The 52,408-nt window shown below is 41.6% G+C and overlaps 9 protein-coding genes and 1 long non-coding RNA gene across 14 annotated transcripts; 2 read left to right on the forward strand and 8 right to left on the reverse strand.

The window, feature by feature from the left end:
- Positions 1-1,177: 1,177 nt before the first annotated feature.
- On the reverse strand, positions 1,178-3,377 carry LOC121862576 (glycine-rich protein DOT1-like). Of its 3 annotated transcripts, none has more exons than XM_042360885.1 (4): positions 3,296-3,377; positions 2,326-3,034; positions 1,972-2,235; positions 1,178-1,270 (listed from the first exon to the last, which is right to left on the reverse strand). In XM_042360885.1, exons 1-4 carry the CDS (start codon positions 3,308-3,310, stop codon positions 1,248-1,250), a joined length of 1,011 nt encoding a protein of 336 aa, XP_042216819.1. In that variant the 5' UTR covers positions 3,311-3,377; the 3' UTR covers positions 1,178-1,247. The 3 variants fall into 3 exon arrangements, with proteins under 3 accessions (XP_042216819.1, XP_042216820.1, XP_042216818.1); XM_042360886.1 differs by having other exon boundaries at positions 1,972-2,199; positions 2,308-3,034; XM_042360884.1 differs by having other exon boundaries at positions 1,972-3,034.
- A 4,969-nt stretch (positions 3,378-8,346) lies between these two features.
- LOC121862577 (glycine-rich cell wall structural protein 1.8-like) lies at positions 8,347-10,591 on the reverse strand. Of its 2 annotated transcripts, XM_042360890.1 has the most exons (4): positions 10,502-10,591; positions 9,912-10,317; positions 8,778-9,863; positions 8,347-8,425 (listed from the first exon to the last, which is right to left on the reverse strand). In XM_042360890.1, the coding sequence occupies exons 1-4, from the start codon at positions 10,514-10,516 to the stop codon at positions 8,415-8,417; spliced, it is 1,518 nt and encodes a 505-aa protein (XP_042216824.1). In that variant the 5' UTR covers positions 10,517-10,591; the 3' UTR covers positions 8,347-8,414. The 2 variants fall into 2 exon arrangements, with proteins under 2 accessions (XP_042216824.1, XP_042216821.1); XM_042360887.1 differs by having other exon boundaries at positions 8,778-10,317.
- A 4,535-nt stretch (positions 10,592-15,126) lies between these two features.
- Positions 15,127-16,986, reverse strand: LOC121862578. The gene is made up of 3 exons (XR_006088257.1): positions 16,870-16,986; positions 16,250-16,451; positions 15,127-15,616 (listed from the first exon to the last, which is right to left on the reverse strand). It is a non-coding gene; the product is annotated as an uncharacterized LOC121862578 (long non-coding RNA).
- A 6,818-nt stretch (positions 16,987-23,804) lies between these two features.
- Positions 23,805-25,247, reverse strand: LOC121862579 (keratin-associated protein 6-2-like). Its single transcript, XM_042360891.1, has 3 exons — positions 25,170-25,247; positions 24,076-24,500; positions 23,805-23,881 (listed from the first exon to the last, which is right to left on the reverse strand). Exons 1-2 carry the CDS (start codon positions 25,224-25,226, stop codon positions 24,093-24,095), a joined length of 465 nt encoding a protein of 154 aa, XP_042216825.1. The 5' UTR covers positions 25,227-25,247; the 3' UTR covers positions 23,805-23,881; positions 24,076-24,092.
- Positions 25,248-28,014: 2,767 nt separating this feature from the next.
- Positions 28,015-29,266, reverse strand: LOC121862580 (glycine-rich protein 3-like). Its single transcript, XM_042360892.1, has 2 exons — positions 29,218-29,266; positions 28,015-28,629 (listed from the first exon to the last, which is right to left on the reverse strand). Exons 1-2 carry the CDS (start codon positions 29,230-29,232, stop codon positions 28,411-28,413), a joined length of 234 nt encoding a protein of 77 aa, XP_042216826.1. The 5' UTR covers positions 29,233-29,266; the 3' UTR covers positions 28,015-28,410.
- Positions 29,267-32,753: 3,487 nt separating this feature from the next.
- Positions 32,754-34,188, reverse strand: LOC121862581 (neuropeptide-like protein 31). Of its 2 annotated transcripts, none has more exons than XM_042360894.1 (3): positions 34,112-34,188; positions 33,047-33,401; positions 32,754-32,825 (listed from the first exon to the last, which is right to left on the reverse strand). In XM_042360894.1, the coding sequence occupies exons 1-2, from the start codon at positions 34,124-34,126 to the stop codon at positions 33,048-33,050; spliced, it is 369 nt and encodes a 122-aa protein (XP_042216828.1). In that variant the 5' UTR covers positions 34,127-34,188; the 3' UTR covers positions 32,754-32,825; position 33,047. The 2 variants fall into 2 exon arrangements, with proteins under 2 accessions (XP_042216828.1, XP_042216827.1); XM_042360893.1 differs by having other exon boundaries at positions 33,032-33,401.
- A 2,893-nt stretch (positions 34,189-37,081) lies between these two features.
- LOC121862582 (keratin-associated protein 21-1-like) lies at positions 37,082-38,426 on the forward strand. Its single transcript, XM_042360895.1, has 2 exons — positions 37,082-37,127; positions 37,599-38,426. Exons 1-2 carry the CDS (start codon positions 37,113-37,115, stop codon positions 38,106-38,108), a joined length of 525 nt encoding a protein of 174 aa, XP_042216829.1. The 5' UTR covers positions 37,082-37,112; the 3' UTR covers positions 38,109-38,426.
- Positions 38,427-41,747: 3,321 nt separating this feature from the next.
- Positions 41,748-42,887, reverse strand: LOC121862583 (TATA-binding protein-associated factor 2N-like). The gene is made up of 2 exons (XM_042360896.1): positions 42,830-42,887; positions 41,748-42,476 (listed from the first exon to the last, which is right to left on the reverse strand). The coding sequence occupies exons 1-2, from the start codon at positions 42,842-42,844 to the stop codon at positions 41,943-41,945; spliced, it is 549 nt and encodes a 182-aa protein (XP_042216830.1). The 5' UTR covers positions 42,845-42,887; the 3' UTR covers positions 41,748-41,942.
- A 2,520-nt stretch (positions 42,888-45,407) lies between these two features.
- On the forward strand, positions 45,408-48,186 carry LOC121862584 (neuropeptide-like protein 31). The gene is made up of 3 exons (XM_042360898.1): positions 45,408-45,501; positions 46,970-47,375; positions 48,119-48,186. The coding sequence occupies exons 1-2, from the start codon at positions 45,487-45,489 to the stop codon at positions 47,357-47,359; spliced, it is 405 nt and encodes a 134-aa protein (XP_042216832.1). The 5' UTR covers positions 45,408-45,486; the 3' UTR covers positions 47,360-47,375; positions 48,119-48,186.
- Positions 48,187-50,476: 2,290 nt separating this feature from the next.
- LOC121862585 (keratin-associated protein 6-2-like) lies at positions 50,477-51,807 on the reverse strand. The gene is made up of 2 exons (XM_042360899.1): positions 51,730-51,807; positions 50,477-51,406 (listed from the first exon to the last, which is right to left on the reverse strand). Exons 1-2 carry the CDS (start codon positions 51,742-51,744, stop codon positions 50,810-50,812), a joined length of 612 nt encoding a protein of 203 aa, XP_042216833.1. The 5' UTR covers positions 51,745-51,807; the 3' UTR covers positions 50,477-50,809.
- Between the last annotated feature and the right edge of the window lie 601 nt (positions 51,808-52,408).

Genomic DNA, 52,408 nt, shown 5'->3' on the forward strand with positions numbered 1-52,408 from the left:
ACCACCACACCCCCCCACTCACCACCCCCCACCTCCACCACCCCCCCACTCACCACCCCCACTCACCACCCCCACTCACCACCCCCACTCACCACCTCCCACCACCACCTCCCACTCACCACCCTCCCACTCACCACCCCCCACCACCACCCCCACTCACCACCCCCCACTCACCACCCCCCACCACCCCCACTCACCACCCACCACCCATCAATCTATCTACATTGACCACACCACCATCTACCATCTAATCACTGTTAACCACAATCCACTCTAACACTTCCACCCACCCACCCACTCCACCCACCCACCCATCACCAATCTCTCAGTTGGCAGGTGTTACTGGACCACTGTATCAGTTGTTTTCACTCATTGTTAGTCAGACGCAAACAACTCTTAATTGTCTTAGGAGGATTAACCCAGTGACTAGATTGACCACCACCACCACCACCACCACCTACCACCACCCACCACCACCCACCACCACCACCCACCACCACCACCACCACCACCACCACCACCACCACCACCCACCACCACCACCACCACCACCTCACCACCACCACCACCACCACCACCCACCACCACCACCACCACCACCACCCACCACCCACCTACCACCACCACTACCACCACCACCACCCACCACCAGCTCCACCACACCACCTACCACCCACCACCCACCACCACCACTACCTACCACCACCACCACCACCACCACCACCACCACCACCACCACCACCCACCACCACCACCACCACTACACCCACCACCACCACCACCACCACCACCACCACCACCACTACTACCACCAGCACCACCACCACCACCACCTCCAACAACTTATCACTGCTGCTGCTCCTTCAACCTCCCCTTACATCCATACTTTCTCTACACAAACTCATCATCGAGACACCTTCACCGTGTTTATCAGAAGACCAAAATAAACCTGCCTGTCCCCCATGTTATATCACCGAGGTGTAATAACTACTTGCTCTGAGTAGTGACAAATAACCCATTTCTTATAATCGTTTAAGTGATTTACCAAAAATAAAACTTCCCGATGCAAATATAATGTTCTTTAAACCTAAACACTCTAGAAAACCAGACCTTTAGAGAACAGAACACAGTTTTTTTTTAATTCTTAGGGTTAATAAAGAACAAAGTTTATAGAAGATATTTTTTATTTAGTATACGAAATATATTTATTTTTGTATTTAGTTCCCGATTTACTCATTGGCAGCACTTTACGATGACACTTTCTGCGTCTCTGAAATATTATAGGAATTTGTTAATGTTTTGTTAAGTTGAAAAGATGTGAATGATTTTTGTTGAGTTTAGTAATGTTGATGTTGTTGTGTTTAATTGTTGATGTTGTGTTTAGTAATGTTGATGTTGTTGTGTTTAAATGTTGATGTTGTTTTTAGTAATGTTGATGTTGTTGTGTTTCGTAATGTTGATGTTGTTGTGTTTAATAGTTGATGTTGTTGTGTTTCGTAATGTTGATGTTGTGTTTAGTAATGTTGATGTTGTTGTGTTTCGTAATGTTGATGTTGTTGTGTTTAAATGTTGATGTTGTTTTTAGTAATGTTGATGTTGTTGTGTTTAAATGTTGATGTTGTGTTTCGTAATGTTGATGTTGTTATGTGTTAATATTTTGGGGAGTTGTGAGTGAGATGTTATAATGTTTACCTGTTTAATTATAGGGGTCTATTATTATTATTATTATTATTATTATTATTATTATTATTATTATTATTATTATTATTATTATTATTATTTAGTCATAGTGGTAGTAGTAATAGTAATATGTATTAGGATATTTAATATTAAGGTAAATAAATGGCGGCGAAGGTGTGGCTATTGGGGGAGGCTGGAGGCCACGTTAAAAAAAAAAAGTAATGGTAGTAGTAGTAGTAGTAGTAGTAATAGCGTCTTTATGATTAAAAAAATATAAGTAATAAAACTCACTCTTGCCATCTTGGGCTGCTCTACCATAGCGACCGAATCCACCAAATCCGATGCCGAATCCGCTACCACCAAATCCAACTCCGTCAAATCCACTGCCACCGAATCCACCAATACTTATTCCACTTCCACAGGCAAATCCACAAGAAGATCCACCGCCATGTCCATATCCACCGCTATGGCCAGATCCGCTGCCATAGCCATATCCACCACCTTGGCCATATCCACCACCTTGGCCATATCCGCTGCCATAGCCATATCCACCACCTTGGCCATATCCACCACCTTGGCCATATCCACCATCATGGCCAGATCCGCTGCCATAGCCATATCCACCACCTTGGCCATATCCACCACCTTGGCCATATCCACCATCATGGCCATATCCGCTGCCATAGCCATATCCTCCACTAAGGCCATATCCACCACCATAACCATATCCACCACCATAACCATATCCACCACCATGGCCATATCCACCACCATAGCCGTAGTCACCACCATGTCCAGATCCACCTCCATGGCCACCACCATGACCATTGCCACCACCATGGCCACGGCCACCACCATGGCCATATCCACCATCATAACCGTATCCACCACCATGGCCAGATCCGCTGCCATAGCCATATCCAACACTATAACTGTATCCATCACCATGGCCAGATCCACCACCATGGCCAATACCACCAGCATGGTCAATACTACCACTATGGCCAATACCAACACTGTGGCCAGATCCACCACCATGGCCAATGCTACCACCATGGCTATTACTAACACTGTGGCCAGATCCACCACCATGGCCAATACCACCAGCATGGCCAATACTACCACTATGGCCAATACCAACACCATGGCCAATGCTACCACCATGGCTATTACCAACACTGTGGCCAGATCCACCACCATGTCCAGAACTATGACTAAATGCAACAGCTTGGCCATGTCCAGAAGTAACCCCATGTCCGGAACTATGACTGTGTCCCCCACCATGGCCAGAATCAGGGAAAGGGTGGCCCAGGGTTGTGGCCATGAGGGACACGATTAACAAAATAGTCTTCATCTGCAAAGAGAAATAAAAAACTACTGAAAAGATATTGTATTAAAATTTACAACAAATTATAAAACTGAAATCCATAACAAATATTAAAAATATCGTAATGAATTTCAGTGATTTCTAAGAATCTTTATACATAAAATCAATATAAAAATACATTACCATCTTTAGCATTTGATTTTATAAGACTAATATATACTTAAGAAAAAAAAATATATAAGGCGTTATAAACATTATTGGAACACCCGAAGCAGTTTGTTTACTAACACTAAGTGACGTCATGGTCACAGTTGTATGTGTGTCTGGTGGAGTCAATCAGCTGACTGTAAGGATGCTGTCTCCTCTGAAGCTTAAATACTGTATATCTATCCTCCCGCCTCTCTATATTTCTTAGTGTACGTCAGAGTTAGCGCAACAATCTTGATAACTCGTACCATCACCACCTATTATTATTGGCGACAAGATAGCAAGAGATGTTACAAGAGGGGAGAAAGTTGAGTGGGACAGCAGGTACGTGTGTGTGTGTGTGTGTGTGTGTGTGTGTGTGTGTGTGTGTTTATAATATGTAATAATGATAATAATAATAATAATTAACGGTTTATTGAAAGAACATAACTGGGGAAATGATCTCTTGAGTAACAATTAAAATGAAAATAACGTAAGTGATCCAAATATGATATTTAATAACAGAGGAGAGGGAGAAGGCCATACAATAAGGAATTTCAAAATAGTAACAATACAAAAGAAAGATTGGCTGGGAGTGAACACATTGGTTAATTACGATTTGTTAACAATTTTTATAATGGTTGAGACTGGGCTATTCTTATAATGGTCAATACGTGATCGTATTATATGAGCTGGATGTGGTTGTGGTGTCGAACAGCCATTCGTGGACGATGGATCTCAGATGGAAGCAGGAATCACTGTTGAGGATGGTGCAGAAGCTTCTCCCTAAACTTGCAAATGAAGTCATGGTGATGGTCAGAGAGAGCCGAGAGGGTCAGTGTGTTGAGCGCTTCCTGATATGTGGAGTAGGAAGGGGAGAGAATAATCTTGCATGCCCTCTTTTGCACTTTTTCTAGGTGTTTACGATGTGTGGCATTTAGGGAGGAAGACCAGGTAGGGGAGGCATAGGTGAGCTTGGGAAGTATGAATGTTGAGAAAACACTGAGGAGCTAGGGCGCAGGAACTCCAAGGGACTTGAGTCGGCGGAGGAGGTGGAGACGAAAACTGGTATTACTTTCTGTCTCTTGCTGTACGTGATACTCTTGTTTAGTTAGGTTAGGTTAGGTTAGGTTAGACTAGACACAACATAGTATTTATAACGGGTCAATAGACACAAGTTACCGTGACAACTTGTTCGTGTGAATTGGAATCTGAGTGTAGTTTGTAGTATGTAGTAATTTTCATTCAATTATTTTTTGTGTATTTTTCCTCCTTTAATAATACATTTGTCTATAGTGATTAGGTATCTACATAGAGTTTTTGGTCTTTATATTTTGTTATGGAAAAGCCCAGGTAACGAAAGGGAGGAGGGAGGGAGGGAGGGAGGGAGGGAGGTAGGGTGGTGGAGAGAGAGAGAGGGAAGAGCAAATCAGGGTGAAGCAAATCGACTCTCAAACGAAAGTATCGACTCGACTGACTATAGAAAACAACATGAAACAAAATAACACTAATTACATAGAAATAATTAGAGTCATTAATTGTCGTAAAGTCTTATTACCTGCCAAGTTTATTAACTTACCTGTGTTGTGTCTTCCAGGTATCTTGACTTAGGTGATTATTACACCCACCTTCCCATTACCTCTCCCATAACACTAACCTAACCTAACCTAACCTAACCTAACCTAACCTAACCTAACCTAACCTAACCTAACCTAATCTAGCACAGATAAGTGACCCAAAATTCGCAGGTGTGGAAGGAGGGGAAGCTTAGGTCACCTGTTTGAGCACCTGTAACTGTCAGGACTCCTTAGTTATCATCACTGTAATTGTCTTTAAGGTAACACATTTTTTTTATGTTCAGCAAACAAGATATTAGTGTAAACAATGTGTGGGAGTGACAAGGTATTTTTTTATTGCTTTTTTGGGTGCAGGGAAGTTGGTGATTTTTTATTTGTTTATCAATTTTAATATTTTATTGTAATTATCATGGTTATTGCATTCATCATCATCATCATCATCATTATTCATCATCATCATCATCATCATCATTCATCATCATCATCATCATCATCATCATCATCATCATCATCATCATCAACAATTGTATAATGTCTTGCTGTTCCTCTGTGCTCTATAGATGTAATAGATGAGAGTTGCCCTATACATAGTTACAGGGACTTGATATGGATGAAATCATAAGATCAGAGGATTGGTAGTAAGAGCTTGGGAATTTTTCTTGTGGTGGGCTACAGTCGCCAACCCTCAGCTGTGTTGATGGTACTTTGTTGATCATGACCACATACATAACCTACAAACAGAAAATAACATCACACGGACCATCTACACTGACGGCTCTCTTAACACTGTCTGTGGGAGGGCTGTAAGGGCTGTCATTGTGACTTAGCCTAACGGTAATGTAATAGAGAAAGGAGCTAGAATCAGTAACTGGGCCATACCCTTGTTATTTCAAAATATTGACGATGGAGGCGTCTTTAAGAGCTTGGGGGATCTCCTTTTCCCATATATTCTCCAGGAGAGAGTGGAGATGGCTGGTAAGCAGAGGTCCTCCTGCTTCATACACCTCGGCTGAGATTCCATCAGGCCCTGAGGCTTTGCTATTCTTCATCTGTTTGATGGCAGAAGCTACCTAATCCAGGGATGGAGGATAACTGAGGTGCGTCAGCTCTGGATGCTGAGGGACCTGCTGGGTAGTCAGGACATCCACATCGGTGTTTCGGTTGAGCAGTGAATGGTAGTGCTCTTTCCTGAGCTGACGGATGCCTTTTTCGTCTTTAATTAGGGAGTTACCGTCGAATGAGCGGAGGGGGGCTGCGCCGTGAGTGAGTGGCCCATAAAAGTTTTAGTGGAATTTAAAAAATCGTGCATCTTGTGCTGATCTGCAAGTTTTTGCTTCATTGCTTTATTTTTAAACCAGTCATTCTTTAGTTTGCGAAGTTCGCGCTGGGGTACTAGTTTCTTCTTGCGTAAGGTATCAGTTTGGCCCGAGACTGAGGGTTATTCTGTCAGTCAGTTAAAGCAGCACATTTATCATTGACGAGTACATTGATTGCCGGTTCATTTCATCAAACCAGTCCTGGTGTATTATTTTGATCTGGCCGAGGGTCTCTGCAGGTTTTTGTCATGACAGTGTCGAGAATATCCCATTCGGCACTGGGATTTGAGTTGTTTGTTGTCTGGTTGTTTATCAGCCCATGTTCGAGCTGCTCTCTGAAAGCATGTGTACTGTTCGATCCTCCAGACGCTTATTGTTATAACCTCTTCTGCAGGCTTGATGCCTTCGCTGTTTTCCGGCGATGTAAAATGAGAGCTTGGCTTTGACGAGCCGATGATCAGTGTCACTGTGGTCTGGGTCACTCATTGGTCGGATGATGAGGATATCTCGACGATCTCTTTCTCTGACAATGATATAGTCAATAAAATGCCAGTGTTTGGATCGTAGGTGTTGCCATGATCCCTTGAACTTGTCGGTCTGCCTAAACAAGTTATTGGTGATAGTGAGGTTATGTGCAGCACACTTGTTGAGGAGGAGTAGGCCGTTGGGATTACACTTGCCTAGACAATTTCTCCCTATGGTTCCCTGCCAAATGTCAGCATTAAAGTCACCAAGGAGCACAACCTTATCTTCTTTGGGGATAGAGGTTAGCACTTTGTTGAGGTCGGAGTAAAAAGCCAACTTGATGTTATTCTGTGCATCCAGTGTTGGGGCATGTGCACTCATGAAAAAGGCATGATGTGAGTGATTCAGTGGGACTCGAAGCATCATGAAGCTCTCGATGATCTCGATAGGCATTTCAGTTCGCCCGTGTGGGATGCATTGGCGGATGGCAAAGCCAACTCCATAAATGCGGTTTCTCTCCTCAGCAGGCTTACTAATGGCTGCTATGTCGATGTTATACCTAGCCAGCTCTTTTGCCACAAAGGCGGTTCTTCTATCAGGATGCTCATTTGTGCCAGTATCCAGAAGGGTTCTGACATTCCATGCAGCGACCATAAGAGGTTGTATAGTATGTTTTTGTTTGGATCTGTTTTTATAATTGCGTTTTCGACCGCATAAGGAGGACCTTACTGGGTGCGGTTGCCCAGTCAGGTTGGTTCTTTAGGGCACCTTTTCTATCTCCCTCCCCATGTGGGGTGAGCAGAGTGCTCCTCAAAAGGGCTGCTCAGTCTCACAGACAGGACCGGATTGCACTGCTGCCTAGATCCCAGTGCATAAACGACCATCTTATCTGTGTCGCTCATGTGCAGAGTTATGACCAGAAACCCCCAGCAGTCATCTCTGCCTGTCCCTGTCGCTACTCGTCCGTCGCCATAAGACTTTTTGAGATATAGGGGTTTTGATGATGATGAGAGGAATGATGAACTGGATGATGGCTACGCGCAAGTTGATTTATGTGGTGAGGCAGGAGCGCAGGCTGCAACCACACATCTTGGCTCTCCCTTTTCCTGATCCAGTGGTGCAAGTGTTGCAACGACTGGGGAGAGGCAGAGTTGCAATGGACTGCCGATAGCCCAGTTTGTTGGGGTTCGCCTTAGTAGCCTGTCCATCATGCATTGCCTTCGTCCGCCGGTGTAGTCGTTGGGTTTCCATGTTGGCCACCTCTTCCGCCTATACCGCCGTTGGGGTCTTGTTGGAGCTCTGTAAGCATGTCTGCCTGATGTGGGACTCCACAGCAGATTTTTCGTTTGGGGTTTACTCCCGTAGCCTTATACCTGCCAAGGTTAATCTGTAAGTCAGCGGGGCAATGGTTGGTAGGCGCCAGAACGTGTCCACATGCCAGTGGGCCTATGCGCCGTCCTTCTGGGGCCCACTGCTACTCCTGTATCCCCTGCTGGTTTAGCCTGGGCCTACGAGGCTCCCAGTTACTGTGTGTTGCCACAAGGAGGCACAGCAGGAGTCTTGATGGTGAAGAGGCTGTGTACTGGCAGGGGAAGACTTGTGCAAGTTGCTTCCCTGTTCACCACGAGGGCTAGCCTGCTGCGGTAACTGAAATGAGAGGAAGCAAGCAGTGCTTATACCTGAACACTATCTTAATGTTTCCACACTAGACGCGTTACAACACCATGTGTGTATACACACACACACACACCGTCTAGTATGTGAGGTTATTTTTTCGAGTGACAATAAAATTCCATTTACAAAACTACTTTATTTAGGTACACACAATAATTTGGCTTCTTTGGACAATAGCTGCTAACGGCTTTAACCATGATCTGAAATAGAGAAATAATATGGGTGAAACTTTCAGTTTTTGCCTTGAAAAATGAAAACAATAACAGGACATGTTTCTTATTATATGAAATATCGAAAATAATATGGACCTTAATGATCTTAAAATAAGGAAAAATAATATAACAAACTATTTTTTTTTACTTGAAAATTAATTGAAAAATAATTCGTTGAAGACTATTATGAATTGAAGTTAAGGAAAAAAAATATTATTAAAGTTTTTTATTTGACCTGGAAAATAATACGACTAAGACTTTTATGAATTGAATTTAAGAAATTTTTTTCTGTATGATTTAAAATTCAGTAAAATTATTATAAAAAGAATTAGAAGCTTACTGTATATTGTCTGGTCGAAGGAGCTGAGTGACACAAACACATCCGGGGAGAAGCCGATCCCACAAGCGAACCCACAGTTGTGAAGATATCCATGAACTCTCGGGTCTGTTTCGCCGCGGCTCAGTCCAACACCGTACCCGTAGTTTCCTGTTTGGCCATATCCTCCACCATGGCCAAATCCTCCGTGTCCAATTGTTCCATGGTTAAGGCCGATACTCTGGCCATATGTCCCTGTTTGGTCATATCCACTACCGCCACTTGATTCTTCATGGCCGGTTGCTCCTTGGCCATGTCCACCGCTATGGCCATATGCCGCTCCTGTATAGCTATGTCCATCATGGCCAAACTCTCCGTGACCAACTACCTCATGGCCAAGGACACGACTCTCATCATATGCTCCTGAATGGCCATAATCACCAACTTGACCTGATCCTCCGTGGTCAATTGCTTCATGGTCAAGGCCACCATTGAGGCCATATGCTCCAGTAAGGCCATATCCATCACTATATCCATATGTATTACCATAGGCGTTACCATTACCATAACCACCATACAGACCACCATACCCATAACCACCACCATAGCCATACGTGTTGCCATAACCAGGGCTCCCACCATAAACATTTCCATCACCATAACCACCATACCCATAACCACCACCATAGCCATATACACCACCATAATTATTCCCATGACCATAACCACCATACAGACCACCATATTCATAGCCACCATCACCATAACCATTTACACGACCGTAACCATACCCGACACCATTGCCATACCCATATCCACCATATCCACCCCCATAACCATACATACCACCATACCCAATACCATAATCATACCCAAATCCTTGTCTTTCTTCAGCTTGTTCACCATTACCATTACCATGTTCCTTCTCCCCTTCTCTGTGATCTTTTCCGCTACCATGATCGTCCGTAGTATCGGATTTAACCATACTACCATGACTATCATCAACCCCATGATTATGTCTTTCATCATGGCCATGGTCTTCCTTAATACCATGGGTATGTTTGTGTCTAATACCATGGCCTTGACCTTCCCTAATACCATGGCCATGACCTTCCCTAATACCATGGACAGGATTTTTCCTTCTACCATGGCCATGACCTTCCCTAATACTATGGTCATGACCTTCCCTAATACCATGGTCAGGATTTTTCCTTATGCCATGGCCATGATCTTCCTTTATACCATGGCCATGATCTTCCCTTATACCATGGCTCTGATCTTGCCTTATACCATTGCCATCTTTAACAACATGGCCCCCCAAACTACCATGGTCCTCCCAATCGCCATGGTCGTCTTTTATACCATAATCGGCCTTAATACGCCCCATATCCAAGCGACCATAGCCTTCATTAATGCCATACTCTGCCCTAAGACGTTCATAGTCATGCACACTACTATGGCCATGTCTATCAATCTGGCCTTCTTCAAAACCATGGCCCAAATCAGGCATAGGATGGCCCAGGGTCGTGACCACTAGGAAGACGAATATACAAGCAGCCAATTTCTGTAAAAAAGTAATAATAATAATAATAATAATAATAATAATAATAATAATAATAATAATAACCAAGAAAAATCCTCGACATGTTAAAGGAATTTTTGGTTTAACTAATCTGCTACTCGAACAGGTAACTATTTGTTCATGTAAGTTTAACTAATTATTGGATGACAAGATATGGTTTACTTACAATGGATGGTGCCATGGTGGTGTGTGATGGTGACGGAAGCTGAGGGTTGACTGTATAGATATTGGCCTTCACAGTCACTTATATACCAGACCATAACACTCGGCCTTTGCTCTAAGATTCCCAGGTGTTGTCTCAGGTAATGATATATTTGGGGGGGTCCTTTCTCTACCCCCACACCGCCTCCCCACAAACACTACAGGAGAAAGGAGATCTGAGATGTGGCCGCCATGTGAACCTCCGTCATAACTGTCTTCGTTCCGGATTTTCTTTAAGTAGTATGTTAGTTTTATTATCTAACTAAACACCTATGGAGGCATGGTGTAACTTCCACACCTTGAATCGATTACATCCCATTTATACGAGCATTTGTTTTACGCGATTTTACCTAACCTGACCTAACCTAACCTAACCTAACCTAACCTGACCTGACCTAACCTAACCTGACCTGATCTAACCTAACCTAACATGACCTAACCTAACCTAACTTAAACCCATCATTTAACTAAGATGGTAAAAATCGCACCAACAAGATGATCGTCGAAGCTGGATGACACCCATGATTCATCCCATAGGTTAAGTCGATCAGCTGCAGTGAGGATTCTGTAAGAGTGTTATATCCTTTATATTTTTCTCGCTGGAGGAACTTTTCAGACTCAGGCAGATTATGATAAACAAGAAACTATGGTTCAGGTGGCAGTAATTGTTCTGATCGTATCATCGTCAGCACTAAGTCGAGTTCTCACAGCAGACACACACACTCCAGTCAGCAGCCGCGGGAGAATGACAGCGGCGCCTCTCACTACGGAAGTATAAAGCCAAGTTCCCAGATTCATTTGTCTTCTCTTGGGAACAGAAGGCTGTAAACTGTAGCAATCTGTGTTCCCGAATTAAAAAAAAAAAAAAAAAAAAACCTTACGTTAATTTTTTTCCCCAGCTGAGGATGTGAGAATGTTGATAAAAGGTTAATGATTAAGAAAGTTCTCGCCCAACTCAAGTATTGTGTCTCCTGCGCATGTAGTTCCGCCTACGGTCTCGCAAACAAAGATGGCAGGACCTGACAGGGAAGGGTTGCGTCATGGCTGCTTTCTCGCTACCAACTATCATTATAACTAACTGCAAACAAAATAATAACTATTAATAAATGTACATGAAAAAAATAATCTTACATTGCCTCTCTAGTGGTGGGTAAGGAGTAGAGGGACCTCGTATATAAAGAAGTTTAGGAACAATATAGGTACGGTGGTTAAAATGGTATCGGGAATTACTCTGCATCTTTATCGTAATTACTGGTATTGTTTTAATTAAATGTAGGAGGAAAACTTGACTTAGGAATCTTTGAAGATCTAGTGCAGGGTTTCCCAAGCACTCTCCAGTGTGATCCCATTTAGTGCTGCCGCCTATTCAGTACGAACCCAAGTCATTATTCTCCCCCCTGGTGGCAGAGACTGTCCAAGGGGGCTAACGGGACGAGCTCTAAGGTACAGGTGAGACTCAGCAACAGAGCGGTGTTTATTGTCTTTGTCCTGGCGCACACACACACACACACACACACACACTGGGGAGAGGGAGAGTTGCAATGGACTGCCAATAGTCCAGTTTGTTGGGTATCGCCTTAGTAGCCTGTCCATCAGGCATTGCCTTCGCCCACCGGTGTAGTCGTTGGGTTCCCATGGTGGTCACTGGTCACCTCTTCTGCCTATACCTCCGTTGGGGGTCTTGTTGGAGCTCTGTATGCATGTCTGCCTGATGCGGGGCTCCACCACAGATTTTTCATTCGGGTTTTGTTTCCTGTAGCCTTATACCTACCAAGGTTAATCCACATGGCAGAAGGGCAATGGTTGGTAGGTGCCAGGACGTGTCCACTCGCCTGTGGGTCTATGCGCCTTCCCTCTGGGGCCCACTGCTACTCCGAGATCCCCTGCAAGTCTAGCCTGGGCCCACGAGGCTCCCAGTTACCGTGTGTTGCCACGAGGAGGCACAGCAGGAGTCTTGATGGTGAAGAGGCTGTGTACTGGCAGGGGAAGACTTATGCAAGTTGCTTCCTTGTTCGCCACGAGGGCTAGCCAGCGGCGGCAGCTGAAGGCGAGAGGGAGCACTGACATAATGATGCCACACTAGATGCATTTCACCATGCTGTGTGCAAACACACACACACACACCCACACACACACACACACACACACACACCATTCAGCCATCTTGTTAATATTTATAAATATTATTCATCTTATATTCCGCTAGAAATAGCAGAGGGGAGGGTGGATAGGTGGTGTGATACTTTTGGTCCATCTGTCTGTCTTTCTTTCTGTATGTCTGTCTGTATGTGCGTGTGTGTTCCTGTCAGGACGAGTAGCAACTTTGATTCTTCGTTGGTTTGGTTGTGTTTCATTTGTGCTTAGTTAGTGTTTCTGGTTAGGTTTGAGTTGGTCTCTGAGTTTAGGTGAGAAGTGTGTGAGTGTTGCTGGCACGAGTCACGCAGCAGCTGCAGCGGTGGCCGGTAATAAAGTCACAGGAAAAAAAGTCACAGAAAAAAGTCACAATTTTGGCTAGGAAAAAAAGTCACAGGAAAAAAAGTCACAATTAATTTATGGTGGCCGGTAATAAAGGTTAGGTTAGATTAGGTTAGGTTAGGTTAGGTTACCATCAGTTCTGCACATTCCTTTACTGAAACTGATTGACATATTAACCTTAAAAAATGTGAGAATTCGATAGTTAACTTTTCTTTTTTTCTGTGAATTTTTTACCTGTGACTTTTTTACCTGTGACTTTTTTACCTGTGACTTTTTTACCTGTGACTTTTTTACCTGGATTCGCTGCAGCCTTCGCCGTCCTCGATAATCGTGTAGGGAGGGAGAGTGTTCTCGCTGTATTTTGTCTGGCAACGTTACTAAAGAGTAATGTCTGCAGTGTGGTATTTAAGTTGTTGCTCGATATTAAGTTGAGTTGACTGGATTTTGCAGTTAACGAGTGTGCTGGGGCAGAGGTGGCTGTCCTGGTGACCCGTGTTGGGGCCTGGCTGGGGACTGTCTCTCGTTGTGTGGTGTCAACGGTTTACAAAAAGTGTCATTCCATCAATTGTTAATCAGTTCGGCAGTTACTTATGACGTTCAAGAGTGATAAAAGCTGGTACAATACGTCAGTCTGTGAACTATGATTCTTACGTGTGCAAATAGAACAGTTCCAACTATCGAACGAACCAAGCGGTTGTTTTGGTCTCATTGTTGGGTAAAAATTACTTGTTTGTGTACATATAAATTTATATTATATACATTTATGTTGTTATCATTTTATAGTAAATTAATGTTTATTTCTTTTGGTTTTTGTTTAGCTATACGGCACCACACCTCATATCCGGTCTTCTTATTTTATTACAGTTCTCTTAAGTCCCATGGTCCCATCTAGTGAGTGCGTAAGTCACACACTCAATAACACACTCACACAGTTCCTGTAATCTAATTGTTGTCGGTACTCATTTCACCTGATGATTAAATACCCTGACGCAAACCTAACCTAACCTACACTAATCTTATCTGATCTAACCTAACCTAACCTAACCTAACCTAATCTAACTTAAACTAACCTAACCCAATCTAACCTAACCTAACCTAACCTAACCTAGCCTAACCTAACCTAATCTAACCTAACCATTACCATGACCTCAGCTGATAGACTGTAACATAATCGTGCTAGTCTCTGCGTCAATAATTCCTTTCTTATATTCACTTAACTACTTAGCGAATAACAATGGTGTCTTGTTCCAGTTTCTTATCCACTTAACCTTCAAGTACATAAAGTGGTCATACAAACTCTCTCCAACTGACTCATCCAGTTATAGCACGACAGGTTGATAATGACGACTCCAGGTATCTCAAGAGTGGATCAATTAACTGTTTTGTTGATTTGTGTCATAAAGTTTCATTAATATCAACAATAAATAAGGGAGTAATGGAATTGGATCTCATGTTAAGTTAGGTCAGGTTAAGTTGGGTTAGGTTAGGTCAGGTTAAGTTGGGTTAGGTTAGGTCAGGTTAAGTTGGGTTAGGTTAGGTCAGGTTAAGTTAGGTTAGGTTAGGGTAGGTCAGTTTGGGTTAGGTTAGGTTTAATGATCGCTTAGTCTTCCTGAGTACTGAGGCTTTACTGAGCATTGAGACAACACACCTAACCTAACCTAACCTAACCTAACCTAACCTAACCTAACCTAACCTAACCTAACCTAACTTAACCTAACCTAACCAATAACCTTAGGGAAGTTATAATGTAAATCATCAGGTATAATAATATTCCACGTTGTAATTGAGTGACGATGCTGTTGTCGCCAATATGTAAATAAAGAGATGAATTGATAGACAACTAAATAGACAAATGGAAAAATAGATAAAGAAATAGACAAATAGATAAAATAGACAAAGAAATAGACAAATAGAAAAATAGACAAAGAAATTGACAAATCGAAAAATAGATAAAGAAATAGACAAATAGATAAAATAGACAAAGAAATAGACAGATAGATAAAATAGATAAAGAAATTGACAAATAGATAAAAATAGAAAATTAAATGGATAAACAAATGATATTAAAACGTCTCAGTTCATCATCATAACATGGAAATAAGACAAAGACATTGGTCAAACTCTCAACTTTATTGAAGAACCTCCTAGTCTTCTTCCTCTTCTTCACGAATAAGTAAACAAATAAACAAGTAAACAATAGCGAAGTAAACAGTAAACAAACCTTGTATGACCTTATATTCTCACAAAAATATAATAATTAAAAAAAATAATAATTTGAAAATAATAATAATAATATAATTTCTATTTATACTTTTCATCAGCCAAAAAACTATTACTTTTATATAATTTCTAGATTAATGAAGTTATTTAATTAGTTTTTTTTAATTTTTATGGAAGTTTGTTTACATTAAGAGATAATTAAAGTATTTTAGGTGAGTTTATCGTTTAAAGGGTGCGTAGACAACTGGGAAGACAAGAGACCTTTCCAGACTGGTGTAGACAGGACGGAAGACACTGTTCCTTCATTATTTCTAGACAGAGGAAGACAGATGAGAAGACGGGAAACCTCTTCAATATCTCTTCCTACTTCACGTTTAAACAACTCCTGGAAAAAAAAATATTAAGAAAAAATTGTAATAAAAAAAGAATGATAATATAGGAAAAATATATGACTAAAATTATACTTTATCGTATTATTATATGATATAATAATACTTATAGATGTAAGAAATATTTGAGTAATTTTTTTTTATATACTAATAGAGACGGACAGACAAGGGGAGAGAGAGAGAGAGAGAGAGAAAGAGAGAGAGAGAGAGAGAGAGAGAGAGAGAGAGAGTACTAATCCAAATATAATCAATCAAATACAATAGCAATATACATCACCCTTTTGTATGATTTAACTAACTTGGAAAATACAACAGGTATCATGACATGTAAAGAACGTGTTGATTTTTTTTACAGGTAATATCCATATAACATCTAATTAACCTGTTAGTAAAGTATGCAAGGCTAATAACGTGTTTACTATATCATTATTCGGGTATACACTTATATACATAGTGTGTGGATAAGTATATATGGTAGTATTTGGGTCAATATTGATTTTAATGTAACTATGTTCACGTATAAATAATATTTGTCAGAATACTAAAGTTTCCCATTACAAAATATATTATAGAAAATGGGATACAATGGTACCATAGAAAATTGGATGAGGATGGTTAATGTAGCTTACCTTAGCGGCCATATCCCTTACGGCCATGTCCACCTCCACCACCACCATGGCTACGTCCACCACCACCATGGCTACGTCCACCACCACCATGGCTACGTCCACCACCACCATGTCCATGGCTACGTCCATGGCGGCTGGGATCAGGGTTAGGAGTGGCCAGGGTGGTGGCCATCAGGCAGGCCACGATCAAGATTATCAAGAACTGAAGAAGAAAAAATGCACGGAGGTTAGGTTAGGTTAGGTTAGGTTAGGTTAGGTTGTACTAATTTATTATTAACTTTCAAGAAGAAGATTTTACCTATTTTTTGTTATTTAATGTAAATCTAGAAGGCCAGAAAATTATTTATTTGAGCTAAATACTATAATATTGAATGAAGTAATGAACACTATATCGTAATAAACGCAAATTACAAATACAAGTTTCAAGTTGTTCTTTTTAATATAATATTCAAATGAAGTTTACTTGTCTTACGGACATTAAAATAAACTTAAACCGTAATGATTAAAGAAGATATTGAAAGAAATCTGGATATCAGTGAAAGGAGACATTCTGATGAGAGAGAGAGAGAGAGAGAGAGAGAGAGAGAGAGAGTAATACACCCCACATAGTGTGTACTCACGTTAAAGGCTTTCATGATGCTGATGACGAGACTTGGACTGACTGATGACGGAGGAACCCCTGCTACTGTGGTGCTACTGACTAGGGCTCTCAAGTGAGTATTCTACTATGGGTTCCTCCTCCAGTGTTTATATACCAGAGACAGGGAGGTAGGGAGTGGCAGAGAGGAGAGGGAGGGGGGGGGATGGTATTTCCTGCTAGACCGAGGCAGATATAGAACACTGTAAGCAGCATCATTATGAACAAATAACTCGCACAAGGCCGTCAGGTGACAGCATATGTGACAGTGCTGTTTGTTATGGTGTAATTCTGAAAGATATATATCACTGTAGAGTCACACAATCGTCATCTCGTTCACTAGTGTATACGCTTTTAGTAACAAGAGTTGACCAATACAGTCTCTCCTTGGTCAATATTACCAAAGGTGTTATAGTATTTAGTTCTGTCTTTACCATTATCTGTGGCGGTGTTAATAATGATTTTCTACCACTTATTAATTGAGAGAGAGAGAGAGAGAGAGAGAGAGAGAGAGAGAGAGAGAGAGAGAAAATGAAATACCCGTGTGTGTGTGTGTGTGTGTATGTGTGTTTTCATATCTATGTTCGTATGACTATACTCACATGAACTACTAGCAGTCTGTTTACAGGTTCATCAAATATTTAGTCATATAAAAATAATCATAAAAAACAAAATAATTCCCACACTCACTTTTACCACCTGAGGCCAAATCTTTAACCTGATGAGCACAAAAAAACAGTAAGTTACAACATTTTACATAAAGATGGATGTGTGTTTGTTCTCAGTCACACACACACACACACACACACACACACACACACACACACACACACACACACACTATTTAGCCATCTGTTGTCTTAGTGTTGTTATGACCGCTGACAACATCTCTGTATTTGTGATGTTTATAGTTATTATTTTAGTTTTTACTGTTTACTTCACTACTGTGGTCTGTCTGTCTGTCTTTCTTTCTGTTAGTCTGTCTGTCTGTGTGTCTGTATGTCTGTCTGTATGTCTGTCTGTCTGTCTGTCTGTCTGTGTGTCTGTATGTCTGTCTGTGTGTCTGTATGTCTGTCTGTGTGTCTGTATGTCTGTCTGTGTGTCTGTATGTCTGTCTGTGTGTCTGTATGTCTGTCTGTGTGTCTGTATGTCTGTCTGTGTGTCTGTATGTCTGTCTCTGTGTGTCTGTATGTCTGTCTCTGTGTGTTTGTCTGTCTGCCTGTCTGTTTATCTGTGTGTCTGTATGTCTGTCTGTGTGTGTCTGTCTGTCTGTCTGTGTGTCTGTCTGTATATGTCTGTCTGTGTGTCTGTATGTCTGTCTGTGTGTCTGTATGTCTGTCTGTGTGTCTGTCACATGTCTGTGTGTCTGTGTCATATGTGTCTGTCTCTGTGTGTCTGTATGTCTGTCTGTGTGTCTGTCTGTATGTCTGTCTGTCTGTGTGTCTGCATGTCTGTCTGTGTGTCTGTATGTCTATCTGCCTGTGTGTCTCTGTATGTCTGTCTCTGTGTGTCTGTGTATGTGTCTGTGTGTCTGTATGTCTGTCTGCTTATGTGTGTGTCTGTCTGTGTGTCTGTCTGTATGTCTGTCTGTGTGTCTTGTCTGTATGTCTGTCTGTCTGTGTGTCTGTATGTCTGTCTGCCTGCTGTGTGTCTGTCTGTCTGTCTGTCTGTCTGTATGTCTGTCTGTCTGTCTGTCTGTTTGTATGTCTGTGTGTCTGTATGTCTGTCTGTCTGTCTGTATGTCTGTCTGTCTGTCTGTCTGTTTGTATGTCTGTGTGTCTGTATGTCTGTCTGTCTGTCTGTATGTCTGTATGTCTGTCTGTGTGTCTGTCTGCCTGTCTGTATGTCTGTCTGCCTGTGTGTTCCAGTAATCTAATTATTATCGGTACTTATTTCATCCTGATTATTAAATACCCTGACGAAAACCTAAACTAATCTTATCTGATTTAACCTAATTAATTTAACCTAACCTAACCTAACCTAACCTAGCCTAACCTAACCTAACCTAACCTAACCTATTGCTTACATTGTAATTAAAGCATTAGATCTTCCTTCCTCCCTTCCTTCTTTCGGGTATACACGCATGTATATAATGAAAATGTATGTTTTTATGTATATACTTGTATGTATATATGTATGTATGTATGTATGTATGTATGTATGTATGTATTTATGTACAGGTACCTACCTACCTACCTACCTACCTACCTACCTACCTACCTACCTACCCCTATAAAAGTAAGCAGAGAGACTTTCTTGTTGATCGTGTTCAATTGACACATTAACAAACAGACAAACAGGTAAACATATAAGTTAAACCACACCGGGAAGGTAAACAACAGACTGTGTTGTGTGTCGTCATAAGGAGGCGAGTCTTACAATGATGGTGACTTTGAATTATTACTCCAGCAACGTAATTTTCTATTTATGTCCCGCTCCGAGTAACACTGGGGTGGCTGGGTGTTTAAGTGTTGTAATGGATCACCAACACTCGTCGCTGGGTGTAAGAGGGATAGGTACGGAGATAAATATTATACCATGATAAGTTAACGTTAAAATAGCGAAAGAGTATCATGTTCATTCATCATCGAGTCAGAACAACACTCAGCTACCATATTCATTTCATCTTTTTTGTTGTTACTTTTCATATCATATTTGTGTGGTTCTTCTCGTGCTGTTACCATTAGTCAATACCTTATAGTTGTTGATGTGTGAAAGGAACAGTAATCACGTTTATTGACCTTCTGGAAATTGTCTAGATCCATTTGAAATTATTAGTACGTATAAGGATGTTTGTTATAGTGAATGTTTATTGGGAGACATACACAATTAGTTAAGTCAATAATACATATGACAAACTGAATGGGACCCAACATCTGCCCTACGGTATTCTTCTTAGCAGCCCAAGAAATCAGAGTTTACTTGTATCGTCTGTCAAGTAAGAAAGATGAAATCCTCTGGTGTATTCGTACGGTAAAATGATAGCTGATGAAGTGATGAGCTTGATAAACAAGCATTGGTGAGGAAAGCTTACCGAATGTCAGAGAACAGCAAGTTGTTATGTTATTCCTCTTCGAGTCCATTATTCGCTCTCTATGTTCAGCACCTTCAGGAGTTGTAGCATAGTGGGTTCTGTTGCTTGTAATACCGTGTTGTTTGTTGTTTAACGCCTTCACTACGGGAAGCTACTTTTAGTATTTTATTGGACTAATGCCAGACTATTTTATTCAGGGCAGAGAATTTAATTATTTTTACTTTTGCCACTTACATCAGCTAGTTTATTGTGCACTCCATACTCAGCAGATGAGCAGTAGCGCAAAAGTATTACAGAGTAGAGTTCACAAAGGGTCAGTATAACTTATCTCCGTGGTCAGGATATTATGGCATTGAATGTTATACAGTATTTCAGATACATTCTTTGTTTAATTCTATACATGGGGGTAACTTATTCACACCTGCGTGAGTACAGGAGTGTGAGGTAGTATGTCTGGCCGCACACTGTTATTAACACCTGCGTGAGTACAGGAGTGTGAGGCAGTACGTCTGGCCACACACTTTGTTATTAACACCTGCGTGAGTACAGCAGTGTGAGGCAGTATGTCTGGCCACACACTTTGTTATTAACACCTGCGTGAGTACAGCAGCGTGAGGCAGTATGTCTGGCTGCACACTTTGTTATTAACATTTGCGTGAGTACAGCAGTGTGAGGCAGTATGTCTGGCTGCACACTCTGTTATTCACATTTGCGTGAGAAGTATTCAAGGACATTGTGTGTTTGGTTCTATACATGTAAAATGATATAGCTAATGAGTGCAAATAAGTGGATACATTCCTACTATGTCGGCTATCTTGCCATTAGAGATAAAGTGTTGTGCTATTTTACACACAGTGTGCTTGGATCTGTTCCTAATTTTCACACTGTCAAGGACGTCGTGTTCGAGTGTGTGGCCATATGTCTGACCACACATTATTACAGTAGTCTTGTTCACATCTGCTTGAGGGATATAGTGCCAGAAGTCCTTGCATCCTAAACCTTAGTCTAGCGGTTACACCATCTTGTAATCTAGTGTTCCCGTTATTTACTCCATATACTGTACATGTTTCACATGATACATCTCTTCATGGTAAATAATGGATTGACTATTGTCTGTTTGCACTTCGTCTGCTGGCTTCAAATTCATCAACAAATTCTTTCCTAATTACAGTTTAATTTATTTTTATTTATTTTTTGTTTTACAGGCAAAAGTTGCATTCAACGTTGTCTTTGTTAGACGCGAGTTTGGCGAGGGCATCAACTTTCATGTTCTTCCAGGCCTATGAGAGAGGGGATCTTGACATCCCCATCAACAAGGTACGCATATTTGTGTCTACCTTCAGAGACAAGCGCGTATAAACTTAAGTTGAGGGTGTTAAGGGCAAGTAATGAGGATGGAGAATCAGTGATGATGAGACTGTCAGTGATAGAAGTTTCAATAAGTTTAACGGCTGTGAGTATGGCAAATAATTCAGTTTGTAGAGTGGATGCCCAGTTGTTAATTGTTACTCCTTTCTCAATTGTATTACCATTAGGTTGAGTCACAATGACGGTGCTTCCAGCCCTCCCACAGGCAGTGTTAAGAGATGAATCAGTTTAGATGTTATCATCAGTCTGTAGGGTGTGTATGTGTTCAAGAACTCTCACTTTGGCAGTGTGTTGGAGATAAATGCTTCCGTAATTCATCGTTTAGGCGGATATGTCGGTATTGATGTATTAACCCCTGCCACACAGACAGTAGTAAATGTGGGCTACATACATTATGTTTATATTATTCCATCACCCACGGTAACTAGACCATGAGCCGTGAGTAGTCACAATTATAGTTACGAAAATGTGTTCCTATACCCTATGTGGTAACCTGTGTCTCCAAGTGATCAACCTATATGGCTTAAAGCAAACCTATCCACCAATCACGCCCGTCGTTACACAACCAATACGCCATTCATTCATACAGTAAATGGTGATACTACTACTGTGACGTTGCGGTTTGGAGACACGGGTTGCCGCAAGAGGTGTAGGAACACATTTTAGCAACTGTACATGTGACTCTTTTTCCACTGACCTCTCCCGCTGCTTGAAAGAATGGGTCGGCAATTAAGTTGCCGGCTTCTAGCCAGTCTGTACCTGTCTCTCACCCATGTCAAACGTGTGTTCACGAAGCTCGTTACACATATGTTTCATCCTTATTAATGCCCACAGCTCATAGCGTTATTTACGGTGATATCTTAGTTATTGTGCAATAGTTTATTTTTCTAATAAATGGAGAAAAATCTTTCGGGGTTGAAAACTTAACCCATAAACATTTGTTTATGTTACTTCTTGTGTACCTTTAATACTGACTCTACTGACTCTTCACCAGTGATTACAACAGGTAAATGGAAGGTAACATATTGATGATATCGAAGGGAACTGTCCAGATGGTCTAGTCCAAACAACTTCATATGTTGGAACAATCTGCCAGAGAGTGTGGTGAAGGCACCGAGTGTGAGCTCTTTCAAGACCAGACTTGACCAACACTGGAGCAGGTTCTGATACATTCAGGAGCCGGTACATGCCCAGTACTTGCCAACAGTGCGTAACAGAGACGTAACCCATCGACCAAGTGGCTAACGAGCACGATCAGTAGTGAAGAGGATAAAAGTATAAAGTTATGTTTTACCCACCGTGTGTTCACTAACGAGACATTAAAACAATATCTTAACATCAACAGAAAACGGCTGAGGAGTAAATATTGTAACCCCTGTCAGACTCCCGCTAGGCACTAAATTGACCAAAACAACAATGATTATACAAACACACCGTGATATACCTTCATGCAACGGGATCTTATAAAATGTCATTCATAAGTGAAATGTTGAAGATTAATAAAAAAGCGCCAAAACTTTCAAATAATAAAGACTAAGTTTATTTTATTTTGATGAAAGGTTTTTAGAAGAGGATTTTTAGAAGACTCACCAAGATTGGAACAGTTACGAAAGGAGAGAGAGAGAGAGAGAGAGAGAGAGAGAGAGAGGACACTGAATAAACAGGAGATCGATAAAAGGTACAGAAACACACAAACTGAATTAATCTCATTCGACTCATAACTTGTTCGACTCACAACCAGTACACGTACTCACAGACTCACAACCAATACACGTACTCACAGACTCACAACCAATACATGTACTCACAGACTCACAACCAATACACGTACTCACAGACTCACAACCAATACACGTACTCACAGACTCACAACCAATACACGTACTCACAGACTCACAACCAATACACGTACTCACAGACTCACAACCAATACACGTACTCACAGACTCACAACCAATACACGTACTCACAGACTCACAACCAATACACGTACTCACTGACTCACAAACTAACATACCACAGACTCACAAATCAATACACGTACTCACAGACTCACAACCAATACACGTACTCACAGACTCACAACCAATACACGTACTCACAGACTCACAACCAATACACGTACTCACTGACTCACAACCAATACACGTACTCACAGACTCACAACCAATACATGTACTCACAGACTCACAACCAGTACACATACTCACAACCAATACACGTACTCACAGACTCACAACCAATACACGTACTCACAGACTCACAACCAATACACGTACTCACAGACTCACAACCAGTACACGTACTCACTGACTCACTGCATCAGATATAGAATTAAATGGCTATATGACTTGGTAATAAAAGTGACTTATAAATGACGAAAAGTAAAATTAAAACTAAGTAACTAAAACGATAAATTAAGTAACACAAAGTAACAAAAACACTATAGTAAAAAAACCCCACTACTTAATACACTTAATACACTTATACTTAAAGGAAATTACATAAAATACGTATCTTTATTAAATATTTATTCGAAATACATAAGTGTAGAGGAACAGCGCACTTATTATCCCGAGTGTTCTTTCTGCACCTGTGAAGGAAGATATTAATTAGCAATATCAGGTGAGGGAGGGAGGGAGGGAGATAGAGGGAGAGGAAGGGAGGGAGGGAGGGAGATACAGGGAGAGGAAGGGAGGGAAGGAGTAAATGCAGAGGAGACTAGGGTGGGAGGGAAGGGGAGAAAGGGAGAGGGAGGGAGTATCACAACTGTCCATCATTACTCACCTCACCATCAAGGGAGCTTAGCGACCGTAACCATATCCACCACCATAGCCGCGTCCATAACCACCACCGTAGCCATCATATCCACCTCCATAACCACCATATCCGCCATTTCCACCGCCGTAGCCACCATATCCACCACCATAGCCGCCATATCCACTACCGTAGCCGCCATATCCACTACCGTAGCCGCCATATCCACCACCGTAGCCGCCTCTTCCATATCCACCACCGTAGCCGCCTCTTCCATATCCACCACCGTAGCCGCCTCTCCCATATCCACCATAGCCTCCACTATAACCACCGCCGTATCCACCATAACCGCCACCATGTCCACCGCCATAGCCGCCATAGCTTTGACTTGAGGGTGAGGCTTCAGGGGCGGCTAGGACGACTACCAGGAGGCCAGCCGCCACCGCCATCGTCACCTGTAACACATGTAAACTGTAACTTGGTATTCATAACTGTATTATAACCCCGACTTACTGTAACTTAACTGTACCTGTTTGTTTGATGAGTTACAGTAAAGGTGGTGAAGTCTTGTACATTGGTGAAGTTGTTTTCAAGAGGTGCTTAGAATTAAACTCTTTAGTGGGATGACTTAACCCTTTGAGTAAGATGACTTAACCCCTTAACTAGGATGACTTAACCCCTTGATTGAGATGACTTAACCCCTTGATTAAGATGACGTAACCCCTTGAGTGAAATGACTTCGTACTCAGGAGGCACCTGTCTTGTAGCTGAGTGTGTCTTGTTAGTCAGGTAGATAGTGGTGGTCATATCGATTTGTGTACAGGTAACCTCAAGCTCCCAGGTGGGTCACTAAGTCCAGACCAGAAGATATACAGACAGACGGGTGTTCTAAGTTCCCTGAGTCAAGTTTAAATGGAGAGATCTTATGATCAATCAATATCACTTTGATGACTTGATGTTATACTCACTTTATGTACTTAAGAATGGATATCGACCATTATATAAGTGGATATATAGATGGATGTTATTAAGTAATTCAAGTGATGTAGATGAGTGTTAAGATGTAGTGTTAAGACAGCCAGGTGCTACCTCAGCCTCCTAACAACAGTCGCTGCGTCACTTACAGTTCTGGAGATCATGTTGGCGTCTTGCAGAGAGTCACAGTTGACAATGTCCGCCATCACTCCCCGCCACACCTTATATACCGCCAGCTGGAGTACCACAAGGCGGCCCGCGGTCACCACATATATAATTACTCATAAGTTCACCTCATGTTGCGCAGTTCACAGTGTTTTTGTGGGAGTTATAACGACTTGTTAAAAATAACAAGTGTAGTCCAAAATTTCCAACTGACTCACACGATCCCATGTTTGTCACGTTGCTGATTAAGACTTAAAATATCACTGATTTTTGGCCAAATAAGGGATAAATTTTTTGTTTTTATTGCGATAACTTAATGGATATTAATTGGGTATAATATTATTATTTTATGACCATCTTTCTAAAGCTTAATATGCGTGTAACCCTATTTAACGACACACACACACACACACACATCACCTTGACTTCTTCCGATTTTGTGTGATACAAACAACGTGAACATTTCTACAGTCTACTTGATAGTGACGTCACAAGGCTACATATAGAAAGTCTTTATTCTCATCCTCTCCACAACACCTGTCATCTACTGCATCACAAACTATGAACAACTGTACATAACCTCAATAGGGTGATGGTTGGGTCTCGTAAGCTCCCGCCAATGATGTGTCTAGTGGTAGGCGGGGCTGGCTGGCTGAGACGTAGGGTAGGTCTGTGTTTTTTCATAGCGTTAGAGCGTATAGTCTATAGTTAAAGTAAGCTGGGGTACTAATCTTCATGTGGTCTAATATTTCATATATTTTCATCTAATTATGATAATATGGTTTATATGCTAAATTGTATTCATACTGAAGATAAATTTTGTTGTCTTGTCATCTCACACTCTTGAGATACCATGTTGTGTCGGAAGCTCACACCACTAAGATAATTTTTTGTGTTGTAAAGTTATACCATAAGACGAAGATTATGGTATATATTTAACACACCAGACCAAAAAGGTGTTATTGGTAACACCATTCCACACCACCGGAAGTGTAGGATTATTTATGTCAAGAAAGTTATAGCTGACGTGAGTACAGACGACCCACTTCTCACTTTCTCACACACACACACACACACACACACACACACAACAACTACTACTCTACTACTTTTGCTGTCACTCGGAATCAAGTATGATGATCATCCAGCTATGATTCAATGATATGAGTTATTAAGGATGTCACCTAGGTTGGTGGATTCTGAGGTGACTAAAGAGGCCGATACGGGAGGCAGGGTCGATCACAGATGTTGCACATGTGGAGGGCTACATCTAGTGTGGGGTCGGCGGCGGCAGCGTCTTTCCGGCGTTGGCGCTTGTCTGCCTCGTTATGCAGTTGGGCTAATTCGAAAGTATTGACACCTTCTCGTGTGGTGCTCCTCCAAGCGTTAAGGTGTGGAGTAATCGTCTCCCATGTACCAAATTTTATGTAACAAATTACTCTTTTATTGTCTTTTTAATTCTTTATATTTATTTATTTATTTGCTTATTCTTACTTCTTTCACTTACTCTTATTCTTTCTTTTATTTATTCCTGCTATTCTTTCTCGTTATACTCGTGAGAGGTGGAGAGGGTGAAGGAGGTAATTGTTAATGGTTGCTGGTCGGCTGGTGATATAGGCTTTCAGTTGGCCCTCCCACACACACCAGCCAGGGAAGACTCGGGGGAGCTGGTTAGAGGGACTAAGATACAATACTTCACAGAGGGTAAATATAGGATAGTTATTGTATATAGGACTCACCGTAGTACTGCATAATACCAAGACATTTATCACACATCAACCTTTCTTAATAAGGGAGGGATGAATTGGGACTCTTATTAACGTTACTGTATTTATTGAATACATTATATTAGGGTTTAACAGTTACACTTCAAAATAATAAACCTATGTTCCTAGCTAGTTAAACGGGGACCACGTATCTCACAACAAAGGGGAACTTAAGGATTTACCAAATAGAATGCACCCAAATACCTGCCATGTGGCCACCAAAGACGTCCCACACCTCCCTACACAAAATTCCAACATACGTAGACTCTGCTATTCAAACTGCGTCAGCCCATAAGGGAAGTCACAACTTTCATGACGTCAAGCCTCATAGGCTTTCTCATTGGTCAAAGACAGGCCTAAGGCCTTCATACTATTGGCTCGAAATTGGCGGGAACTCTCAGGTGGCGGGAAACTCATGACGTTGTTACACCCAGGTGAGGGGGTCGATTTGGCATTTTTTCAGGTTTGTCTTAAGACTATCCTTATACCTTTTCAGTTGCTCGCCAGCGTTACGTTTACTATTCGTTTGGTGACTGTAAAGTAGCTGCTTTGGCAGTCTACTGTAGTCCGTGCGGGTAACATGGCCAGTCCAGCGTAGTTGTTCATGGATAATGGTATCCACGATGCTCCTACAGTTGGTGTCAGCAAGAACACTGGCATTTGTTCTCTTGTCTTCCCAGCGAACTCGGAGGATGGAACGTAGACTAAGTTGGTGAAAGCTTGGCATAGAAATAAGAGACGTTCATCGGTTTTGAATAAATTCTGTGGATCAACGAAGGAAATAAAAAATACTTTAAAGTTTTAAAGAAAACTGAGCAGAAAAATGACTTAGAGAGTTGGGTATTTAATCATAATCAACATTTAGTGTACATAAATTAATATAATTAGAATATGTATATTTCCTACATATTTCATAGAATAAATAAATGTTTAAATGCTTTTGCTTTTTGTTCTACCTTTATCGTGTTGTTGATAGATATATTGAAGGAACACCAATTCCCTTCTCTTGATTAATATTTTTTTCTTAGTATTTTAGAAGTGATAAACAGTATAAATATTATATTGTTTATTTTGTTTATATAATCGACAAACAAGATACGGACAAACACCCAGTAAACAACAAACTTAAAGAAACTATATGATGTATTAAGAAAAATATATATATAAATTACAGTATTCAGAAAGAAGGATAAATTGGGATGTGTCAGTGAGGGTATGTTTGGGATGTGTTAGTGAGGGTATGTTTGGGATGTGTTAGTGAGGGTATGTTTGGGATGTGTTAGTGAGGGTATGTTTGGGATGTGTTAGTGAGGGTATGTTTGGGATGTATCAGTGAGGGTATGTTTGGGATGTGTTAGTGTGGGTATGTTTGGGATGTGTTAGTTATAGTGTGTCTGGGATACGCGATGTGCTTCAGTGTGAAGTAGTAATATAGTATCAGGGTCGTTCTGTTGATTAGTTAACGACCATAACCATATCCTCCATATCCACCACCATATCCGCCGTAGCCGCCACCATAACCTCCATAACCACCACCGCGTCCACCACCATATCCACCGCCGCGTCCACCACCATATCCGCCACCATAGCCGCCATAACCTCGACGTGAGGGTGAGGCGTCAGGAAGAGCGAGGGCAGCCACCAGGAGGCCAGCCACAACCATCATCACCACCATCATCTGTAACACAAAATACTTTATATCAAGTTTTGGTCAGTAGACGAAATATCATACCAGCAGAGAACAACGACGACATCGACATAGAAAAGGTTTAAAATTTACAAGTTCTCCTCTGTGACAGGAAACTCTGCCTTGAGGGACCTTAACTGTACCCCTCCCACATAATCTTCTACAGGAATGTTCTCAACAGTCTACACATACATTAGATCTCAATGTTATAGGATTGATTGTACAAATTGTTGACCAAATCTGTTTCATCGTCTTTTCTCTTAGTATACAGCTGATCTAAATTCTTCACCCCTTAATATATATGTCAGCTGATCTGTACACACCTTCACCATCACCCACTCACTATAGCCTCATTGTACACACCTTCACCATCACGCACTCACTATAGCCTCATTGTACACACCTTCACCATCACGCACTCACTATAGCCTCATTGTACACACCTTCACCATCACGCACTCACTATAGCCTCATTGTACACACCTTCACCATCACCCACTCACTATAGCCTCATTGTACACACCTTCACCATCACCCACTCACTATAGCCTCCTCAACAACATTGTCTGAGTCTCTTACAGTTTTGGAGATCATGTTGGCGTCCTGCAGGTGTAGTGTTACTAGAGAGTCGCAGTACATAATGCCCGCCATCACCCTTCACTACCTTTATATACCGTCAGCCGGAGTTCCACAAGGCGGCCCTCGGTCATCATCGATAATAATAGACAACTTTTCCAAGAGTTACGCAGTGTTCAGATTATTTGTGTGCTATCTTGATCACTTGTTGAAATTGTCTTCAACTAATATTCATCTGTATCCAATTCCACAATATAGATGATGACTTCGTATTTAATATTATACATACTAACAAGAGGAGTTAGACACTTACATACTTGTATATATGTCTCTCTCTCTCTCTCTCTCTCTCTCTCTCTCTCTCTCTCTCTCTCTCTCTCTCTCTCTCTCTCTCTCTCTCTGGTTCTTGTTGAAGTACACACGACACTTGGTTCATAATAATTCATCTAATGTGTCAACTGTGTCCTTCTCCTCAACCTCGGTGAAAGGACGAAAAAATATAGATATAGGGACATTTTCTGCCACCCAAATAGATCATATTGATTCTTAGTGCATCAACACCAGCTAGTCTCACCACAGCATCAACACCAGCTAGTGTCACCACAGCATCAACACCAGCTAGTGTCACCACAGCATCACCACCAGCTAGTGTCACCACAGCATCACCACCAGCTAGTGTCACCACAGCATCACCACCAGCTAGTGTCACCACAGCATCAACACCAGCTAGTGTCACCACAGCATCACCACCAGCTAGTGTCACCACAGCATCACCACCAGCTAGTGTCACCACAGCATCACCACCAGCTAGTCTCACCACAGCATCACCACCAGCTAGTGTCAACACAGCATCACCACCAGCTAGTATCACCACAGCATCACCATAGCTAGTGTCACACAGCATCACCACCAGCTAGTGTCACCACAGCATCACCACCAGCTAGTGTCAACACAGCATCACCACCAGCTAGTGTCACCACAGCATCACCACCAGCTAGGTGTCACCACAGCATCACCACCAGCTAGTGTCACCACAGCATCACCACCAGCTAGTGTCACCACAGCATCACCACCAGCTAGTGTCACCACAGCATCACCACCAGCTAGTGTCACCACAGCATCACCACCAGCTAGTGTCACCACAGCATCACCACCAGCTAGTGTCACCACAGCATCACCACCAGCTAGTGTCACCACAGCATCACCACCAGCTAGTGTCACCACAGCATCACCACCAGCTAGTGTCACCACAGCATCACCACCAGCTAGTGTCACCACAGCATCACCACCAGCTAGTGTCACCACAGCATCACCACCAGCTAGTGTCACCACAGCATCACCACCAGCTAGTGTCACCACAGCATCACCAGCCAGTGTCACTCACAGCATCACCACCAGCTAGTGTCACCACATCATCACCACCAGCCAGTGTCAACACAGCATCACCACCAGCTAGCAAGTGTCAACACAGCATCACCACCGCCCAGTGTCAACACAGCATCACCACCAGCCAGTGTCAACACAGCATCACCAGCTATAGTCACCACATCATCACCACCAGCCAGTGTCACCGCTGGCATCACCACCAGCCAGTGTCAACACAGCATCACCACTCAGCCAGTGTCACCACAGCATCGCCCACCAGCCAGTGTCAACACAGCATCACCACCAGCCAGGTGTCAACACAGCATCACCACCAGCTAGTGTCACCACAGCATCACCACCAGCTAGTGTCACCACAGCATCACCACCAGCTAGTGTCAACACAGCATCACCACCAGCTAGTGTCACCACAGCATCACCACCAGCTAGTGTCACCACAGCATCACCACCAGCTAGTGTCACCACAGCATCACCATCAGCTAGTGTCACCACAGCATCACCATCAGCTAGTGTCAACACAGCATCACCATCAGCTACATCAACTATTCACCAGCTATACTAACAGGAATTTAATTCTCTCTCTCAACTGTCTCTCAAGTCTCTCTCAAGTGGTTCTCAAGTGGCTCTCAAGTGGCTCTCAAGTGTCTCTCAAATTTCTCTCAAGTCTCTCTTAAATCTCTCACAAGTCTTTCTCAACTGCCTCTCAAGTCTACAGTAAATCAAGTGTCTCTCAAGTGTCTCTCAAGTCACAATCAAGTGTCTCTCAACTGTCTCTGAAGTGTCTCTCAAGTCTCAACTTATTAAGAGACTATCTCGACAGCCTTATCGTATTCTTCTGCTATCAAGGCATAGTCTGTGTGTGTGTGTGTGTGTGTGTGTGTGTGTGTGTGTGTGTGTGTGTGTGTGTGTGTGTGTGCGTGTGTGTGCGTGTGTTCCTAATTTCGTGATGTTGTGAAAGTGGAAAGTGTAGAGGAAAAGGAAAGAAAGAAAGATTGAGGAGAAAGGAGAAGGAGGAGGAGGAGGAGGAGGAGGAGGAGGAGGAAAATAGTGTTCACAGGTGTGGTAATCAAGACACGGTAATCACTCTGAGGGAACTGTTTACCTGTGATCAAGAATCTTAGAATCTTAGCAAAACACTTGATGGAAGGTAATTGTGCTGTTGGTGGTGGTAGTGGGTCGTGGTAGTGGATGATGGTAGTGGGTGTTATTGATGGATGACTATTTTAGGTCAATAGTGGTTGGCAATATTAATGGATGATTGTTACAGGCAATCAATAGTAGTAGATGCTGTTGGTAGATGTTGTTAATGGATCGTTGTTGTCAATTGGTGGGGGTAGGTAAGTAGTAGATAATGTTGCTGATTGCTATTTTACGCAGGTGAGGGCAGGTGTTGGTTAGTGGAGGTAAGTGTTGGTAGATATAGTCAAGTAATTGGTGGTGGTGGTAGTGCAGGGTTGTTGTGGTAGTGGTTTAATAATGTAAGTAGGTAATGGTGGTAGTTGTAATGGTAGATGGTAAAGAAAAGGAGATACTGGTAGATTCTGATTGTGGTTAAAAGTATACTGGTAGCAGTGTGTGGTTGGTGGTTGACTGCCATTTCACAACACCGACATGCAAGGAACTCAAAAATAATTGTCTTCATTCTAAGGAAATTCTCAAACGTTACAACGCGTTTAAGATCAAATTGAACTTCTTGTAAACATTGCATTAAGAATCCAGAGATATATTTGTCCACTTGTAGCTCCTTTACGTGGTAGTAGTGATAAATGAGCATCAATATACAGGTTGTGAGTTTGGCAATAACTATCACACATTGACTCATCAAATTGTTTGTTAATACCCAGCAACCTGAGAATAGTGACGGTAGTACGTGTTGTGAGACAAACCTTAAATTCTTCAGTAAACACGTGTGTCGTAAGTTCACACACACACACACACAAATAAATGACGTTTTTGTGTTGGTTAGGTTAGGTTTTGTCGGTAACTATTTATTTACATGTATTTTTTATGATCTATATGCTCACTTAAGGTCAGTCAGAGGTTCACAAAAATAAACATATAGAAGTTCTTGTGTGTATGTGTGTGTCTCTCTCTCTCTCTCTCTCCTCAAGTTTCAGAAAACATTTATAAGGGTTAAATCATGAACAAAAATCCTATAAATTTGTCATTCTTTATTTTGAATACATTAAATCGGACGCCCAGGTTACCTCTGCACCACTACTGAGTCTCTGTAAACAGGACGTAAACAAGATTATACAAAATGTAAACAATATGTAAACACTGTACAATTTACACCCTGTACTACAACATTTACAACAGATGGGGAACTTTTTGGGGATATTTTTATTTTTATTATTTTTTATCGAATTAAGTTATTGTATTAAGTTAGGTTAGGTTAGGTTAGGTTAGGTTAGGTTAGGTTAGGTTACCTTACCTGTCTCAACATTACCTCAGCGCCCGTAGCCATATCCACCTCCATACCCGTAGCCACCGCCGTAGCCTCTTCCATAACCACCTCCATAGCCACCTCCATAACCGCCAAATCCACGACGAAACCCGCCAAATCCACGACCAAAACCGCCAAATCCACTAAATCCACCGTAGCTGCTTCCATAGCCACCATATCCACCACGACCATATCCACCATAGACGCCACCGCCATAGCCACCATAACCACCGCCATAGCCACGATAACCACCGCCATAGCCACGATAACCACCTCCATAGCCACCATAGCCGCCTGAGGGTGAAGCTTCAGGGTTGGCTAGAGAGACCACCAGTTGGCCAGCCATTACCACCATCATCTGCAACACAAAGCAACATTTTTACTAACGCAATATTTTTACCAACATCAACACACAGAAGATATAAATAATAGATTGATAAAAACGAGGTTAAAATAATCGGAGTGAAAAGTTCGTTCCCTCTCAGTCTGAAGCGGTATCGACCCCCTAGTGAGATTAAATAACACACCCGCACCAAATGACAATCTGGGTTAGTCAGTTCGAAGATTCATTCCCGTGACTCAGTTTCATTCACTACAGGGAGGGAAATTTTGTCCGATACTGTAGAACATAGTAAATTAAATAAAAAAAATAAATGAATAAGAACACGGAAATTCATATATTCAGTAAGATGATTTGATTTTATGAATTAAGAAGCGAACTTATGAATAAAGGTCATTCAATTTTTCTCAGGAATTTGTATTTAATAGATTAATGATGGTAAAAGGGTGATGAAATTATTTTTCATCCAACTCTAAGTTTTAGGATAATATTCGTAAAAAAAAAATGAATCCTGGTATAATTTTTCTTATTTCGTATTTAACTTTATACGTAGCATAACCTCTACTGATCTAGACCAAGATGATATTAATTCCCTCTAATATAATAAAATAGTCTTAAAATTACTATAAAATTGTGACCATGTATAGATTATCCCCCCCTATATAGTCCCAGTACAATATAGTTCTACCTTAGCTATACCAAACAACAATGGCTATGATATAACTCACAGCTTTGGGGATCATTGTATAGCTCCTACAGGTGTTCTTACTCCTATCAAGTCTCAGCACACACTGTCCACCATCACTCCTTCACGTACCTTAAATACTCGCCAACAGCTCATCTGGTTTCTGGGCGTCAACCACTAATTACCAGCAGGTGTATACACAGAGGTGGTCTCGGGGAATTAACTCCTATATGAGAGGTGTTAATAGTATAGGAGACTCTGTCGATACGAGTCATGTAGGGTATCGTCATAATACCTGTGTGGTCTGCAATGTTTTTCCATCTTAAGAAATACCTGTATGGTCTTTAACAAAAATGACTAACTCTTGTTGTTAACCCTTTGAGGATGACAGGGTTAAACTATCGTCCTTGAAAGGTTAAACTATCGACCCTCAAGGGTTAAATTATCGTCCCTCGAGGGTTAAATTATCGTCCTTCAAAGGTTAAGCTATCGTCCCTCAAAGGTTAAATTATCGACCCTCAAGGGTTAAACTATCGTCCCTCGATGGTTAAACTATCGTCCTTCAAAGGTTAAACTATCTTCCCTCAAGTGTAAAACCATGATCCTCAAAGGATTAACCCATCAACCTCAAAGGGTTAAACCATCCTCCTCACAAGGTTAAAATTATCGTCTTTAAAGGGTTAAACCATCATCCTCAAAGGGTTAAACCTTCATCCCCACAAGGTTAAAATCATCGTCTTCAAAGGGCTAAACCACCATCTTCAAAGGAGTTAACCCATCATCATCATCATCATCATCATAGGGTTAAACCACTGTCCTCAAAGGTTTGAAGCATCGTCCCCCTAAGGACTTAACTCATAGGTTTGACCAGTTTAACCTTGGGTAGGTTTTGTAAAGTTCGTTTATCTTAACCAAGGTTAGGTTTAAGTTAGATTAAGCTTGGTTAGGTTAGGTTAAGTAAAGTTAGGTTAGGTTATGTTGGGGCTCAGAAAAAAATTCTGTGTGTGTGTGTGTGTGTGTGTGTGTGTGTGTGTGTGTGTGTGTGAGCCCCCTCCGCTCATCTGACGGTAACCTCATAATTATAGACGATGAAGGCCTCCTTCAGCGCTGGAAAGAGCTCTACTATTCATTGCTCAACCAAAACACCGATGTGGATGTCCTGACTACCCAGCAGGTCCCTCAGCATCCAGAGTTGACCCACCTCAGCTATCATCCATCCCTGGATGAGGTAGCTACTGCCATCAAACAGATGAAAAATAACAGAGCCTCAGGGCCTGATGGAATCCATGCCGAGGTGTATAAAGCAGGAGGACCTCTGTTTACCAGTATTCTTGCTGACACCAACTGTAGGAGCATCGAGGCTACCATTATCCATGAACAACTACGTTGGACTGGCCATGTTACCCTCATGGACGACAGTAGACTGTCAAACCAGCTACTTACAATCACCAAGCGAATAGTAAACGTAACGCCGGCGGGCAATTGAAAAGGTATAAGGATAGTCTTAAGACAAACCTGAAAAAGTGCCAAATCGACCCCCTCACCTGGGAGACGATTACTCCACACCGTAACGCTTGGAGGAGCACCACACGAGAAGGTGCCAATACTTTCGAGTTAGCCCAACTGCAAACCGAGGCAGACAAGCGCCAACGCCGGAAAGACGCTGCCGCCGCCCCTCCCGCAGTAGATGAAGCCATCCACATGTGCAACGAACGTGAACGAAGCTGAGTGTCTCGTATTGGTCTCTTTAGTCACCTCAAATCTCACCAACCTAGGTGGCACCCCAAATAACTCATATCATTGTATCATAGCTGGAGGATCGTCATACTCTATTCCGGGTGACAGCAAAAGTAGTAGTAGTAGTAGTAGTAGTGTGTGTGTGTGTGTGTGTGTGTGTGTGTGTGTGTGTGTGGTGCAAGGGCTGTCTTTTCATTATCTGTACGTTAAATTATCTTCACCATACCGCTACGTGATCTTGTCTTCTCTGGCCGAATTTACCACCAACATGAACACCTTTCCTCTGCCCGTGAAGCTTAACATCTTGTTTATGTCTCTCCGTGAAGCTGTATTTTTCTACATCAGTTTCTTTTAAAGTTTGTGTTTGTGTTTCCCAAAGAAAAAGTAATTAATCTAAACGTAATTTTTTTGATCGCTTTGAAAACTTTGTCTCTCGTCATAAACTAAAACCCGGTGAACGTTGCTTGATTAACCTAGCAGCTGTCATACCTAAAACTAAAAAACAAACAAAAAAACAACAACAACAACAACATGCATGTATGTATATAGGGGTGTGTATTTGTGCCTGTGTATTTCTGTATTTGTGTATGTATGTGTGCTTAGGCCTATACTGTACACACATCCTGGGTAGGGTAAAACTATGGGCAAGTTTCTTCACGCCATTACCTTTGTCTACCCATCAGTATTTGGGAACCTGGATGTTACTCGATTGCTGATCGTCTTCTGGGGTAATGGTTAGCCAGTGCAGTTGGTGAGTTGTCCGGTCTTTTTGGATTATTCCTTGACACTGGGTCAGGCAACTCGTTAAATTAGGGTGTGGTGGCTCTTGGGCAGACCATAATCGTACACGAGTGGCAACCATTATATGTATGTATGTATGTATGTATGTATGCATGTATGTATGTATGCATAAGTATTTCTACTACTACTACAACTAGTAATAAAAATAATAATATATTACCTAAGCCACATGACGTAATAAATGTTGACACGCACACATAAATAAACACACATGTCTGCGGTGAGAGAGAGAGAGAGAGAGAGAGAGAGAGAGAGAGAGAGAGAGAGAGTAGCAGCTACCAACACATAACATCAACTTGTTTCTCAATAACCACCACCACAGGTTTCTCTCTGACTCTCAACTTCACACAGGAATAAGTTCAGGTGAGATAATTACAGGTGTTGGGGGTCATTGAGTAACCGTAGGTGCCTTGTGGAACTCGCTACTGAAGGTGTATATATAAGGTAGTGGTGTGTATGATAGTGGACATTATCGACTGTGACCCTCTGGCAGTAGGACCACAAGGATGTTTTCTAAAGTTGTAAGTAATATAGCTGTTGTTATTGAGGAAGTACATTAAATACCTTAACACTATCAAACACGGAAGTACTACATTCTGGGAAGGTATTGGAAGCATAATGTGTTGTCTAATGGTAATGCTGCTATCTGTGACCAAGTCCCAGGTTGATGATCTGACTTCCTGCCTCATTTACACACAATTTCAGGGTCTCAATTGTTTCTCTTACTATTGACAACGCAACATACACATCGTTTCTCACTATTGATCTATTTTTTTTTCATTTCTGAATTTATTTATGGTTCAATTTATTTTACTTTTAATTATTTTTTTGTCCCCACCCCCACCCCCCCCCACACTCCCGGCCCTGATGTGGGTTGGTGACCTGTGCCTGGGTGGGCTAATCCCATACAAAAAACGTAGCCTAACGTAACGTAACCTAAGAAGGATATGTTAATGGACACGTAATTTTACACAGTTGTCTTGTTTTTACAGACAGTGATGGTGGTGATGGTGGTGGTGATGGCTGGCCTCATGGTGACTGTCTTAGCCAATCCGATAGCTTCAGCCTCCGGTACAAGTTATACTGTCCGTCGTATGGGAGTCTATGGCTATGGCGGCCATGGTGGCGGCTATGGTGGCGGCTATGGAAGCGGCTATGGAAGCGGCTATGGAGGCGGTTATGGTGGAAGCTACGGTGGATCTCGCGGCGGCTATGGCAGTGGATATGGAAGCGGTTATGGTGGTGGATATGGTGGCGGTTACCGTGGACTACGTGGCGGTTATGGTGGTGGATATGGTGGCGGCTATGGTAGCGGATCTCGCGGCGGCTCTGGTGGATATGGCGTCAGCTACGGTGGATATGGTGGTCTCCGCGGTGGATTTGGAGGATTTAATAGTGGATATGGTAGTCGACATGGTGGTGGATATGGCGGATATGGTATCAGTTATTCAGTCAGTCACCGTGGTGGATATGGGTCAGGAGGCTATGGCTATGGGCGCTGAGGTCACGGTAGGTCATGCTGGGTCATGTGGTGTTATGGTCTTTATTTTATTTTGGTCACGTGAATTTATTAAGTTTCTTTCTTGCTTCAATGTAAACACAAGATACTACTACTACTACTACTACTACTACTACTACTACTACTACTACTACTACTACTACTACTACTACTACTACGACTACGACTACGACTACTACAACTACTACTACTACTAATAATAACAATAATAACAATGAATTAAGATACGATGAAGTGAATATCCCAGCAGAGAACAGTGCCTGTCAGTGTATACAGATTTAAGGAATAAATAAATTATCCCCAAAATAAAAAACGATCGCTTAATTTTCTAAACCTAAAGGTAACTAAAGTATATTGATATAATAATAAATAGAGGAACCTGCCTGGTGTGTGTGTGTGTGTGTGTGTGTGTGTGTGTGTGTGTGTTTTATATCTTCTAACCAAGTTTAAGAGGTCCTTGGATTCTTGCTTTACTTTATCTATTGTAAGGGGGGTAGGGGCGGAGGAAGAGTGGGAGGCGGAGGAACAAGAGGAGGAGGAGGAGGAGGAAGAGGAGGAGGAGGAGGAGGAGAAATCACAAGATCAATTTCTACTACTTTTTATCTCGAAGTGAAATGTATTACCTTTATGTGTGATGAAATAAGACAGGTATAATTATGTTGAAATAAGAATGACACGAAAAAATAAGGATAAAATCGGATGATAAAAAATAAATAAGAATGATATGGTTGAAATAAGGACTATATACAATGAAAAAAGATGATAAACACTGAAATAAGGATTAATCTAATAAAAATTAGAACAAAATTCAGAAACAAAATAATAATTTATGGAAAAAAAATATGAAGTTTCATTTCAAAAGAACATACGAATGGAGAAAACTGCAGCGGGCCTATTGGCCCATAGCTGGGCAGTCCCGTTTACACCCAATCCCTATCGCTCATATATCCGTCCAACCTCTATTTGAAACTACCAAGCGTGTTCGAGTTAATGATGATGTTCGGTAACTTGTTCCACTCTTTCCAAACCAGTGTTTACCAATCAAGCGCCTAAATCTAAATTTGTCTAATTTAAAGCCATTGCTACGAGCTCGTTCCTGGTTTGATATTTTAAGTACCTTTGTTATATCACCTTTTTTTAGCCCTGATTTACATTTATACACCTCGATCATATCGCCCCTCACTCTACGTCTCTCGAGGGAGTGCAAATTAAGATGCTTTAACCTGTCTTGTACTCAAGGTTCCTAATGCCCGGGATTAGTCTTGTCATTCTCCTCTGAATTCTTTCTCAGGATTCTATATCCATTCTGTAGTACGGTGACAAGAACTGAACCGCGTAATCCAGGTGAGGCCTCACAAGTGCAAGACAAAGTTTTAGGATAACCTCGCTAGTCTTGTAACTAACACTCCTTTCTATGAACCCAAGTACCATGCTAGCCTTGTTTCGAGCAAATACACATTGTTTACTTGGTTTAAGATTCTTACTTATTATTACTCCTGAGTCTTTATCACAGTCGTATTTCTCTATAACAACATTGTTCATCTGATATCCGGTTTCTCTGTTTACATCTCTTAGACTAAGTAATTTACATTTGTCCACATTAAATTTCATCTGCCGTTTTTCAGACCATGAGAATTTTTTTTTAGATTTTCTTGTAGTCTTGCGGACTCCTCGTCAGACTTAATTACCCGCCCTATTTTAGTGTCGTCAGCAAATCTACTTATGTTGCGTTTCACGCCTATATCTATGTCATTCATGTATGTAATAAATAGTATTGGTCGAAGTACTGATCCTTGGGGTACTCCATTAGTGACGTTACCACAATTGGATTTTGTGCGATTAAAGCTGACTCTCTATTCCCTGTTCTGTAGCCACGTCCTAATCCAGTTTAGAACATCTCCCGCAATCCCATATACACTCGCACCAAAAAGTATCGGTGCAGGGTGAGATCGACGACTTCCGAAACGATATGTATACACTGTGATATGTCGGGAAGGTTGGTAAGTGTATCCTCATAAACCCCCCACCCCGTCCACTAGGTGTTGTCATATGGCTGACAATCAGTGTGTTTGTTTCCTCTTTTCGGATTGTTGCTTTGTGTCGACTGAATGATGAGCGAGGGTTCGGTCTCGGTGAACGTGGGTACATAACAGAGGCAATATGAAGCAGTAGAGATCTACACATGCCAGACGACATGGAAACCTCAGAGGGAACAAGAGGAGCTATTATTGCCCTTCATAACGAAGGGTTCGGCGTCACAGATATTAGTCGGCGGGTTGGTGTCCACAGGAACACGCTGCACCACCCCTCAGGACGACCAGGTTGAGTGGTTTATATGGTAGCACAAATTATTGTGGCAATATTCACAAGTATCACAAATAACTTTGTTAACAGGGAGCTCCTCATATTTCATACTGTCTATTTATCACATACGGCTGGAACAACTCGCCTTTCCCAATACCTATTGTCACTGGTCTCAAATTGTTCACACTACAGTATGCACCGATACTTTTTGTTGCGAGTGTACGTCCACTTTACGTATTAGCCTTTCGTGGGGAACCCTGTCCAAGGCTTTGCTAAAGTCGAGGTATACCACATCATAATCGTGCCTGTCATCCACTGATTCGAAAACAGTTGAAAAGAATGATAATAGATTTTTCAGACATGAACACCCACTAATGAAGTCATGCTGGGAATCGTTGATAAATTTGTGCTCCTCGAGGTGTTTTCGAATTGAGTTTGAAATTGTTGCTTCCAGTAAATTGCCTACAATTGATGTTAAACTAATTTGACGGTAGTTTTAGGATAGTTATCTATCTCCCTCCTTGAAAATCGTTATCACATTCGCTATCCTCCAGGATTCTGGTACTACACCCGTTTTTAATGGCATGTTAAACAAGTTGCTAAGGGGATACTAAGTTCTTCCTTACATTGCTTTAATCCTCTGGCAAATATCTCATCGGGACCTGGCGACTTATTAGGTTTTAGTTTGTCTATTTGTTTACTAACATAGTTACTAGTTACTACTATCTCGCTTAATTTATTTTCTTCACTATCTTTGTAGATAGTTGGTGCCTCGGGTATCATGTTTAGATTTTCGGTTGTAAAGAGTATTATTGCTTATTTCTTCGTCTTTATCAGTTAGTTCTCCGGTATCTTTTTTTTTTTTTTTTTTTTTTTTTTTTTTTTTTTTTACGGGGAATAGCCGACGTGGGCACAGGTCATCGATCCACAACGGGGCCTAGGGGGCGAAAAAAAAAGAGCAAAACGAAATTAAAAATATAAAAGAAAAAGATTATATTAATCTATACCACGAAGATGCCGGAAAACCATCTTTTTGAAATGAGACAGATTGTATGTGTATTGAAACAGAAGAAGGCAGAGCATTCCACAGTTTGGCTGTGTGAGGAAAGAAGGGTGTACTATAACAAGTTATTCTAGTGTGACCGACATCCACAGAGAAAATGTGGGCACCTTGGGCAAGACGAGTGATACGAGCCCACGGCCTTGCCGACGGTACACAGGATGCCAAATCTAAGATACGTAATTCAACATTCGTGTATTTTGTAAACACGCTCAAGTAGCAGCTTTAATTAAGGTAGGTAATGAAGAACCAACAGTTATTTTAAATTCATATATTTATTCACGACAAGTAAGACAATTGACCAGGTGATCATATCTCCATACTGTGACCTATTTTGAAGGAGGTAAACAAACGAAAATTACGTCTCTATTACGCCATAAATTACTTGAATAATATCCACCTGATCTGACCGCGGGAGTCCACACGTTACTGGACAGTCCCATGAGCCTGACTTCAGCGCCCGTACCCGTAGCTGCGGCCACCTCTAGAACCATAGCCACTACGGATACTGACTGTTGAACTTCCTCCTCCGTATCCACCATATCCACCTCCGTAGCCATATCCTCCAATACCAAATCCTCCAAATCCACCGCCGATACCACCATAACCACCGTAGCCGCCGCGAGATCCACCGTAGCTATTGCCATATCCACCACCATTTCCACTGTAGCTGCCACCATAACCACCGTAGCTACCACCATATCCGCCATAGCCGCCTCGAGATCCTCCATAGCCGCCTCGAGATCCTCCATAGCCGCCTCGAGATCCACCATAACCGCCACCATAACCGCCACCATAGCCGCTACCATAGCCGCCACCATAGCCGCTTCCATAGCCGCCACCATAGCCGCCACCATGGCCGCCATAGCCATAGACTCCCATACGACGGACAGTATAACTTGTACCGGAGGCTGAAGCTTTTGGATTGGCTAAGACAGTCACCATGAGGCCAGCCATCACCACCACCATCACCACCATCATCACTATCTGTAAACACAAGACAACTGTGTAAAAATAACTTACACACACTCAACAATAATTTACACACACTCAACAGTAACTTACACACACTCAACAGTAACTTACACACACTCAACAGTAACTTACACACACTCAACAGTAACTTACACACACTCAACAGTAACTTACACACACTCATCAGTAACTTACACTCACTCAATAGTAACTTACAAACACTCAACAATAACAAGAATGTGAAATGAAAAGATAATCTTGCTGGGCTCAATTCATTACCAGCTGTGGCTATAGACTTAACACATCATAACCACCAGCTGTTCCCTACACCTCCTCCCCCCCTTCAACATCACCATCATACATACGGATTTACAGAACATCTTGACGCTCTAGTAAGTCGTTCTTTCCACAAGAGAGTCACAGAAGACAATGTCCACCATCACTCCTCGTCACACCTTATATAACAGCACCTCGGTATAGTTAATTACTACCTGTGACTTAACCACTAATAACTAACCTCCATACACCTGGTTGTGACACCTGTGTGAACTTTAAAACGAGGTGAAGATTTTGGTCTGTTACTCCCTGTGTGATAAACGGAGCGTGGAATAAACACGGTGAAATATTATGTTATAAATCGTTATATGAGCGTGTGTGTGTGTGACACACACACACACACACACACACACACACACACACACAGTACAGTATCAACACCTCACAGCCATAAGCAGCTCCCAGAGTCAGGTGGAAACCAATTACTTAACAACACTACCATCGTAGCCTTTCTCAACTCTATGATAAAAACACATCAAAAACTTGTTATTGCAACTACTAAGGCGGTCACTTGTAAGTTATTAATATAATCATGTTTGTAATCTGTTTATAATGATTGTGTTTAAAATTCGTGTTTCATTATGTTGTCTCATGGAGTAAGTTACTATACAATGATAAAGGATTAGTGTTTATTTACTTGTTTATTGTGTTAATGATAATTTTTATATGAACAACAACAATAACACTAATGCTACTACTATTACTACTGCTACTACTACTACTACTACTACTACTACTACATTATATGGCCTCCAGCCTCCCCCAATAGCCACACCTTCGCCGCCATTTTATTACCTTAAAATTAACTATCCTGATACAGAAGTAGCTATCCTAGCTGTGTTGAGGCAAAGCAATGCAGACCTCAGCAGAGAGAAGGACAGTCGATATCTCATCCAGGCTGTAACATAACTTCTGGGCTGCTGCTTCCGTTCAGATAACACCTCCGCGAGTCTGGCGTAGAAGCATCTTGCACTTGGTCCCATCCCACCAGAGGTTGTGAACACTAGAGGAGTGAAGCTGCCTTGATCAACGTTCTGAATTCTCTCCCAGTAGGCCCTTATCTTGTCGTTCTCGTTCCTCCTGTGTGCAGCATCGAAAGCTAAGTTACGGTGACATGCGGCCATGGAATAACAAATCCTGATGTCGAAGAAGGCTCGCTGTCCCCGCGTCCAGAATCCTCGAGCACTTTCGTCAACTCGGGCTTCGTTGGATGTGTTTGGAGTCCTATGTTGGAAATTCTCACTGTCCAATGGAAGGAGGGTCGGTTCTACTGTGACATCACGACAGATTTCCTTCAACATATTTGCTGTGAGATCCCTTACTTCGTCATGCCTCATGCATATGAAGCCCCCTTTCTTGCATACCATGGTGTGATCGACGTCATAGGAAGAGCCACACACGCATTGGGAGGGCAAACCTTCTACTGGCCTACCGTTCCTTAGAGCAATGGCATCTACTACTACTATTCTTTTATAATGTGGCCTCCAGCCCCCCCCCAATAGCCACACCTTCGCCACCATTTATTGCATTAAAATTAAATATCCTAATACACAAGTAGCTACCCTAGCTGTGTTGAGTTAGTTGAGCCGCAGATCTATGCGGCATTCAGTGATTTGTGCCTCATAGTCAATATCTGTAACTGTTGTCGGCTTTGAGGTCGAAGCTCTCGTTCCCCTGAGGCAGAGCAAAGCCGACCTATTCTTTTTATTATGTGGCCTCCAGCAGCTCCCAACAGCCACACCTTCTCCACCACTTTATTACCCTAATATTATACATCTTATTACAAAAGTCAGTTAAGTCGCAGATCTATGCGGCCTTCAGTGACTGTTGCCTCAGAGTCAATATTCCGAGAGAGAGAGAAAGAGAGAGAGAGATAAAAATCATACCTGGCTCTCTACTTCACAAGCAGGTAAATCATTAAGACCATTAGCACTAAAAAAAATACAATTTAATTTCACAAAATTCCACAATATACTGTACCTCTGTTGGACAGGTAATTTGTATAATGTCGCTACCTGAGTAATATTTTTTTAGAAGCAATTTGTAGCTTTTTTGAGGTAATGCTTTAAAATCACAGGTATAGCATTTTGTTTATATGCGTAAGTCATGCGTATTGAACTTTCATACTTAAAATAATATAAAATTCTAACTGAACGCTTTTGGGTACTGTTTTAAGTCATGGGTAATGTCTTTTTTGTGTAATATCTTAAGTAACAGGTAATATTTTTATAAGTAATATTACAATTGACAGGTAATGTCGCTTTTGGCTAATAATTTAAGACAGGTAATATTTCATGCAACAGGTATTATCGCTTGCCTTAGGGTAATATTCTCAGTCACAGCTAATGTATATTTTGTGTAGTATTTGAAGTAAAAGGTAAAATTATCTTATAATCAGAAACGAAGCATAACGAACCACCACACCTTGAGTTATTTTGACACCTGTGTGCGCTGAGAAATTTTCCACCAGGTGCGGTGAACCAAACTTTTCCCAAACACTGACTGACCTTACACACTAGGAAGTTTTTCTCACTGTTCACCTCAGCATGTACTGGTTAGCTATTTACTTGTGGTTAACGCTCTTGTAACAGCTGAGTAGTGTACTGGTATATAAGGTAGTGCGGAAGGGAAGGTTGGCAGTGTGTGTTGAGACTTGCTGGTATAGAGTCAGCTGTAAGACATCGACATGATCTCGAAAGCCGTGAGTGAGATTGATGATGGATTGTGGGTGTGGTGAGACTAGCTGGTGATGGTGGTATATTGAGACCAATTGATCGTTATTAAGACCAGATGAATAATGTTTCATTGGTGATTTTGTTCTTCGCTAGAGACCTGAGACCTTGTTCAAAAGAGAGAAAACTGTCATCTGGATGTCATATGTTCAACCTGTGGCGGAGGTGTCAAGGTGAACAACATCTGTCATGAGGGAACATAATTTAACTCCTATAACACATTACTGATCTATTTCATGACTTTTAAGACGAAGATTTTTTTTTTGTGGTACTATGACCTTCATTTATCTGCAATATATTCAGTAAAAGTTCATGGTGACTAATCTTTTTTCTCAGGTATCTTTCCAGGAATGTAAACTTACTTTTTCTTCTTTAATTAAACATTTTTTTCTTTATTAAGCAAATCTAAATAACTGTACTTGCTTTGATATTAAGAAAAGAAATTATCTAAAATATAAACATCAGTAATAAAAGTCAAATTATTTAATCATCACACAAACATGTTTTTTGGGTACTGGACAAACTATTCCTTCCTTCAAATATCCACATTGATATTTTCTTTTATGGCGAATATTCAATCGTATAATCTTCTAAGTCTCTTATTCCTTGTTTCATATTCGCCTACAATTCGATTAAAAATTGTCATAAATATCTTAAAAATTTTGCAGGTCACATTCAGTATCTGTGTACTGTATCCGTAACATGGTTTGTTTGTGTGACGGACGCACGGACACACATACAGACAGACAGACAGACAGACAGATTTATTTGGCTCAGACTTTCACTAAGTATTAGATCACAACTCCTCATCACAACAATCACATATCATAATAACCATTTACAATTAATATATTAAAATTATCAATAAACGGTTATAATTATCTGTTGTATTAATTTAACAAACGAGCGACTTGGATGACGTCTATAAACTCTTGGTATATTCTTACATCTCTTTCCCTTGATATATTGATTATTACACTCTAGAATAACATGATAGTCATCCCCAATAACATTATAACCACATTTAATACAAATTATCTCTTCTCTTGGAGTATCTACCAGTTACATCGGGTAATCCTGTATTGTTAGCTCAAAGTTACACAAGATAGATCTGAAATTTTTTAGGTAACTTTATTATATATTCTTCAAACTTAGAAATAGTTTTATAAGTGACATAGCTGCTACATAATGGTGTACTATTCAGGTTAGTATACCACTCAGCAATCCATTGATCTTTTAATTTTCTTTCAACAGCATTTTTTAACCATATTGGATTATATTGGTTTGGCATTATCCATATTCCTGACATTCCTCAATTATTTAGTACATATCTAATTTGATTCAGCCATGGAGAAATAAATCTACCCTCCTATTTTGACTTACAAAGGCACTGATACATAATATAGCTCAGTTTGTTCGGTTTCTCATTTATTACAGATGGTTGTGGTGGTGGTGGTGTTGATGGCTGGACTCCTGGCGACAGTCCTGGCTAGTCCTGTCGCCACGCCCTCAGGAGGTGGAAGTTACGGCCACAGGAGGTCTGGTTACGGTGGATATGGTGGCGGCTATGGAGGATATGGTGGTTATGGTGGCGGCTATGGCGGAGGCTATGGAGGATATGGTGGATATGGTGGATATGGCGGTGGGTATGGTGGTTATGGTAGTGGCTATGGTGGATTCGGGCGCGGCTACGGTGGATATGGAGGAGGCTACGGTGGTGCCTATGGCGGCTACGGTGGTGGATATGGTGGTTACAGAAGCAGCTATGGTGGTGGTCATGGCCGTGGATATGGAGGATACGGAGGTGGATACGGATATGGCCGTTGAGGTCGTCATGGTCAAGGTGAATAAAACTTTGAACTGACAAACTCTCTCTCTCTCTCTCTCTCTCTCTGATAATTAATTTCCATATATTACATTAAAAAACATACCATTAGACTCATAAACAACACACAGACACACTGATCCGTCCAGGCACAAAATATACTTCTAGTTTCACCGTAAAATAAATATCAAACAAAAAAAGTTTCCATATTTTGAGTCACGTGTTTGTTTGTATATATTTGTTTAGTTGCAAAAAATTCAGGCAACAACTGGCAGAACCATCCACCCAATTATTTCCAGTATGATCGGAGGTTTATTTCTCACTTATTACTCTTAGATGTCAACGATAATTTACGCATTTAATCATCCAAATCATACCTAGTACATAATTTTCCTTCCCCAAATATAATGAAAGAGATGGTGTGGTAGATAATGATGGGAGACAGTTATTTGTATCACGTACTGAAGGGATCGTGTCGTAAGTAAGTTGGCACGAACGAATCTGATGACATAAGTGTTGAGAGCAATTTAGGGAGAAAGGTTGTATTTTGTATAATTTGTGCGTAGTTTGAAAAGGAAATGTGTATGTGTGTGTGTGTGTGTGTGTGTGTGTGTGTGTGTGTCGCTTTCGAGACTCAGGTGTGTAGAACAGGTAATTAACGATAATAATCCCACTGGCTAGAGGCACATTATATATATTTATATTGTTTTAATCATTCATGGTAATATAAAAGTGATATGTTTATTATTTGACTTTTACAGATCAGTGCTGGAGGCAAATTGACGACACCATGCAATATCTGTTTATAAATAATAAAGCAGAAATGAGATTATTACTTTTATTACCTTAATGAATGAACCACAGAAAGAAATAAAACGTAGTCTTTTTGCAGTTTCACTCCCAATTGGGTTTGAGCAATTTTGGGTCACCAGAAGTTATATCTCGCCTATTTCAACAGCCTTTTGTAATTCCACGTCCGTTGTAATTGGATAATAACCGAGATGGTAAATTCACGAAGGAAATTTACGTGAAATTGGAGTCACCGCGTGTCATCTGTTGGTTTACCAACTGCTGACTCGCTCGGTCTGAGTGTACTCTCACGCTCACAAACCCCCCAAAATTACAACATAAAGCTTCAACAAAGTTGCTTTCATTGGTACCAGATATTAAAATAAGTATTTTCTGTTTATTATGGCGGGGGTCTGGGGTGGAGCCTTTGGGTAGGAAGTTAATTAAGGTTAGGTCTGGTTCTATGGGGAGGGGGGGAGGTGATAACTGAAAAACGACTCATTTCCGACGGAAATGAAGGTCAAATTCGAATGAATCACACCAAATACCATTGGGAAAATTTAAATTTCTAGTCAAAACCTAATTGGTAATGAAACTGCAATTTTCCTGAAAAAGAAACCATCTTAGACCCATATGATGAAAGTGAAAGTGGGTACCATAGGCATAACTGCCCGTTTGGGACAGTGTGGATACAGCCCAAACGAAAAATCTGCAGTGGAGCCCCACAACAGGCAGACATGCTTACAGAGTCTGCATTAACTGACTGGCAGAACAACCTACAGTCTCGGATCAAAGCTGGTACCTCCCACAAGAAGAAAACGGCTGCACAGCACAAACTTCGCACTCTAAAGAGTGAATGGTTGAAAAATAAAGCATGTGAAACGCAACAACTTGCAGGTCAACACAAGATGCACGAATTTTTCAATTACACTAAAATTATTTTTGGCGTAGCCCCCGTCCGTTCATTTGACAGTAACTCGCTAATTAAACACGAAGAAGACATCCTTTAGCGCAGGGAAAGAGCACTACTACTCACTACTCGACTGAAACACCGATGTGGATGTCTTGATTATCCAGCAGGTCCCTCAGCACCCAGAGCTGACCCACCTCAGCTATCCTCCATCCCTGGATGAGGTAGCTACTGCCATCAAACAGATGAAAAATAACAAAGCCTCAGGGCCTGATGGAACCCCAGCCGAGGTGTATAAAGCAGGAGGACCTCTACTTACCAGCCGTCTCCACTCTCTCCTGGAGAATATATGGGAAAAATGAGGAAATCCCACAAGCTCTTAAAGACGCCTCCATCGTCAATATTTATAAGAACAAGGGAGACCGGTCAGACTGTGGCAACTACCGTGGGATCTCGCTGCTCTCCGTAGCAGGCAGATTTATCGCCCAAGTCTTCAAAAGCAGACTTCTTCCTGAGATGGAAAACTTCTTCCCAGATATGTACTGACACCAACTCTCTTTTCTATTTTCTTGGTTGCCTTCCTTACTCGTGCCAGTGCCAATTTAGCCGGCGGGGTGAACATAAAGTTCCGGATGAAGGGACTTTTCAACAAAAGACATCTCCAGGCAGGAGCAAAGGTGTCAGCAGCTTCCATTTCTGAACTGCAGTATGCAGACGACCTCACCCCTGTCGCTCACACTGAATGCGGCCTACAGGAGATCCTGCACACCTATGCAGATGCGTATGCACACTTTGGCATTGAGGTGAATGTATATAAGACTCAGATTCTCTTTCAACCTGCACCTAATTCAACCACACCTCCACCATCCATCCAGCTTAACGGTACTACCCTCTCTAATGTTACCCACTTTCATTATCTAGGCTTCCACCTGTCCACCACCGCGGACATCGATGAAGAGATTCAAAATCGGATCAGATGTGCATCTCAAGCCTTTGGCAGACTCTGTACCCGTGTCTCCAGCTGTAGGGAGCTGAAACTGTCCACAAAGTTACACGTATACCGAGGCCTTAGTACACAGTGAGTTGTGTCCAAACTGTTCCAAATGGGATTTCATTCCCACTCGACTCTCAATTCCTTTTTCTGGTAAGACTCACATTTACTTACATTGTTTAGTGTGTAAGACACACCTTCTCTTATTCTAATTATTGAGGTTAGGTTGGTTTATGATTTAGGTTCAGTTAGGTTAGGTTAATTTAGGATAGGTTAGGTTTTTCTCTTAATAAAAAAAATACTTCTCAGGTTAATATAAGAACAATAATTACTTCCTATTGTTTTATTGTGAAAAGTTTAGTCTGATGAACTCTTTAACTGATCTGTGAGAGAGTGAGAGAGAGAGAGAGAGGGGAAGTGGTATAAGAGTTACTTGTGGACAAAGACCTTTATTGAGTATATTACAGAGATGATAATATTACCTTAAGCTCTGATGATTGTTGTGTAGTGTAGAAACCGTCTTCTATACACGTGGTTAACGATCATAAATACTGAAGCACCATACATCATGTATAGTTTATACTTCTTTGCCTAATATAATATATAAATTAAGAATATTAAAACAAGATATATAACATTATCATTAGTGTTCTTATCATAACATCCTACTCGGAAATAATAACACTGGTAATCTTACTCAGCGGATTTAGTTATCGTACTCAATAACTCTCTAAGGGTTGACTCACCAGCACAGACATGACTCTATTTGCCGTAACCATATCCATGAGAGTAACCGCCTCCCGCCCCATGCCCCCCCGTAAGGTGGCCGACTGAATATACGCCACCGTGTCCTCCGTATAAACTTCCATAGCCGCTGCCGTAACCGTATCCACCGTAGCCTTGACCATGTCCACCATAGCCGTGACCATGTCCACCATAGCCATGACCATGTCCACCATAGCCATGACCATGTCCACTGTACCCGCTGCCATGTCCATAGTGTGAACCACCATGTCCACCGTGGCTGCTTCCATGTCCACTGTAGCCACTACCATGTCCGTAGTGTGAACCACCATGTCCACAGTGGCTGCATCCATATCCACTGTAGCCATTGCCATGTCCATAGTATGTACCACCATGTCCACCGTGGCTACTGCCTTGTCCACTGCTGCCACTTCCATGACCATAGTATCTACCTCCGTGTCCACCGTGGCTACTGCTTCGTCCACTGCTGCCACTTCCATGACCATAGTATCTACCTCCGTGTCCACCGTGTCCACCATACACTGAGGGTGAGGCGTCAGCGTGGGCCAGGGTGACCACCAGCAGGCCAGCCACCACCACCATCATCATCTTCATCTGTAACATCAAACTCAGGCTTAATGACGGGTCACACCACAACTTCCATCATATTAACGGAGTGGAAATATTTCTACTTCATACACATAATGTTTCGATATACTGTAGGCATAGGAAAATATACATAGAGACTACTGGTATCCCTCCATTAGGTAATTTATGCACATCACTACTACTGGCTTGTCTTAACACAGCATCACCACCAGCAACTGGTTTCAACACAGCATCAACTATAGCTAATCTCACTACCGCAACATAACCAGTCAGACTCTACACAGCAGCTGTTCCCTGACTCCCTCAATAACAGCGGCTGTATCACTCACAGTTTGGGAGATCATGTTGGCTCACTACAGGTGTCCTACTGCCAGTAAGTCACAGCAGACAATGTCCATCATCACTCCCCACCACACCTTATATACCGTCAACACACCTCAGTGTCCCTGGTCGTCACCACTAATGACTGACACACATGCAACTCTCAACATTTCGAATACATGCTTGTGTGATTTTAAGTTTTAATGATCATAGGAAAGTGACCTTGATAACAGTGGAAGCGTTGACCTGTGGTACACCTGATGTCGTGTGATCGTTAGTGTTCTTACCTGAGTATAATCAATATGTAAAATAATCCCATGGAGGCGGCCTGGAGAGAGTTGAAATTTTGGTGATAGTAATGTCTGAAAATGGAACTCAGAAGTATATGAATGTACAGATATAGAGTATAAATGTACATAATTTTTTCTTTCGTTTACCTGTATGTAATATTACTTTTATTATTAGGTGATGCTAAACGTAACATAAAAAAAACGTTTTAATAGATATCGTAGAATTAAAGCATGCAGATATTTTGGAGTACGTTATTATAACTACGTGAAATAACATAGAACAACAACTAAGCAAAGTATAGTAACACTTTCGCTGCATTTCCCACACTTGTCATTTTATTCTGGTTCCTGCCAGACGATTATATTTAGCTTAGGGTAACCTCCCGCGGCCAAATGG

Source organism: Homarus americanus, unplaced genomic scaffold (genome assembly GCF_018991925.1).
Source record: "Homarus americanus isolate GMGI-L3 unplaced genomic scaffold, GMGI_Hamer_2.0 scaffold31037, whole genome shotgun sequence".
Classification (NCBI taxonomy): domain Eukaryota; kingdom Metazoa; phylum Arthropoda; class Malacostraca; order Decapoda; family Nephropidae; genus Homarus; species Homarus americanus.

Excerpts from the sequence above, each read along its gene's own strand:
- LOC121862576 (XM_042360884.1), bottom strand. Across the intron at positions 1,271-1,971 it reads AGCAGCCCAAGATGGCAAGA|AGACGCAGAAAGTGTCATCG; the intron begins GTGAGTTTTATT and ends ATAATATTTCAG.
- LOC121862579 (XM_042360891.1), bottom strand. The coding sequence starts at position 25,226 with ATGGCGGACATTGTCAACTGTGACTCTCTGCAAGACGCCAACATGATC. Across the intron at positions 24,501-25,169 it reads CCAACATGATCTCCAGAACT|GTGACGATGGCGGTGGCGGC; the intron begins GTAAGTGACGCA and ends CATGTGTTACAG.